At 32.5% G+C, this 72089-nt stretch overlaps 1 protein-coding gene across 3 annotated transcripts; it reads left to right on the top strand.

Annotated features, from left to right (window-relative positions):
* The first annotated feature begins 29912 nt into the window (after positions 1-29912).
* On the top strand, positions 29913-39553 carry LOC107954807 (RAB11-binding protein RELCH). 3 transcript variants are annotated; one of them, XM_041097748.1, is made up of 20 exons: positions 29913-30452; positions 30849-31001; positions 32328-32506; positions 33077-33184; positions 33737-33907; positions 33993-34556; positions 34866-34940; positions 35013-35141; positions 35220-35294; positions 35385-35594; positions 36047-36199; positions 36301-36515; positions 36649-36766; positions 36875-37007; positions 37076-37277; positions 37361-37466; positions 37543-37686; positions 37759-37882; positions 38020-38136; positions 38829-39553. In XM_041097748.1, exons 1-20 carry the CDS (start codon positions 30251-30253, stop codon positions 39209-39211), a joined length of 3561 nt encoding a protein of 1186 aa, XP_040953682.1. In that variant the 5' UTR covers positions 29913-30250; the 3' UTR covers positions 39212-39553. The 3 variants fall into 3 exon arrangements, with proteins under 3 accessions (XP_040953682.1, XP_040953683.1, XP_016745977.2); XM_041097749.1 differs by having other exon boundaries at positions 29915-30452; positions 37546-37686; XM_016890488.2 differs by having other exon boundaries at positions 29916-30452; positions 37546-37686; positions 38832-39553.
* Positions 39554-72089: the final 32536 nt, after the last annotated feature.

Here is a 72089-nt window from a genome sequence, read left to right as displayed (position 1 = left end):
TTTGAGATAGTATATGTGTATTTGGTCAATTTGGTAAGTCTGAATACTTGGATATATGTGGTGATATGTTATGTATAAAACTTTTTTTTAGCTTGATTTGAATGCCTTGTTATGGTTTGATATTGTGCTAAAGTGTTGTGTCAGTTTTATGATAAATGGGGTGAGAAATGTGGCTTGGAAATGGCCTATTTTTGTCTACATGGGCAGAGACACGGGCTTGTGTCTCAACCGTGTGTGACACACGGCTAGGTGACACAGCCGTGTGTCCCCTGTATCTTGTAAATTGCGCAGGTCAGTATGCTCAACACGGCCTAGCACACGGGCGTCTGACTTGGCTGTGTGACCCAATTCAGAGAGTTACACAGGTCTGGACACGGGGTGGGACACGGCCATGTGTCCCTATTTCGAATGCCCACACGGCCTGAGACATGACCATGTCTCTTGACCATGTGAGATACACGGCCTGGCCATACGGGAGTGTGTCCCCTGCAACTTTGAAAAATTTTAATGTTTTCTAAAAAATCCTTTGAGTACCCGATTTAGTCCCGACTTATTTCCAATGTGTATTTTAAGCCTCGAGGGATCATATAAGGGACAATATGGTTGATTTTGATTGGTTTCTGATATGAATGCTATCTGATATGAAATGTATGTTATTTAAATCTATAAATTCTAGTAATGCTCCATAACCTTGTTTCGACAATGGATACGGGTTAGGGATGTTACACATACGGTCTAGTAAACCTCGAATTGAGCTTCTCTTTTCTACCAAAACGTAGAACATTTTTTCAAGGTGAAACTTTTAGAAAGACCTTGTACCAACCACAAATTCAATATCTTTTCTTTTCAGATCGGCATAAGAATTTTGCCTATCAAACGCAGCTTTTAAGAAATCTCAAATAGCCCTGACTTTATCTTTGGTTTCTCGCACTAATTAGATTCCTCTCAACTTTTTCTCACTCAAATCCACCAAACATAGAGGAGTTTGACATTTACGCCCATATAAACATTCGTAAGGTGTCATTTTGATGCTTGATTAATAGTTATTATTGTTTGCAAATTCATCCAATGGTAGGAATTTTTCCTAGCTTCCCTCGAATTCAATTACACAACAAAGCAACATATCTTCGAGTATTTGGATTACTCACTCCGATTAACCATCAGCCTAAGGGTGAAATGTTGTGCTCAAATTCAATCTAGTGCCCAAAGCTTCATGCAATTTATCCCAAAATCTAGAGGTAAACCTTAAATCTCGATCTAAAATGATAGGTAATGGCACACCATGCAACCTTACAATCTCATAGATATATAATTCGGCCAATTTCTCAAGTGAATAGTCAACTCTCACTGAAATAAAATGAGCAGACTTTGTCAACTTGTCAACTATCACCCAAATTGAATTTTTTTTCTTCAGAAATAAAAGTAACCCTTTTACAAAATCCATAGTGACTTACTCCCATGTTTATTCAAGAATCATTATAGGTTGCAAAAATCCTAAAGGAACCTGATGTTCCACCTTAACCTACTGACATACCAAACACTTAGCCACGTATTCGATTATGTCCCTTTTTATACCCAGACAACAATACAACGGTTTCAAATCATTTACATTTTGTTTCCACTTGGATGCATTGTATTGGTGTTGTTATGAGCCTCATTGAGAATATCTCTCTTCAACTTTGGATCATTCAACATACACAATCTATTACGAAAGTATTAACTCTCGTTGCCACTTATGTTAAATTCACTGGTTTGCTCCTTTTTTCGCAAGTTCCTGTTTAACTTCCAGTTTTCTATCACCTTTTTGCAATTCCCAAATTATTTGGAGCAATACGATTTTAGCCCTCAATTCTGCCAAAATTGTTCTATTTTTCTCCAAAGTCAAATGTGCATTCATTGCTTTCAAAGCGAATAGGGATTTTCAACTCAGAGCGTCAACCACAACATTGGCTTTTCTCGGATGATAATCAATAATCAGATCATAATCTTTAAGCAGTTCAAGTCACTTGCATTGTCTCAAATTTAGTTCTTTTTATGTTAGCAAATATTTTAGACTTTTATGATCAGTGAAAATGTGACATTTTTCACCGTAAAGTTAGTGCCTCCAAATCTTCAAAACAAAAACTACAACTGCGAGTTCCAAGTCGTGAGTAGGGTAATTTTTCTCGTGCGACTTAAGCTGTAGGGAAGCATAAACAACCACTTTCCCCTATTGCATTAATATGTACCCTAAACTATTGAGGACGCATCACTGAATACCACAAATTCATTTCCAGAGTCTTGCTGGGTTAAAATCGGAGCTTAAGTTAACATAGTTTTCAAATTTTTAAAACTCCACTAGCACTTTTCAGACCATTCAAAAGCAACATCATGTTTGGTTCAATGGAATAGCTATTCCGTTACATGTGAATTCGGTGCGCTACAATGAAGCTATAGTTTGGTTCAAGGATTCACTATGTAGCCAAATGGTTGATTCCTCTTTTATTCCATAAACACCCATAATACTCATTCAACAGCTCCCCCAAGAATGGCTATTATGGGCAAACACTAAATAGCCCCCAAAATATTATTCCTCAAATGTCCTTGGCAAAAATGTAAGAGACCATGAACAAAATGTAAAAATCAAAATTAAATTAACAAAAATGACAACAATACACATGCCAAACCAAGACAATACATCAAGAATCCAAGTAAAGAAACAGGAAGAGAAATTAAAGTTAGAGAGAATAGGCAAATATCATCAACATATGAAAAAGCCAAAGTATTTAGCTGGCAGTTTAATTAAAAAAGGGTCAAAGGTGCATTTTTTTGTAGATCTTCACTTTTTATAGAGCTTTTAGAAAAATCTAATAATAAACATAAAAAGAGGATATTTAGAGGAAACTACAGACGACATTTGGTGTAAATCTGGGTTAGGGAGACAGTGGCAGCAAGCGGAGCACGATGGTAGAGGTGGTCGAAATCTTGACTTAAAGTTGGGTTTTTTTTTTCATTTGATGAAGAACATGAATGGAAAAGAAGAAAGATTTTGGAAAGGGAGAATGCGAGAAAGAAAATGAGAAAAGAGAAATTTTTATATTTATAAGGAGAGAGAAAAAATAATTTTATATGTTTTTAAATATGGCATAGTGTAATATAATTTAATTATATATGACATAACATAAAATTATATATTTTATTTATTAAATCAATATTTTATACTTAAATAATATTAATTATGTTTGAACAATATAATTCATATGAAAGTATAATTTTTTATTTATAATTTATAAAATTATGAATTTTTAATAAAATATTTTTATTAATTTACTTTAAAATTTAATATACAATTATTTTAAATTTATTTAACTATAAATAATAATATAAATAAATTTATTTAATTATAAAGGGCATATTCGTCATTTGAGTTTTTTTTCCTATTACATATCTATTCCTCTCAACCAAACGCATGAATTTTATTACAATAATCACTCCATTCCATCCAATCAAACCATTATTATGCCTATTCAATTCCATTACAGCCCTTTTCTATTCCAGTGAACCAAACGTGCCGTAAAATTCTTCTGTAGCAATCTAGTCACCGATAGGGATATCATCGAGAACCCTTTTATGAATCGTCGATAATATCCTACTAAACCCAGGAAGCTTCTTGCCTTTGTCGCATTTTTGGGAGCTTCCAATTTAAAATGGCTAAGATTTTGCTAGGATCAACCCGAATACCTTCAGCTGATATCACGTGCCCCAGAAATTCCAACTTAGAATATAATTGTTTTTCTCGCAAAATCTATAATACGGCTCTCAAATTCCAATCATGATCTTTTTCATTCTTCGAATAAATCAGAATATCATCAATAAACTCAACGAAAAATTGGCGGGGGCATTGGTAAGCCCAAACGGCATTACCAAGAACTCATAATGTCTATATCGGGATCAAAAAGTAGTTTTCGGCACATCAGAATCTTTAACTCTGAGCTGGTAATATCCCAATCGAATATCAATCTTGGAAAACAAGCTTTCTCCTTTGAGTTGGTCGAACAAATTATCAATTTGAGGAAGCGAATACTTGTTCTTTATTGTTACCTTATTTAATTGCCAGTAATCGATGCACAATCTTAGAGTTTTGTCATTTTTCTTCACAAACAAGATCGGAGCTCCCCATAGGCAACACGCTCAGTTAAATAAATCATCGATCCAGAAGTTCTTACAACTGAGCTTTCAACTCTTTTTTGTTGGAGCCATTCTATACGGCACAATAGATATTGACGTACTTTCAAGGGCTACTTCGATAGCAAATTAAACTTCTCTTTTAGGCGGCAAGCCCTGTAACTTCTTGGGAAATACATCTGGGAATTCTCAAACTGTGGGAACTTGATCTAATTCGAATCCCAGCATTCAAGTATCTAGAATATAGGCTAGATATGTTTTGCACCCTTTTTTGATCAATTCCCAAGCTAACATTGTCGAAATTATATTGGTTGAACATTCAGATCGACCAGCTTCTACATTTATCATTTTACCATTCATGGACTTAAGCAAGATTCCTTTCCGCTTAAAGTTTACCACAACATCACGATGAGTCAAACAATCTATACCGAGAATTACATTGAACTCATCAAACAACAACATAATCTGATTGGCCAAAAATTCACGACCCTGGATTATCAATGGGTAATTCTTACAAATTTTATTGACGTTGACACTCTGGCCTAACAGGCTGGTCACTCTAACATCAAACTCTACCATATCTAGTAGTATATTTCTCTTCGTTACTAATTAAGTGAAAATATATGATTGGATCGACCCAAGGTTAACCAATGCATGCATACATATATTAAATAAAGAAAATGTATCAACAATAACATCAAGAGTAGTAACCTCCTCTCTGGCCCAGATTGCATAAGCACTAATAGGCGCAGGAGCCTTAGATCTCAAGGACGTATCCCTAATTCCTCCATGTTTACCACTAAAACTACCACCAGTTCTTGGTTTTCTACCTCTGTGTGGGGCGATTATCAGTTTCATAGCTTGACCACCATTAGTGATTGCCTTTCTTGGCTAGCCTCTCATGAAATGTTCTATGGAGTCACATCTGAAATAGGATTCCTTTCTCAGCCTACACACTCCCAAATGACCTAACCTGATCTTCTGGTCCAAGCTACAGGATGTCACATTCGTTACTGGAGCAACTATGATCAATTATATTCAATTTTAATTCATTAAACATTTAAATATGAGTAATACATGCATATAATATGATATGTAATCATTTACGAGTCCTATACGAGCTTACAAAAGCTCTTTTTCTAACTGAAGGTCAAACTAGGACCAAATTGTATAGTTTTTAGAATATCAGGTCAACGTCGCGATTTCGAGGGTTCCTCATTGTAACACCCTATACCCAGTCCGGTCACCTAACCCGAGCTATAGAGTATGTAACACCCCTTACTCGTATTCCTTACCGGAACAGAGTACGAGGTATTACTAAATTTTTTTTTTAAATTTCGACAGCATTTCTGCTTGTTTTTGCTTAAACCCCCTGCAATTTCCAACCACAATTCAAATTTCCAACCAAAAAAGTTGTATAAAGATACACAATTTAACTATTTATAAACGCCACATTTTAGATCGAACCATAACATATATATATACAGTGACGCCACATTACATAAAGTCGTCTATACATGCCATAATTTCAGTAGCAAAATACCCAAACGCGGATGATAGTGTGGATGATTGTCCGACTCCGTCCCAATTCTAAGTTGATGGATATCACTATAATCAAGGGAAAAATAAAAGCAAGTAAGCATATAGCTTAAGTAAACATATGACAAGTGGATAAATTTCCCACATGATTACACCAAAATATAACTTTTATCACAAACAAATTTCATTATTTGGTCAAATTCCAGCAAGCAGTATTTCTGCGTCATGGTCACTAATTTATTTTTATCGGGAGCTAAAGGGATCCAAATCAAATTCTGTAAATTTTCCCTGAAACTAGATTAATATATCTTTCCACCATAAAATTTTCATAATTTTTGGTCAGGCAAATTAGTACATTTTATTCATTAAAGTTTCCCCTGTTTCACTACCTGACAGTCCTGACCTCCCCTTACAAAAATTCACATAACTCTCTATACAAGCTTCAAAAAATGTTCTCGTTTGTTTCTATTAAAAATAGACTCAAAAATTAATCCATTAATATAAATTTCAAGCCATAATTATTTTTTTATAATTTTTGGTGATTTTCCAAATTTGGAACAAGGGATTTCGAATTCAATCCAACCCTGTCTCAGTAAAATTTAAATATCCCCAAATATATAATTCCTTTGCTTTCCCAACTTCTTTCATATGAAAATAGACTCATTCAGCTTCAATTTAATATTTTATTCAACCTCCAATTCATTTTTCACCATTTATGGTGATTTTTCAAAGTTGCCCAACTGCTGCCATTCAAAACAGTTTTGCATTCAAATTGTTTCTTTTGTATTTTTTATTTTTCCTCCCATCTTATACATGGGTTGATTAAGTATCAAACCCGATATTCCTCCCATAAACTCGTCCACCACATATATGAATATTCACCTTCTCAATTTACTCGTTGAACACTCGGAATGTTAACCGTTGTTGGTGGATTCCGCACTTAGCACCACCAATGAATCGAGGAATCAGCACACAGCAACCCCTTGGGGGAATCAGCACTTAGCAACCCCCTTCACATTTCAGATGCGGTGGAATCAGCACTTAGCAACCACCAAATGGGTCGGGGAATCAGCACTTAGCAACCCCCTTTCACATTTAAAATACGGTGGAATCAGCACTTAGCAACCACCAATAGGTAGGGGAATCAACACTTAGCAACCCCTCGGGGGAATCAGCACTTAGCAACCCCCTTCCACATTTAAAATACGATGGAATCAGCACTTAGCAACCACCAATGAATAGGGGAATCAGCACACAGCAACCCCTTTATATGCAATATGCTCCGGCCTATTCCGAGTGTTCAACCAAAAACCGTGTTTTGCAACTCCTTACCACCTTTCCCAATTTAACAACATTTTTGGAATCTTGCCAAAAAATTATTTTATATTCAAATAAATCTCAACAAATATCAAATAATACCAAAATAATACATTAAGTCACGTGTTTACTTACCTCGATGCAAAATATCGTAATTTTGCACTTTACTCCACTATCTTTTCTTTTCCTCGTTTGACATACTCTTCACGTCTTTCTTGATCTATAATAGCAAATTTAACTCGTTTAAAGTCCACATTTATTAAAATAATCCACCACTCAACTTTTTTAAAAATTACAATTTTGCCCCCAAACTTTTGCATAATTACATTTTTGTCCCCAAGCTCGGAAATTAAACTTCATCACTTATTCTTAGGTTTTATGACATGCTGAACATTTTTCCCTTCTATGGCATCATCAAATTCCCACTCTAACACATACTTTTGAACATTAACTATTTTTACCGATTATGTCTATTTACCCGTTTTCGCTTAAAATTGCTTAGCAAAAGTTGTTTAACATAATCTCTAGCTTCATATTCCACCATAAAACAGCAAAATAAACACATATCACCTATGGGTATTTTTCCAAATATGAACTCTAACACGAATTAATGGTAGAATAAGCTAAACCAAGTTACCGGGATTCCAAAAACGTAAAGAACATTAAAAACGGGGCTTGGAATCACTTACTATGGAGCTTGTGTGACACCCCTAATTTGACCCTAGTCGAAAAGTGGTTTCGGGACCACAAAATCGAGTCATAAAAATAATTAGCCGTCATATTTTATGTTTATTATATGTGAATATGAATGTGTGAAAGTTTTAAGCTTCGATTTAGTAAATTGCATGTGAATTTAGTTAATAGGACTTATGTGTGACATTTTTGAAATGTGATAGGTTAATCTATAAGGGTCTATTAAAGCATGTATTGAAAATAATGGTTTTGCATGTCAAATTCCCCACTTTAGAGGAAGCGGCCGGCCATGATGGTATGGGATACAAAATATATGCCTTTTATATTAATAAATTAAATGTTAAATGGATAAATAATATGAAATATGAACTTATATTAAAAGAAATGGGTGATAAAAACAAAGTTGGTTCATCTTTTTCTTCCTCCATTGCCGTACCTAAAGAAAGAAAAGAAGAAATTGAAGTTAAGGCATTTGGTCACCTTTAAGTGGATTAAGGTATGTTAATGCTCTATCATTGAAAATCTTTGTATATTTGGAGTGGCCATCAAGTATAGAAGCTAGCTCATGGCAAATGTTTTTGTAAAGTTATGAAGATGACATTCGGTCATGGATGTTTGTATTTCTTTGATGTCGTTTTTGATGCTTTAAGGTATTGAGGGTTGATTATAGATGAGTTGAGCTTGGTAAAATTAAATGTTTGTGGCTAAATTGCTTAATGACAATCGGCTATGTTGAAATGCTAAATTAGTGCTAAATTGTAAGTATTTAAATGAGTGTTAGCCGAAATTGAGCCTATGATATTAATTAGAATTTGTGAAATTTATGCATTTTGTGGTTCAAGTGTGATAAGAACCATACGGTTATGGCATGTAAGCATGAAGATTTGTGGATGATTTAGAATTGGCCTAAGTGTTTTAGTCATTAATATATATGTATATTGCCGAATGTATGCTTAAGGAATTGGTTAAGTACATTGTTGTTAAATGCTTGTTGTTTTTGTATAATTGTTGCCTAGCTACTAAATGAACTTAGGGTATTATGGATAAGTTTAAGAGTGGCATAATTGAAATGAAGTTTTCTTGGGCCAAATGTGAACCTAAGTTTTGAATTACAATTGATGCTTGTTAGTTAGTTGATGATGTCCTTTGATAGCCCTTTTGATATTCGGCCATTGTTAAGGAATTTTGAATTGGTTATAAATTTCTATGTTTTAATTAGCAAATTAAATTATTGAAGGTTGAGCTAATTATATATGTATACGTTTTATATGTACATTAATTTCTTAGTCTATGTTACTCGGCTATAATCGTCATGGTAGAATTTTTTTTAATTTGTAAATTTGTTAATCATTAGCTCAAGAGCATCAAGGACAAAAGTAGGAAAAAGGGACGACAAAACTAAGCGAATAGCCGTAGAATTATAGTCGTCGACAACTTTTAAGGTAAGTTTCTAGCATATAAGTTTAGTTATAATGAAGAATGATATGGAAAACGGCATATATGATATTATGTTTTAAATATGTGAATGAGAACTTTACAGAGTAAATTGTATAAATCTGCAAGGGACAGCAGCAGTAGCGTGTTTTGGAAAAATTACCATAAATTGTGGGAGTTGAGTTAAAGGCTGAATAAAATATGTAATCAAAGCTTATTTAGTCTAGTTTCTTATAAAAGAGACCGTGGAAGCAAAGAAATCTCCTATAAAGAGATATTTAAAGTTGTGTGGGACAGTATCAGAATGACTCTGAAATACCCTATTCTGTTTTTGGAAAATCATTATAATTTGTACAAAAATGGTTATAAGATAAGATTTATATGCTTAGACTCTTTAATGAGTCTAGTTTCAAATGAAATCAAATAGAACACATTATGAATTCTGTACAATGAAAAATTTGATTCGTAGTGAAGAGTGGTCAGATTAGTCAAACAGTGAAACAGGGGAAACTTTAAGAAAAATCTGGTATTGATTGGCCAAACCTAAAATTCTGGAAATTTAATGGATGGAAGATATACGAGTAGATATTCAGGGAAAATTAACGGAAAGTGATTTGAAGTTTCTTAGCTCCAGTTATAAATAATTTAGTGACTATTGCTCAGGAAAACAGCTCGTAGTGAAAATGTGATTTTGTTGTAAACATGGATAAAACTTGTTTTAGTTGCTCATAAGCTATTGATTAAACCCATACGTGAATTCTAAATCGTGATATCGTAAAACGATATATGAGTGTTAGACGGATCTTTGATATTAAAATTTGTGAAATTGTAAGTTATGAGTATTCGAATATGAAATGATAGTATGGTGTGAAATTGAATTATTCATTGGAAAATGATTGATGTAGATTCGGCCAAGACAAAGTGTATACATGATAGTATATGTGGAATGTGAAAGTATATATATATGTGATAAGGCCTAATGGCCGATGTGATGAATGTGAAGGTGTATATATGTGATAAGGCCTAATAGCCGATGTGATGAATGTGAAAGTGTATATATATGTGATAAGGCCTAATGGCCGATGTGATGAATGTGAAAGTGTATATATGTGATAAGGCCTAATAGCCGATGTGATGAATGTGAAAGTGTATATATATGTGATAAGGCCTAATGGCCGATGTGATGAATTTGAAAGTGTATATATGTGATAAGGCCGAATGGCCGATGTGATGAATGTGAAAGTATATATATGTGATAAGGCCTAATGGCCGATGTGATGAATGTGAAAGTGTATATATATGTGATAAGGCCTAATGGCCGATGTGATGAATGTGAAAGTGTATATATGTGATAAGGCCGAATGGCCAATGTGATGAATGTGAAAGTGTATATATATGTGATAAGGCCTAATGGCCGATGTGATGAATGTGAAGGTGTATATATGTGATAAGGCCTAATAGCCGATGTGATGAATGTGAAAGTGTATATATGTGACAGGGCCGAGTGGCCAGCGTGATGGACGTGAAAGTGTATAAATGTGATAAGTCCCGAAGGGCATTTGTGTCAGTACTATATCCGGGTTAAAACCCCGCAGGCTTTATGCGAGAATATTATCACTGATTAATGTCCGTAGGCTTCGTGCTCGTACTATATCCGAGCTCTAAAGACCCGATAACTTCGTGTGGAGATTACGTCCGAGCTAAAGGTCTCGCCGATAATCCGAGTAGAGGTTAAAGCTATAAGACTTCGTAATAAGAATTGCTTATAAATATATTCAATGCGAAAGGTTAAACAGGTATGTACTCTAAGTTTATATGTGAGCTTGATTTGCACTAAATCATAAGGTAGTTATGTGATGCATACGAGAGCAATCTATGAGACTATTCCTATGATTATGTGACATCGGATCAGTGTGAGAGGTTATGTGAAATCATACGATATATCTATGTCACATGAGCTCACTTTTATGTGAAAGTTTATCTGCCTATTGTATATGATGAGATGTGCATATTCGGTAAAGGGATGGTATGCCCGAAGGAAGAGTGAAATAAAAATACGAACAACTATGTTATAATTTGATTGTTATCTGTTGACACTGCTTAAAACTTACTAAGCATTGTAATGCTTACTCCGTTTACTCTGTTTCCTCTGTTTTATAGATCTCATTGCGAAGCTACAGGCTCGGGGATCATCAGCAACTAGTCACACTATCACTATCCATTGTTTGGTACTGCTACGTTTTGGATTATCTTATGGCATGTATAGAATAGACTAGTAGTGAGAGGATATTTTGGTTAATGTATATAAGCCATGCGAAAATGACATCTTTTGAATGTTTACTTAGAGAAGTTTAAATTTTATCCCTGGCTGTGCTTAGTACTTATTTAAATGAATGATCTTTATTTCAAGAAAAAGTTCAAAATTTTACTGTTCTGACATGAGTTACAAGTCCGGTAATGCCCCTTACCTATTCCGGCGACGGTTACGAGATAGGGGTGTTACAGCTTGAAAGCTTAAAAACCCTAAATATGGCTTCCCCCTTGCTGATTTCGTTCACCATGAAGAAGATGAGCATATTTTGCCATCTTTTTCCCATTTAATTCTATTTAATAACCAAATGACTAAAATGCCCCCATTTAAAAAAAATCTATTTCACCCATTTCTTATGTCTATTTTTGTCCATCAACTAACTAATGGTCTAATTACCACATAAGGACCCCCAACTTATAATTTCATATCAATTAGACACTTCTACATATTGAACTCAACTTTTGCACTTTTTACAATTTAGTCCTTTTGACTAAATTGAGTGCCCAAACGTCGAAATTTTCGAACGAAATTTTTACGAAAATTTTCCGTGAAATTGTAGACCATAAAAATATAATAATAACCATATTTTGCCTCGTCGGATTTGTGGTCCCGAAACCACTATTCCGACTAGGCCTAGAATCGGGCTGTTACAGAGTATTACAACTATAAACCCTTAACATCGATCATAATTTAATAATAGATAATTAAATAATGCATTTGAAATCGTTTCTATGTTATTCAATCAAATCGAGGCCTAATTCGAGTTTATTGAACATTTAAAACAATTCGGGAACAATTTTGGATTGAATTGAAACTTTTACAAAATTTTGAGTAAAAAGTGAAAATAGGGGTCACATGGCCGTGTGGTCAGGCCATGTGGTATAGCTCATCCCGTGTGGCTCTAAAACATGGTTGTGTGGCCAAGTCATGTAACAATTTGTGCCCATTTAACTCACGGTCACATAACCATTTCACTAGGTCGTGTAACTCACTGTGACCATGTGGACAAACCTGTACCAAAATAAAAAAAGACCATACGACCGTGTCATGCAACCGTGTGGCAGACCATGTCACAAACCGTGTGTACCCAAAATTCCTTCGAACTCAAGCCAGACCACCTACAATTTCATGAACTCCAAGCCAAGCATTTACCATCTCATAAACCTATTCAAAATATACTAAAACATGCCAAAATATATCTATTCACGTGCAACCTATGTGTCTAACCAATATGCCACAATTGACACCACAATTCAAATATGAGACACCAACCATTAAACTCATTCAAAAATTGACCAACATCATCTCATTTCCATGTATCAAATAGGTTCCAAGTATGTAATACATCAAAGTTATTTATGTTCTCATTCACAAACAAAAACACCAAAACATGATCATTAACTTGCATCATAACATCCTATATACATGCCACAAATAACCAGCTAACAAACTTGAAAATTCTATCGAATCGAGTGACGATAGGTGCGAGCTTCTCATTGATCCAATCAACACGTTCCAAACGTCCAAAACCTATAGAAAGATAGTACCATGGGTAAGTATATAAAACATTTAGTAAGCTCGTACAATATAAACATTCACTTACCTCAAATTCTTATCACATATAAATTCATTATGAATTACAAGTAAACCTATCAAAATTCAAACCACATCATCAATATAGATACAAAGCTTTAAGCTGAACCATTTGATCAAACATAAACATATTCATTTTCAAATAATACCAACTTTGCTCTCATAATCCAAACACGTTATTCACTTAGCAAAACTCAAATGGTACATCTCTAGGACTTTAATAGCAATCTTTCTTAATGAAATTTCGTTAAAGACCTCAGTAAACAGGTGAAAACAATAGTATCTAGTAACCCGTTAGGGTCAAACCTACATGATATATTGCCTAGCCAAGGCTTAATATTCTTGTATTCTCGAGTCTGCAATAGATACAGGAACACGAAACCTAATTCCGTATTCTCAAGTCCGCAACATATGCAGGAGCTTGGAACCTAATTCTATATTCTCGAGTCTGCAACATATGAATGAGCTCAAAACCTGGACAAACTCATAAACCTGTATACGAGCATTTACTAATTTCATTGGGATATATCTCGAGTTATAACATAATTCCAATCCAACAACATCCAATATTAACGATCGTAATATATTAGATAAACATAAATGAATGGATTCATAATGTATGAGCTTACCTGTCAAAATGGTAACAATTCAACTATTAGGGACTAGTCGGTAATTTTTCATTTTCATCATACATACTCCGATCACTGAGATTCTTGATCAATTTGCAAGAACAAGCTTGCTGTAAGGTAGGTTTTTCTTTCCCCTTTAGAAATGGTTTAATTTTATGAAAAAGATGAAGTAAATGGAAAAAAATGTTTGTTTTAACTTTTGTTTCTTTATTTTAATAAGTAAAATACATATATTAATATTTTAGTTTTAATTAACATATTTTATAACATAAATATTCATCAAAATCATCCACCAACATCAAATTTTGGTCAAATCTATAATTTAATCCTTGACTTTATAATAATTGACCCTTTCAACACCTAAAATTCAATAGAGATAGACTTTTACGATTTAGTCCTTTTTTTCCTTAACTAGCTATCTAAATATCAAAATTACCAAACCAAAATTTAATACGATACTTAATTAATTCTGAAAATATTAAACAATTAATATTTACAGACACACACGCCAGAATTGTGGTCCTGAAACCACTATTTTCAATATCACTGAAAACAAGCTATTACACTCGTCGCGACACAACTCACTGACTAGGTCTCTTCATGATTTAAGGGGACAATGTCGCGATGTGACCGTCTATTTGCCAAGGGTCTGAAATGGTACCAACTTGCAATTACCTAAACACACCAAAACTCATTTCCATTCATAATTTCAGCCAAATACAAACCTCTAATAAGTTCAATTCTAAACAATAGTACCTTATATATATATATGCATTACATTCATTTCATCATTTTAATCCATACACACAATCAACTTCATAATGTTAACCATTTAAACTACTTGGCATAAGGACGTATATATGCATTCCATATAAGCTAAAAGCATATCAACAATCCATGCATTACCAAAAATGTGACAAACTCATTTGCACAATCCAAACATTTAACCATTTCCAAAATATCAATTCCAACTTCGAATGTTCGCATGATCACAAATTCTACCAAAAACTGCCTCAACCTAGGTACATTTCATATATTTAACCAAAGCAGGACTATACAAACATTGTTGAGTCAAGGATCTTTAGCTGGATGCTAAAATTACTTCTCATAACCTCAAGATTTACTTGTACCTATGCCCAGAGAAAACAAACCATACGCTGAGTGATAAAGCTCAATGGTATTTCCATGATTCAAGTAAATATGGAACATGTTTCAATTAATGTCATACATTCAATTCAAATTATGATATCAACCAAGTCATATACAATTCATGTTAATTCTCACCCAGCATATCAACTTGTATATGCCACAAAGTGTACCAATTATGTCATATGAATCAACCATACGTTACTTCAATTAACCAAGCTAAATGAACATATCATACTATCATACTAAAATCAATAATGTTTGCATTTCTATACAAATCTCAACATTTGATAATATTCGTATTTCATTTCTGAATTGAATTAATTAATTTGTTATCTTTCCAAATCGGCCCTTAGGCTCATTTAACCGGTTCGCATGGTCTTTCACATGCTATCGATAGCCATATATCACATATATGTACCTGTAGTACAATTTCACAACATTAATTCAATTCAACCATCATTTAACCAATTCACAATTTATATCCCTTATTAACTTGACTCAGACTCGAACGAATACTCAAATCCGAACCAACACACCAATTTGGCAACCAGTGCCTCATCAGAACGTCCGATGTAACACCCCTAACCCGTATCCTTCTCCAGAATAGGGTTATAGAGCATTACTGGAGTTTACAAATTAATTTTCAGACATTTCATTTCATCAAGCATTTATATTTATAACCAATAAAAATCAAAATATTTATGAGCTAACATAAACCAATTTAACTTATACAAGTCATTAACCAGAATCAAATCATCCAAAATTACCAATAGAACCAATGGATAATGTGATATATCTCCAACAAGCTTCCAACCCAATCGAGCTTTCGATAATCATTTCAAAACATCTAATAATTATACCTATTACCAATAATAATTCAATTCCAACAATAAAACACACATATATATAATATTCATTACCAAATAGCATTCACTTCTATTAAAATTATACAAAATATAGTTCATACGAACTTACCAGGCTAAATTGCAGAAATAGCAAAATTCAGGGACATTTTGGAAAATTTTTATTTTTCTCGAATTTCCAACCAATCTTGATCTAAATTAATATTTCATTCAATTTACTAATTTAAATAATAAAACAATTCATTTCATGCAATTTGGTAAATTTTTGACATTTTTACAAATTTACCCTTAAAGTTTCACATTTGTTCAATTTAGTCCCTGAACCTAAATCATGTAAATTGGTCATTTTTAATGAAAACTCATGCTAGTTGAATAATCATATATTTTCATCCTCCTCCTCTCCATTCCACATCCTTAATGTATATAACATGCTTATATGTAACATTATCTATAATTTCACCATTTATTTATATATTCATTCAAAGTTGTCCACTTGAGTCATAGTCACTAAATTATTTACATCTTGAGCTACAGAACTCCAAATTGAGATCCGTTAATTTTCTTTGAAACTAGACTCACATATATCCTTACCATAAAATTTTCAGAATTTTTAGTTTAGCCAATAAGTACAGTTTATTCTTTAAAGTCACCTTTGTTTTGCTGTCTGCCATTTCCAAGCCTTCTTCACTAAAACTTAATTATCTCCTTGTAAAAAATTCAGATGATATCCCTGTTTATTTCTATTGAAAATAGACTCTTTAATAATTTTAAACATATGAATTATAACCCATAATTATTTTTGTACAATTTTTTATTATTTTCCAAATTTAGAAAAAGGGGAACCAAAAATCATTCTGACCTTCTCTCGCAAAATCTATTATATCTCATGATTTACAATTCCATTACTTACACCATTTCTTTTATGAGAAACTAGACTCATTAAGATTTAATTCCATATTTTTTTCTTCCTCTAATTTCATTTCCACAATTTATGGTGATTTTTCAAAGTTAACCTACTGCTGCTGTCCAAAACTATTTTAGTGCAAAATGTTAATTACTAAGGAGGCGTTTGATTTTTCAAAGTTAACCTACGTCAATTATACATAATATATTAAATTTTAATATAAGTTTTATTAAAATAAAATTTAAATTGTTATAATTAAGATTTTATGCACGCAATACATGTTATTTGAAACAAATGTTAATTGATTCAAAACATGACTTTTCCCCTATAATAGAAATAAGGTTATCTTAATTATAAAACAAATCTTGTATATCATTTTAATATTATGGTTAATATGTTTTTTTCCATATAATGAAAATAATGTTGTCTAAATTATAAAAGATTAATTAGGTTGAAATTTATTACCTAATTCTATCTTAAATTCTAAGTTTATTACATAATACATAAAGCTTTTCTCATTCATAATATGATTTCCTTTTAATACATGTAACATGAATGTGAGCTACAACAAATAAGAAAAACCAAGTTAATTTCTTGTTGATACATGAATGTGAAGCCTTTGAAATAAATGGAATAAGTACAAGCCGGTGAAAAAGATTTTAATATTAACTATGAATTAGTTTAAAGTTATATTTTTTTTTCTTCGTGTGTTCTAAATTTGTGCTGTTTTTTTTTGATAATGTGTAATTGCAAATTCAATTCTTTGATAGTGTGTTGACCTTATAAAGTGTTGACCTTTTGAATCATGATATTAAAATAGTAATTAATATAATTTGTTTTTTTTTTGTTCTTAAGATCATTATGTCAGGTGTTCCAGAATCAAATGCTCAAGCTTCTCGAGGAAGCAAAAGAAAATGGGTTCCCGAGGAAGATGCAGCATTAGTTTCCAGCATGGTGGACCTGCACAATGTTGGAACATTTAATGCTGATACCGGGTTCAAAGCCGGTTATTTGAACGAGTTGGAAAGAATGCTACAAACGGTTTTACCAAATGCAATGTTGAAGGCGAAACCTACTATTGAATCAAGGATTAGGTTACTTAAAAGGGAGTGGTCAATCGTCTACGACATGCTTAATGGCCAAAACAATAGCGGTTTTGGTTGGGACGAGCATAGGCAGCTCGTTGTTGCTGAAGATGCGGTTTGGGAGTCCTATTTAAAGGTAAGATTATTTCAAGTCTTTATTATATTATTTTTACCAAACTTACGACTAATATGATTTCCTCATTTTTTTAGAGTCACAAAGAAGCCGCCCAATTCAGATTTCGTACTTTCCCTTACTATGACCAGCTTACTACCATATACGCAAGAGATCGAGCAACTGGGAGAGATGCTCAAACAGCTGCTGATGTTCTTGAAGAAATACATGCTGATGATGTACGTACTACAGATATGAATGAAGAGAGAAACACATTCTATGACTGCGAAGCTGACGTCTCTTTAGACGACATGGATGTTTCTGGTACGGATCCGCAAAGAGATCGAGACCAAGGGGGTTCCTCATCTTCAAACAAGAGAAAGAAGAAATCTGATGCTCGTGATAATGTGTTTTCTTCATTTAATGAGGCTGCCACTTTGTTCGGGGAGAAAATCCAGGCCGTTGGCGATCAAATCAGTAGGAGTTTTGCCTCCGAGGTGGTAGTTCAGCAGAAGTCAGAACAACATATGGAAGAGAGAGCTTCAAATTTATATTCAGCCTTATGGTCAATTGAAGGTTTAACCGACGATCAGCGGTATGATGCATTGAGTAAAATTCCCGACCATCCAACTCAAATGATCGTTTTCTTTAGTTTACCTTCAGTTGCCCGATTGGAATGGGTTAGGAGATTTCTTTCTTACCATTAAATATCAATGTTCAAACTTTTTGATGTTGTAAAACTATATAACATATGGATTTTAATGTACAATTTCATTTTCATCTAACATTTTCTTAATATAAGTTAATTATGTTTATGCATAATATAATTCTCAAGTTATATATTGATTTTAGTAAATTCATATAAAAACATTTTATTATTAAGAATTTTATGAAATTATATATCACTATATAATTATATTTAATATTAATTATTTTAAATTGTATAAATTCATATAAGAAAATTTTTATTATCAAGAATTTTATGAAATTATATATTATTATTAAATTATATGTAATAATTATTATTTCAAATTATACAAATTCATAAACTATAATCATATTAGTTATAATAATTTTAAATTTTATTAAATCATATATTTAATTAAATCATATTTAATATTAATTATTTGAAATTTTCTTTTATAGTATCATATATTATGATTTGAGTAAATTCATAGAAGAATTTTATTTATTAAGAATTTTATTAAATTATATATTTTAATTATAATATATTTAATAATAATTATGTTAATTTATATTTTACAGTATCATATATTATGATTTGAGTAAATTCATATAAGAATATTAATTTTTAAGAATTTTATTAAATTATATATTTTAATTATAATATATTTAATAATAATTATGTTTAAATATGATTAAATTATTTATTATTGATATTAATCTTATTAAAATTTAAATAACAATAACAATAATAATTTACCAAAACAAATTTATGCTAATTATTAAGAATTTTATTAAATTATATATTTTAATTAAAATATATTTAATAATAATTATGTTTAAATATGATTAAATTATTTATTATTGATAATAATAATCTTATTAAAATTTAAATAACAATAACAATAATCATTTACCAAAACAAATTTCTGCTAAGGGTATTCTAGTCATTTTAGTTTTTTCATTATGCTATTACACCTCTATTACACTCAACCAAACACAGGATTACTATTACGCCTCTATTCCATTACATTCAACCAAACAGTTGATTTGCTATTACACAGCTTTTCCATTACACCTTTATTCCATTACACCTCTAATCCAATACACCTCTAATCCAATACAGCGAACCAAACGTGCCCTAAGTTTATAACTTCCTTATTCCCTTTCTCTATAATATTTCCCATCACTTTCACTTATTTCTCCTCATTAATATATCAAGAACATAATACTTTATATGATAAAAATCTACTATAACATCTTTTCCATGCTATTTCAATAATATCAAACTTAAAAATATATTGAAATCTCAATGTTCTTACCTTGTCCTATTGATTTCAATCATTAACTTAATTTTCTCTCTCCTCCAGCTTCGATTTCTTGAATCCAACTTGATATTCTAGCTCCCCATAGTCTCCTTGTTATCTTTATCTCTTGATGGATATGGAAATTCTTTTGATTTCTAGGTGAAAATGGTAAGTTTTTGGAGGAAGGACCAAATTATAAAGAAAGCAAAACTTTCCTTCTTTCTCTCTTCTCCTCACATTCGATGCATGGAAGATGATGGGTTGGTTGCTTTTCATCTTTCTTTCCACACATATATATATACTAAATAAATTAATAAATTAATAATAAAATAATAAAATATCATTTAAAAATTAAATTAAAATATTAATAAACTAATATTTATTTAATTAATTAATCTAAAATATGACCAACATCATCATTGCCTTCTAGATTTCTCTCTCTTCTAATTGACCATTTTGCCCTTTATGTTCTTTTAAAATTCCATCATTGAGTCGTCACTTAATTTGGTAAATTTACGATTTAGTCCCTCAAAATTCTTCACATTTTCAATTTGGTCCTAATTCATCCATTTTCCTTGGTTTCTAGATTATTCTACCCTTAAAATATTTTCACTATTGGTCCTTCAAATTTTTCATATTTACACTTTAACCCCTTAAATTTTGAGTATTTACTCTTGGGCCACAAAACTTTTCTCACTTTTGCGATTTAATCCTTTCCTCAATTAATATGTCATAATATACTTCTCAATGTTGACATAACTCAAAATTACCATTTTTATCACTTTATTTCCTTATTTTACTAATATTATCTTACTTTCTTACTGTAGTAATTTTTTTTAGGTATTACATCCGAAGTATATAGATTGTGTCCGACACTCATCAGTATAATCGAAGTAAAAGTTGTGCCCAACACTCATTGAAACGTCTGAAGGAAAATGCACTCAGTTCTCATCGACATATAGTTGAAGTAACCCAACTCAATCTATCCTATAGCATGCCAACTATATCCGACTCTGCCCAAACAGTTAATAGAGTAACAAATTTTTCAATTTCATTATATAGTTCAATTAATACTTGATCATACTCAATTCATCATCATTTCATCATATAATATAACATGTTTCAATCACCTCAATACCATATTATGCAAAATATCATGAATATGCAAACTTAAATTGATCCTCAATCATAGAAATACAAACTGAAATCTCGCGTCACTCATCGTCAGCTCTCGCTTTTCCTTTCCCTCTCGACAGCTCGACGTTGTCTTTAGCTATGAATAATAATTCAACAATTACACACTATCAAATTTCATCCAATTCGCATTCAAATACAAAACCAGACATATCTTGTAATTTATTCAAATTAGTCTCTAAACTCAGGCCAAGTATAACTTTTGGTATAGAGCTTCGAATTAATATTTGATTTCACATTTACTCATTAGGGACCTTCTACTTTCTATTCCTACCATAATTTCATAATATTTTTTTCATTTTATTCAATTTGGTCCCTAATGTAACAAAGCTAACAATCAAGCTTGTTAACCTTTACAATTTAGTCCTTTTCATAATCTAAGCTTAATTTCTATCAATTTCACACCAAATTCATCTAATCCTTAACAATGGAAACTTATAAAAATTTCACCAATTGAACACATTGATATATGGGCTAGCTAAATCAAACTCCCATGATTCAATTTCCATAAAAATCAAAGAAAAATTGCTAGGGACTTGCTTGAAATAAGTGGCTGAATATGAAAATAGTTTTGAAGCTTTCAAACTTGGTTGTTTAATAGTGGACGGTGGGTAAAAGATGAAGATGATGACTTTTTTTATTATCTTTTCCCACTTATTTCACTTATATAGTTAGATTAACTTACAATTAAACTTAATTAAACCTTAATCACCAATTAACTAAATATAATGTCATCCGCCATCATCATCCACTATTACTTATTTAGAATTGGTTTATTAACCATTTTAGTCCCTTGGATAATTGCTATTTAAGTCCCCAAGCCTTATCCTAATTAAAATCTATAGCGATTGAACTTTTATAATTTAGTTTATGAGTCTTAATTAATCACTTTTTTGGTTAAATTACTTAACTAAATTTCAATATATTTTAATACTAACTCCATAAATATTCCTATTTAATATTTACAGACTCGATTTACGAAAATGATATCCCAAAACCGTATTTTCCGACACCACTGAAAACCGGATCATTACAAAAATTCCTAGGAAATATCTATTTGAACCTTTATCCCTATCAGATTCCTAATTAAACATCTAAAATTTGAGCAATCCAAGCTCTCTCATAAGGTCATCAAATTAACGTTAGCTTAAGGTCACCATACCTCACTCATCTCATCATCACTATAATAGCATGAATTATAAACATCATAGCACATCCATTACAGACAATATATATATACAAAGCTTATAAACATTTACAAGGGTCCTTGATTCATAACATTAGATTATTTACATACCAACCATATCTAAAATAGTACCTAAACATATAACCAAAGGTATTACATCAAAAGGAGGATGCGACGCAGTCAGGTTGATATAGCTCTCCTGGATGGCCTCTTATCGTAATTAGAATGTTAACCTACGAGCAGAAATAAACAATCCACGTGCTGAACTTTCCTAAAATACTCAATGGTGCTCACATTATTTTTAATATTGCTTTATTTCTTAAAATGAACATAGACGTGATGAACAAATAACATGATGGTCAATTAAGGTTTAATTCTTTTAACCAAGTGCAATTAGCCATAATTCCTATTTCAACAAGGCATCATAGTATCAATCTATACTTTAAGCACAACTTGTAACCATTATATTATGGGTAAAACACTTTGTTTAATTCTTTACGATACTTTTTTATGGTTAAAACATGGTTTTTAGGCTATTAACAACCTCTTGAGAATAATTTAAAACCTTTTTTACGATTATGTCAATTATACTTTAGTTTTAGCTCTTATGAAATATTCGTTAATTTTATACTTCGATTTCACCATTACTAGACACCAGTGAACTTCAAGCTGGATAGGCAAATAACGGTCCTACCAAACTCTTGTGGTAAGGCTGGGGACATCAACACCAGTGGTAGCTATAATTATTTTTTTTTAATTTGTTGCTCAACAATGGATAAATTTGTGGCTGGATTTTGCCAATCCAACCCATTCATAAAAATCGACTTCCATAAACCTCGCATTGCTTCAGCAGAAAAGTATCTGATGATGACCGCTAGAGTTGCTGGAAAGAAATCAACAAGATTTAGGCTGTGTTATCCAATGCTTCTCTGATGAGATTTTTCATTAAAAAGTGTTTTTCCCTAAAAAGCAATAAAGCACGGGCGTCAGTGTAGAAATTTTTTTAACTTATTTTAAATACTTTTTCACAGATGAAAAAGCAGAAATTTTTAACTTTTTTCAGCCCAAAAGTGTTTTTAGTTGATATTTTACATTTTTAACCTTACTATTTCTTCTTCCAAATAGACATTAGAATTAATTAAAAATAATACAATTGTGTTAAAAGAATTAATTAAAAATAAAAAATAAGTTTTAAAATAATAAAATTGTGTCAATATCTAATTACAAATATTTAATTATTATATTTAAATATTTAAATATAGTTTATATATTCTAATTAAATTTAATAAATAATTAATATTAATTACTTAGAAATATTTAAAATTAATATTATATATTAAAATATTAACAATAAGTTATAATAAATTATTTTTTATATTTTTGCTAAAATATCATAATATTAACTAATTTGAACATTATTTAAATACATATTTGTTACTTTATAATATCATATCTAAAATGAATATTTTATTTCTCCAAAGCACTTTTTGACAGTAATATCAAACACTCAAATTTTTCAAAAGCACTTCTCAAAAGCACTTTTCCACAGCACTTTTCAAAAGTATTGCCAAACTAGCCCTTAGTTCAAAAAATTACTTTTGAAAAAGTATTAAAGTTTTTACAAAATTCAACAAATTTGTAATTAGAACTAAATTGAAACATTTTGCAAATCTTGAAGGCTAAATTTATTATTTTTTAGAATTATTATTAAAATGATAAATTTTATAAACATTGAAGATAAAATTTGTTGAATTTTTTAGATTTAAGATCAAATTGATAGAATGTAAAAAATATTGGAGGGCTAAATTTGTTATTGGGTCAATTAAAAGCTCACATTAGACTTCTATTATTGAGTTAACGATAGTTAACATAAAAGTGACTAAAATATTTAATTTCAAAAAGTTGATTTACTAAAATAAAAATAAAAATTAATAGTTAAAAGGCGAAAATAAAACCAATTGTGTAGTTTAGATTATTATTCTTATAATTTTTTTTAACTAGCATTTTTTATATTAACCTAATATAAAAGTGATCTCTCAAAAAATTATTTATCTAGAATTTAAAATTTTGATAGCTTAAGTTTATGACAACACAACAATGTCTTTTAAGATTATGTTTAGGTTATTTTAGATATTCAGTTAGCCATAGGATAGATGGCGGTGGCACATGTAAACTATTAAAGAAAGGCGGTTTCAAATCATCTTTGGGTTAATTTAATTAATTGTCCCTATAGTATTAGTTGGATTTTAAATCAATCCCTAAACTTTAAAATATTTTAATTCATTTCTTAAAGTATTAGTTTTGTACCAATCATGTCATTATGTCAGCTTGGCAATTAATTTGAACGTTGAATGCTAGTTTGAATATGATAAAAAGCATATTTAAAATACGTGCAATAAATTATAAACACATGTATATTTATCACATAAATTTGTTGGATATAAAAATCAAATGGTATCAAAAAATTTTAGGGAGGTCATTTTTTTTTAATTTTAAAAACATCAAATTCAAGTTAATGCGATAGTTACACACATGTTCACAATTTAATTCACATATTTTAAATATGCTCCACATCAAATTTGAACTAGCATTAACATCTAAACTAATGACAAGGCTAATAGAAAGACATATTCGATATGATATTGATATTTTAATATTCAACTTGAGTAATTTGAAGTTTAAGATATGAGCCCATCCACATACACACGATCACATTATTATAATATTTTTATACATTAACAATCTAATTTATGTAGATTTTGGCATGTTGATTTATATATATCATGTTAATTTTTGCATATTTGTTACAGTGACTCAATTTAAAAGTGACTCAATCTAATTTAGCTTTGTCGAGCGATAAAGCACGAAACACAAGAAATAAGCAGGTGCCTGATATTGCTGTAGTCTTGGGCGTTGTATAAGATGTCATTTTTGGCATCAATTAGTCACCAAACACATATCTTCCCACTTATAAATAGGTAATAAAATTTAAATTTTACATCAATAATTTTGCTTTTTATGAAAATGTGTTTTAACAAGTTTATTTTTTTTAGATGGTATACTTGTCCAAATATCAAGAAGTCCTACACCGTTGTGATTTACCAACAAATGATTGAGGTACACGCTGAGGAGGGGGTAATTTTTCCTAATATTCATGTCATGTAATTACTTTATTTATGTTATTTGACTCATGTTACTGTAACCATGTTATTAATTGTGCAATTCATGTGGATGCCATATTCCATTCTAGACATTCCGGCTGTTATTCCCCCGTCAGCTCACATCCACTCACATGTGTGGTGCATTAACACATCGTGTTGAATTTCTCAACAGTCGAGTAGTACAACGAGGATCGAGTTATACAACAGCCCAGGTGCAAACAATATGTTCTAGATGTTTCACAGAATTTTGACAATGTCTACTGAATTAACAAAATGGGAAAATAATCAAAGAAATGGGCATTAGAGCATTAATAATATCTTGCATTGTGGAACGTCCAGATAGAGTAGAGACCTCAGATGGATTTCGATTTACAGCCCTCGGTCAAGTACCAACGTTGGTACGTCGAGAATAGAAAACTGTATTTATTTGGTAGCCAATTGATGGTAGTCCCTCCACACATGCACCGGCGAGGGCACCAACAATGTCAATGAGATCATCTACCTCTTGCATCCCAACCCGAGCCCAAGTCAAGCAATCTTATACACAATCTCTCAGTATTTCTTATCATCCAGATTTGGGGGTAGATAATAATCTTCTAGATTCGTCAGGCTATACATATCACTCAGAGATTTCCGGTTCTAGTTCTGATCATCAGCAACTAAGATCATTAATGATGTTTGATATATTTAGCCCATTACCACTTTAGTTCTCCACCCCTCTCGGAAAAATCTTTGGGGCATACGATTTTTCGAGCTTGTTAAATACACCTCAAGGTTCGCCGATGGATACTTTAAATGAAGGTTTGGGTAAAAAGAATAATGATAGTCGTGAACACCCTCAATGCCAATGTTGGGCACCACAACAATTTACCTCACGAACAAATCTATCAAACTATCAATTTTAGCATGTGTTGTCATTATTATTGCATGTATTTTATAATTGTAATTCAAAATTTAAAGTTCCTATAATAAATAGTTTAGACATTTTCTCAATTTTTCAATATAATATTTATTGAAGTGCAATCTTTTTGTTTTATACTTGAACATGTTTAAGCAATATCAAAATTCAATCATAATCAAATTAAATTTTAATAAAACTAAAAGCATACATAAATTCTACATAAAATGAAATATTATTCCAATTGATAACAACATTTTATATACATTTGAACATGGAGTACATAAGTTCATATTCCACTCGATCGTTACGATTGTCTAGGATGATAGGTTCGATGCGGACATTTCCCCTGATTATGACCAACTATTCTGCACAGACTGTAATGTTTAGGATCAGTTTTCTCCCTCAAGTCTATTTCACCATGAATCTTGGTGACACGCAGCCGACATTTGGGCTTCCTACGTAACCCCATGTCTGAGACCAACTCAAAAGTCAGCGGAGGCACTTCCCATGTTGACACATCATGCAAGGTGGGGAACTCGTTTCCCCAAATATGCAATATGTGTTCTAGAGTGTACATCTTATCTATATATTTTTCAACATTGATCAAGACATGAGTAAAAGCTGCAACAACATGCAAACATGGGTACCAAAGTGTCTGAAACTTTCCGCAGTAGTATCGCCTATTTCAGAGATCAACTCCATAGGAACTAGGTGAGATATCGGGTTGACGGTCGATGAACTCTATAACTCGAAAAGTTTCTAACAGTTGAGAATATAATTCTACATGCATCGACCTCACTTTTTGGGCATTCGCATCCATTGCCATATTGACCTCCTTGACAAACACATGTCCTGCCTGTAGAACGTAGCTGAGAAAATGGATGAAATTGAAAGATGTCGTGTTCGCTTCAAGACGGAGTTAATAACCTTTGTAAGGTTGGTAGTCATATGACCATACCGAGATCCGTTATCAAAACTTTGAGCCCATTGTTACGATTTCATGGTACCCAACCACTCTCGGAAAGGACTATTCATTTCACCATGCATATCAGCCTCAAGACTGGCCAGCCTTTGTTTGAAACGGTATTGTTCTAGCTCATATGCTGCATATGTATTTCGAAAAGTCAAATTACCTTTTTTTATTTAATTTGTGGAAGTATTAAGAATATTTAAAAAATATGTTGAAATCTAAATTTACCCATGGTCACCACTTGTTTGCGCCATTCTGCATTTTTATAGTCTCGGTGGAAGTTAGTGCTAATATGGTGGCTACAGTAAATGGATCTCCACGGAACACCGAAACACCTAATCACAATAATTAGTCCTTTCAATCTATTAGATATGATGCATATATTGTTTTCTTTAACAACATATATCCAGAAGTTCTTCAGGAAGAATTTTCACGATTTCATGTTCTCCGGCTCCACAATAGCAAATGCTATCGGTAACAAGTTTTGATTCTCGTCTTGTGCAGCCCCAACAAGGAGGATCTACCTATATTTTCCGTATAACCAAGTGCCATCAACTTGCACAAACGACTTGTAGTGGGGAAAAACTTACAAACATGGATCGAATGTCTAGAACATCCAATGAAAAATTCTTCTTCCCGATTGTAACTGGTCGTTCGGGCCGTAATAAGGTCATGTCTACAACTCAATGATAGTTCCTGACACGTACTCCTGTATAGCGATTATCCACCTCTGAAGTTCATTATACGCATCCCAATTTATGTACAACTGCTCCATGGCCATCTATTTAGCTATCCATGCTTTCCGGTATGACACTCGATACTAGAATCGTTCTTGCATTTTGACAATTAATATCAATACATGAATGGTCAGTATGTCATTCACCATTGGCATGATGCAGTTGCAGATAGTTTTCGCATCAAGTTTGGGATGATCTTACGTCATACATGCAGAAGTACATGTATGAGGCCTAACAAATTTCCAGATCTCCCACATTTGTGACCTCTGGATAAATGCAGCTTATACTCGCTAATTGCACCCTTCTGCCAACCTCTAACTTTCCCCAATAAATAATGTTTGTTTAGACACAACGATTTTGTAGTCAACCGACACATTTATGTTATATCGTTTAATGGAAAATTCGTAGTCTTCCTTGGTCATAAAGTTTTGGCCCACGAACAATTTCTTTTGTTTGGGATTTGCGGCCAATAGATAAGTGGATAGTATATCGGGGTACTTAGGGAACTCGGATGCATACGCCGCATCGGGATCTACGATTGACATGTAGGACCCAGGATCATTGCGTATGATTATGCTTCGACTTGGGTTCCCGACTGAATATGCTTAAACATTTCCATCACCATTCGCGTCTTTGTTGTTGATATCATCCGGGACCTCGTCTAGATCGGGATCACTATAATCTTCAACCTCACGACCAGAACAACCATTATTATCATATCCATCTTCATCATCCACATTAGTCTCAATCAACACCGAATGTATTTGTAAACGGGGACCTGGGTTAAGGCTCTTAGACACAGGTGGAGCATTAAGATCGATGTCAAACCTACTTACAGAAAATCACTTATCTATAGATGCCTTCGGAACCTCTGTACACGGATCTTGAACTCCATATTATTCACTTAATGGAGTGAAATCTTCAACCAACTCCATATCAGCTAACTCAACAAACAACTGAATTGGTTCAGTGTCGACACTCCTAGTCGGGCAATAAAGTGCGACCATTGTTTCCATGTCTTCATCGTCTTCAAGTTCCATCTTGGTAAATCTGATGCGATTTGACAAAACTGGGAATTAGTAGAATAGTTTCAAGATCATTCTCCAACTACGTCTAGCAATTTTTGGACTAATCATTTCTTTCATATCATCAACTAACACATTTCTATTAAATCTCATTGCTATTTGTTAACGAGATTTAAATATGCAACCAACTGTTATTCCTTAAATTACTCCATCGAAATAAACATATACGAAGAATTGATTATCCACATTCAATACAAAATCTGTAAAAATAATTAAAAATAATTAAATTTCTCAATAATTATTTTAAAAAATAAGATTCTACTGTAAAAAATATAATAAAATAAAATTAATTACTGTACAAACCTTAAAAATCTTTCTTTCTTTTCTTCTTTATTTTCTCCTCTTCTACAAACAATTTTTTTCCCTTTCTTCTTATCGGTTAACTGCTACAACACTTCAGGAAAACACAAAAACTTGGGATATATATAGCGGTTCGATGCTACTTGACATTCCCCTCCAACACTAACTTGTATGCTGCCCCTACTTTACCCGGTATATGTGTGATATACCAGTGTCGCCATATAGGGTGGCACCACTAATAAAATATTATTTTTTTATAACTTATTATGACCTAATGATAGGGGACAAAAAAATAGATGGTGCCGCCACCTTGTCAGGCACCACCTCTAATTAGTGTTCATAACCTACCATTTTAGTAAATAATCTGATGATGTACCATTTTAATTATTTTTTTGTATTATTAAAAAAACCTAAAATATAAAATCTCCTATTTAAATATCTTTAACTCTTCACAACAATTTATTTATTTTTAAAGTAATAATTTTTTTTAAATTTCAATAATATTTTTTCACTCACTTTTCTCGAACAAGAACTTTTTTTATAAAGCAAGCTTTAGAGTGTGTTGTCCAACAATGCTAAAGCATGCCCAAAGCAGTTAAGCGAAGCGGTCCGTTGACTTAGGCTGACGCTACTCCAAACTCTCAAGCGCCGACGCACGTTCTCAAATTTGAAGGATCCAACGGCCTTCTTTATCCCTCGCCCACATCTAAATCTAAAAGCCTCTTCAGATCCAAGAAATCTTCATACCTCGCTGCCACACCAAATCCCAACTCTCCTTCCTCGCTTTTCTGCTTAAGGACTTGGAAAACAACGAGCTCTGCAGCCATTTCGTAAACCATAAATACTTATATAGATTTTGTTTTGAGATAAATGGTTGATTAGATCGTGGTGTTGTTGAACGACGGAGATTGATTGATCAGGAAAGGAATTGGATGATGGATGTAGAAAGATCTTCGCTATGCAATTGCGTGGTGAATTTTTTACTGGAAGAAAATTACTTGTTAACGGCATTTGAATTACTCCACGAGCTTCTCGACGATGGCCGTGATGCTCAAGCGATTCGTCTCAAGGAGTTCTTCTCTGATCCTTCTCATTTCCCTCCCGATCAAATCTCTCGTTACAACTCTCTTCGAGGTACAATGTTTTTTCTTTTTAATTTAAAAAAAAAATTAATTAATCATTGGAATTTGCTTTATATAAACTTCTTAGAAGGTTCAAGTTAGTAATACAAGTAATTACTAAGTGGAAGCTGAATTTGTTAGAAGCAAGTTAGTTTGTTGTCTTCGCAGTTGATAGAGAGTAAAGAATTAAGGATGGTTCCTCTCTCAGCTTAATTCTACTGAAATGTGGTTGTTAGTGAAGGCATTTTTACGATCTTGCTAGAAAATATATATCATTATATGTGGAAGATGGAATGCTTATGCTGAAGATATAGCTAGTGAACCTTATTGATGGTTTCAATTTAGACTTAGCATCGACTATGTGAACCTTATTTATGGTTTCAGCTAACCTTTATTTCTTGAACTGCAGTTTTAGATCCTCAGAGTTTGCTAGAAGAGAAAGAAGCAATTGAAGAAAAACTAGCGCTTAGTGACTATGAACTACGTTTAGCTCAAGAAGACATTGTGAAACTCAAGACTGAGTTACAAAGAAAAGAAGATCTCACTCAGGATAAATCGAGTGGTAACATTTCTTATTAATCAATATTTGTATTGATGCACTTAGAATCCATCTGGTTTATGCTTTTGTTACATGCCTTTTGCTTTCTATTTATTTTATAGCCTTTTTCTTTCTTATTTATATTTTTCTAAAAAAGAAAAAGGCAAATGGCAAAAACATAAATCCAACAGTCTATTTTTTATTTTGTGTGTGTGTGTGTGTATTTTTAGAGAAAATTTTAGTCTCTTTGAGTATTACATGTTCAGCTTGCTTTTTATTTATGGCTGTAAGAATCATTAGAGGAAACAAAGTGCTCAAGAATGGCTACCTAAATAAAATATAGGTTCACTGTTGGTTCATGCATTAAAGGTAAGCAATAAGGGAATTATTCTTTTTGGCTCCGTTTGCATTACATGAGGTTGGCCACCTTGCATGACTATGTCTATGCACAGAATGAAATATAGTTTTCTCCTAACCATGCTAGATATTCATGTCATTCTTTGCAAATAAACATCCCAAATTCTGCTTCAGTAGCTTTTCGAAGGCAACTATTTTGCATTATCTGGCGGGCTTTGTAGGATTTCCAGCAGTAAATTGGGCATTTTAGGGGATTATTTTATTTGTGCATGCTTTTATCCTGTGATGTCAAGGCATGCGCCTAGGCGCTAAGGCGTAGTGCAAATGGCCATTACCGCCTCAGCCACCTCAAGGCAAGGTGACATCATCAGGCGAGCACCTGGTGTGCTTTTTGGGAGCCTTTGTTGCAAAGCCAAGCGCAAAAAATGTGCTTCACTAATGAGTCATTTCGTTCTCCTGTTTATTATTATTTTTTGACTTTTAAAAGAAAAAATATAATAAAATATCATAAATGACTTTTTTAATTAATTATTAACCAATTTTATTATATAAAAACCTAGTTAACTTTTTCAAGAGAAGATGAAGGAAATTTAGAGCTAGTTTCTGATAATGATATTTAATTTCATTCTTATGGTGTTTTATTTTACAATACATTAAGTAAATTATTAAACTTAAACAATTAAACTATTGAACAATGTTTTGAATTTATAAATTGAACTATATTAAAATTGATCTTTCTTTTACTAATTAACTAATACTTATTAATTATATGTACTAGTTACATATGTTTTATACACATTATATATATTCATTTATATGTTTGCGCCTTGGTTTACTTGGGCGAGCGCTTTTTTTTGCTCCTTCCGCCTCAGGCTATATATAGGTCCTATTGTCTCGAGTGCACCTAGCACCCTTGACAACATTGCTTTTATTATTAGATGTCACCATGCATCTGGCATGTCTAAATTCCTTTTATGTTGTATGCATATGTAGAACCAAGTGTAAGCAATCATGTAAATCGTGCACCGGAAATACATCGGCAAAAGCGAGATGCTCCCTTTTCTGATTTAGGCCCATTGAAGGCTAATGAGCGTAAAGATCTAAATTGTACAGTAAAGGAATATTTGCTAATAGCTGGATATCGACTAACTGCAATGACATTTTATGAAGAGGTATGCAAAAAGTTGGTAGCATTTTCTTATTGTTACTGCTTGTTAATTCTGTAAATCTGCACCAACTAGCTGTGGAAGATCTAAACATCTTTTGTGATTGGTTTGGCTGCAAGGGCTAGCTTCCCTGCAAATCTCAATAATCTGAAATTTGTGGAATTTTTGAATTATCATTTGGAACCTGCTAAGAAGTACAAACTAATTGTCTCATAACGTCTTAAATTAGACTTTCTGAACATGAAGGGTGTTTAAAAAACAGAAAACACAGCCTGGGGTTGATCCGGTTTTTTTATTCAAATTTAGAGCCTAAGTAATTTTCTTTTTCTAGGGATGTTCCAACATCTTTTCAAATGGTAAAATCAGCACAAAGAGAGAGAAGCTATAATGGTTTATAGAGTTCTCAGAACCAATTTTTTCATCTTTTATTTGCTCTAAATCTTAATTTTTTCTCTTACACAAGTATGTTTTGAGGCTCCTGAAGGATATGAAGAAAGAGTCTAATCTGGTGAATGTGCGTCTTTTATGACTAGTTCTTAAAACTCATCATAGCTGATTTATCTTACATAATTTTAGGTTACAGATCAAAACCTAGATGTTTGGGAAAACTCACCAGCATCTGTACCTGATGCGTTACGCCATTATTATTACCAGTACCTGTCTTCAACTTCAGAAGCTGCTGAGGTAAGCGAGATGTTTATACTATTCATATCAAATAATAATATATTTCATCTCTATACTCTATATATATTGTCCTTTATTATTGTTGACTTTGCTTCATGGGAAACACTGTTTCAGTCGCATACTTGTGTTTGTATATCATTCAAATCCCTGATTGCAATAAAATCAACTTGAACTCTCAGTTGTGATATTCACTAAGAAAGCACTTCAAACTTATTATACGTTATTATCATTTGGAATTGTTTCATTGAGGAAATATCTATGCCTGTAGATATCAATTAGAGAAAAGAACAGATTCTTGACCCAATATCTTTCTCTACGAGCACCTTTTTTTTAGTTACATTTTGATGTGTTTGACATTGTTTGTTATAGATGTTTCTTCCCTATGTTGTAGATGCATGTTGCTTGACTTAATGTATCTTTGGCATTTGAAGTGTTCAGTTATGATTATAAAAGATCAATGTTTCAACAATATTTGTTCTTACTCTTCATGTAGACTTTTCTACTTGCTGTGAATTTCTTGTCATTGAAGACAGTAATGCTCTTCTGTTGCAGGAGAAAATTTCTATGATTCGAGAAAATGACTCATTAAAAGAGGCAAATGAGAGTTTAAATCATGAGAAACTGTGCTTGATGAAAAACAAAGAATTGGCTGAAGGTCAAATAAATGCATTAACAAAATCCTTGGAAGCCACTCAGAAGGATCTAAAGGACAAGGAAAATCTGGTAGTTCTCTCTAATATAATTGCTTTTAAGCAGGTCTTGAAAATGCTAAAATGGTGATTACTACATTGATTTCATATTTTTTCAGACACAAGATCTGAAGCAAGCCTTAGAAAACCAAAGGAAGGAACTGAATGATTGTAGAGCTGAAATCACATCTCTGAAAATGCACATTGAAGGATCTAGTTCTTTACAAAATCCAGTGGCTGCTAATCTCGACTCTACTCAGTCCCAGGCTATAGAAAGTTACAAGGAAGAAATAAAGTCTTTGCAGATGGAAATTGAAAGATTAAAGGCTGAAAAAACAAATATTTCGGATTTAGTTGATTCCAGCTGTGGTGACAAAGAGGCAATACAGACTGAAGAGAAAGTCGTGGAGATGGATGAAAATAGAACTCAAATCTCTCATCATATTGAACCAGCAGAAGTTGTGGACAGCAACACGCTGGTAATGCCAGTTCAAACATTCGACAACAGCACTCCCAAGCCTGAAGAAAATTTGCCAGAATCAAGTATGAATCCTTCTAACAGTACTGATGGTTTCCCAGATGGTAGAAACCTATCTCAACAAGAAGAGAAACCACTATCAGAAGATAGCGGGTTGCATTTAAATTCTGAAAACCTTGGCAGTGAACCTGTTCCTGAGAATATGGTAAGTTTTTATGATATTATATCCTTATCCTCAAGTAGTAGGAGCTTCTCTTCTCTGGATTTTGTGGGGAGATTGAGTGCATAGAGTCTCTAATGCAAGATATGATATTTTTCATCTCTCTTTAAATTTGAATGGTTTTCCGTTTGAATAGCATATTTTTATTTATTTGAAAACTCTGCTTTCCTCACCGTCCTGATTGACCACTCTTGCAGTTGTCTCCGTGTCTGCTCTATTTTTGTCTTTCCTGTTGAAGACATTCAAGTAAACCTATCATGTCTGATGCTGAGTTTTCTTTTGTTAATTTAACAGGGTTTGGCGACTATTCAAATCCTTGCAGATGCCTTGCCTAAGATTGTACCATATGTTTTGATCAATCATCGGGAGGTCACTTTCTGACTACATTACCTTTTATTAGAACATCTATCAGTCTATCTTATTTATTTTATTTATCTGTAGGAGCTTCTTCCACTGATAATGTGTGCCATCGAGAGGCATCCAGATAGCAGCACTCGAGATTCATTGACACACACACTCTTCAATTTGATTAAACGTCCAGATGAGCAGCAAAGGCGAATTATAATGGATGTATGTTACTGTTCAAAGAATCAGGTTTTAGAATCCAATAGCTACAAGTTTTGCTAAGTCTTTTCAACTTCATTTCAGGCATGTGTCAGCCTTGCTAAAAATGTGGGGGAGATGAGAACAGAAACAGAATTGCTTCCCCAGTGCTGGGAACAAGTGAGTTTCTGTACTGCTTATTTCTCGTTTTTTCAGTTTTATTTGTTGTAGCCTGATATCAGTCTTTTCTTTTTGGTTTTCTAAATGCAGATAAATCATACATATGAGGAGCGTAGATTGCTGGTTGCTCAATCATGTGGAGAGCTTGCTGAATTTGTCCGACCTGAGATTCGCGATTCTCTTATTCTATCTATTGTGCAACAACTAATAGAAGATCCTGCAACGGTTGTTCGAGAAGCTGCTGCACACAACCTGGCTTTGTTGCTCCCACTCTTTCCGCTGATGGATAAATATTTCAAGGTCAGCTTCACTAAATATGCTTCGAGGCAATCATGAAGAAGAAATTCTGACTTGACAGAATTGGCTACAGTGTAAGCTCTAGAACAGGTTGATGACCCATGGTCTAGGGAATGGAGCCTTTTGCCCTTAGCATAATATCATGTCATGACTTGAAAGAAATAGAGTATGGTAGTATATATTTATTTGTATATATATATCTATACTATATATTAAGCCCTTAATTGAGTTGGTATCATGAGTCAACTAGGCACCAACTTAGTTGAGTAATGACTAAAATATCATTGCTTTACAAAGTAAATTATATTATTTTGAAGGTGTTTTTGTCTTTTTATATCTTTTATATTAAAAAACTAGAAAAATACACACATAATTCTGTTTTTCTCCCGCATCATGGGTGTAGTATAATCTAGTATAGATAAAGATTCTTTAATGTCTTATTTGTTCCTCGATAGGTTGAGGAGTTGATGTTCCAATTGGCCTGTGATCCATCTGGAGTGGTTGTTGAAACAGCACTAAAAGAACTACTTCCTGCAATAATAAATTGGGGAAACAAGTTAGACCATATTTTGAGAGTTCTACTCTCTCATATCTTAGGCTCTGCTCAGGTAGCATTTTGTCCTTTCAATTCTTGCTTACCAGCCAATACTACCACATTTCCAGTTTGCAATACTTATACATTTTAATATCATTCCACCTATATTTTCAGCGTTGCCCACCTCTTTCTGGTGTTGAAGGGTCTGTGGAGTCCCACCTTCGTGTTTTAGGTGAACAAGAGCGTTGGAATCTTGATGTTTCATTAAGAATGCTGGCTAAATTGCTTCCTTTTATTCATCAGAAAGCAATTGAGACTTGCCCATTTTCCTCTGTTTCGGAGTCAAATGGGACATTGTTGTCCAGCTCCATACTTGAACTGTATGCAGGGTAAATTTTTGCTCTCTCTTTGTTGTTTTTACCAGGCTTGCATTTCCTTTTATATCTGACATGAGCATATGAGATATTTGATGGCATAGTTATGAGCAGATTTTGATTTTCATAAATTTTAATATCCTACTAGGGGACATGTTGAATGGCCTGCATTCGAATGGGTGCATGTCGATTGCTTTTCTGGTTTGCTACAGCTGGCTTGCTTGTTACCCCAGAAAGAAGATAACTTAAGAAACCGAATTACAAAGGTAGTTTGGTCAGTAGTGCATTTTTAATGGCATCTTCTGTTTTGCATTGCTTGTTCTATTGAAAATAATGCGTTGTTCTTGTTTCTAATCTATATCACTTTATTGCAGTTTTTGTTGGCTGTTTCTGAATGTTTTGGGGATTCTTATTTGATACACATAATGCTGCCTGTATTCTTGATAGCAATTGGGGATGATGCAGATCTGACGTTTTTCCCTCCAAACATTCATTCAAGAATCAAAGGTATTGGATTCATAGAATCTTGTTGACCTTTAATCATTGCATATTCCATAACTGTTTCTTGGTTGCAGGTTTGAGACCAAGAACAGCTGTGGCAGAGAGACTTGCTATTCTAGGGGTCCTACCACTTCTCTTGGCAGGCGTTCTAGGATCTCCTGGTAAGCGTCAACAATTAGCTGACTACTTGAGAAAGCTGCTATTGGAAGGTGCCACGAAGGAGAGTCGGTCTACAACACACAACATGGATATTGTTAATGCTGTCCGCTTCCTTTGGTTTGTAATTGAAAGAACATTTTTCCTAGTTATTTGCTATTTATTGCTGAACATTTCACAAATAATATTCTTCAATAATACAGCACATTTGAAGAACATCATGGCATGATATTCAATATCTTGTGGGAAATGGTTGTAAGCTCCAATATAGAAATGAAGATCAGTGCTGCCAATATACTCAAAATCATTGTATGTTTCTCTTTCCCTAAAAACAAATAGATCCCGCTACATCTGATAATAAGAGATATTGACCTTGTTCATTTAGCAGGTGCCGTATATTGATGCAAAAGTAGCGTCTACACATGTTCTCCCTGCCCTGATTACTCTTGGCTCTGACCAAAACCTGAATGTGAAGTATGCAAGCATAGATGCATTTGGAGCTGTGGCACAACATTTTAAAAATGATATGGTACAGGGTTTTGTTCTGATTCATGCTGGTGCAGTTCCTATGAATTGTTCTTTCTAACTTATTATGTTGCAGATTGTTGATAAAATACGTGTTCAAATGGATGCTTTTCTTGAAGATGGATCCCTTGAAGCAACTATTGCTGTGGTCCGTTCATTAGTGGTAGCTGTTCCACATACAACGGAGAGACTTAGGGATTATATCCTTTTGACTTTCATGTGCAAATCAATTTTTTAGAACTTCCGTCATTGAGTTTGTGTATTTTATTTTAGCCATTGTGGTGGTTGCCACTGTCCATTTATTGTGAGAACCCATTGTTTCCTTAACGTGATCTACATCTTTTATCCAAGATTTTCCAACTGACAAACACACCTGTTTCTTCAACGGATGTGATGCGTCGTCGGCAGAGAGCTAATGCATTTTGTGAAGCTATTCGTGCTCTGGATGCTACAGGTTTGCTTGTCTTATTTACTGGGGACAATATTTCTCCCATTCTCTGTTCTCCGTTACTGTCATCACTAAAAATAGAAGGGTGAGGGAAGAGTGAAAATCCATTAAAACCAAGGGGACAAGCTGCACTGCCCTGGGGGCAGGGGGTTCAAATGCCTCTCTTGGTTTTATTTCTGGTCTCATCATCAGTTAATGGTTTCCCAGAGATACTGATAAATCTCAGTTTAAAACCATGAACATCATGCATGTTGGTAGGATGTCAGAAAGGAGTAATAATGATTACTGCAATTAATTTATCATTTATTTCCAGTTTTCCCTTAAATGTTTCTTCTTATAAAATAATCATAATATGTTTGTAGTAAGAATACGTTTCTCTATATTTTCCTTTGAACACCTTGTTGGAGCCTTTTTCCTCCCGGATTCATTTCCATGCTGGACACAGATCAAACCTTCTTATAGTGATGCTCTCTGGTCACGCATTAATTCGTGTGTGCCTGGATTGAACTTTTCCCTGTACAGTATCCAGCAACAAGAAGGAAACATAAAATATTGCTGCTTTTAATTTGTAATAGTTTATTCTGTTTCCTCTCAGATGGTTCATATGTGTACATAGATATTTGCATTTAAAAATAAGGTTTCTTTTGATGTAATGTTGGTGCTTATCCTTCTTTTCTTGTTTTTTTTGTTTTGGGTAGCAGATCTTTCTGCAAATAGCATCCGTGATTTCCTCCTTCCCACCATACAGAACTTATTAAAAGACCCCGATGCACTTGATCCGGCACACAAAGAAGCCCTTGAAATAATATTGAAAGAACGGTCAGGTGGGACTTTTGAGGCTTTGAGTAAGGTGGTGGGAGCGCACCTCGGGATTGCGTCATCAGTGACTAGCTTTTTTGGTGAAAGTGGACTGCTAGGCAAGAAAGAAATTACGGAATTACCAACAGAACCAGTTGAAGCTCTGCAATCTGCAGCATCACCAGCAGCGGCAGAGGATACCAGATTCATGCGAATCATGAGGGTTACTGACATGCTTAGAGGCAAAGGAAAGAACCCAGAAGAAACTCACCAGAACCAGTGAAATCAAGTGAGACTGTTGTTTCCTAATACCCTATATGAAATGAATATATATAATTTTTCATGTTCATATGCGAATACGAGAATGCTATGTTAGTAAATGCTGATAATTCTTTTTCCTTGTAATCATTGCTTAAAGCAGTCACAATCGCATAGGATTATTGTTTTCAAAAGTTTGTTTGTAGCTATTGCTATCTCTAAATTGCTGTATTCTTAGGATGATTATGTGGCTTGCATTACAATTACGAACTACATTCCCTAGGGACTGAAACTAAGCTTTCCTTGCAATTAAAGGACTTCTTATATTATGTAAATGTATAATCCATGATCTAGTTTTTTGGTCTCAGAATTATTCTCATGAGGCCAACTATCCTATCCGCTCTTTTTTCTTCTTTTCAATTATATCCCATCAACTTTTTATGGATTTGGATGTTATAATTTGCAGCGAATTTGGAGTGAATCCAATGTTGAATTCGGTCTCCAAATCATCTACAAAAAATTATGCTTGTGAAAATGAAACCAAAAAAAGTTCTTGGGGTTCAATATTCAATTCTTCACTAAATACTTGGTTTAATGGTATTTTTGGCCCTCAAAATTTTTTAAAAAAATCAATTAAGTCCTTTTGAACTTTTTGCATCCAATCAAGCTCTAAACTAATAAAACTGGTCAAATAAGTCCTTTGACTAACGTTCACTGTTATAGCGCTAACATGGCAGTTAATGGTATTGCCAGTCAGCAAAAATAAAAAATTAAAAGAATGTTGGAATGAACCTGTATATGTGGTTGTCCTAGTCATTTGTTTCAAAGCTTATTTTTTTAAAAAAATATTAAAAAATACTAAAACAAATAATTTTTTTATAATTTGTAAAATATTAAATAAAGTTCAAAAAGTTCAAAAAAATAAAAAATAAAAAATGAATAAAAAACCATACTTAAGCATCCTTAGGACCATATTTCATAAGTCTAGTGATTCTTTATTAGTTAATAGGATCAAGTCGTAAGTGCCATAGGTACCCCTCATTAGAGTGAGAAATTTTAAGCTTCGTATTCACCATTTCAGTTTGAAGCATCGTGTAACACCCCTATACCCGGTTCGACCCAAAGAACCTGGTATAGGAATATTACATTTGGTGCCAAAGTGATTTTGGCTAATCACTAATATACTTGAACATTAAAAAAATAAAATTTATAACTTATATTTTAGTCCCTACTACTTGGAACACACTTGATCTTCCTAAGTACATGCCATTCTATTCAAAATTTTAAAATATACCCTCTTGGCACTTGGAGATGTGATGAGATGGATGCTCACAACTTCAATTACAACTCTTCAAAATCATTGTACCTAATCTGCACACGAAAAACAAAACCGTACGCTGAGTAAAACTTAGTGGTATTTCTAAAACCCGAATATTTAAAGGTAAGAAATTACAAATATACAATTGAAATATAAACATATATTAATATTTAAATATTATAACAACCATATCATATTTCATTTGTTTTACAAATATCTCAATTCTCATACTAGTTATATAAATAACTTTTCACAATTTATTTCACATTTCATTATACAATTGTATTATCCATTCCATATTCATTTCATGAGTATATAACTTAAATATTCCATATATTTGCAACATATTTCACATTCTATTTTCAATTCACTATTTCACTTCCATTTCTCATACCATGCCATTTCGATATCAATTATAAACTTTATTATTCATTTACCTCTATTAACACGACTTGGACTTGGACGGATATGCGAATCCAACCAAATACACCAGTTTGGCACCCAGTGCCTTATTAGATAATTCAAAGTAATAAATTGACACCCAATGTCTCATCGGCTAAACCGAAGTAAATTGGCACCCAGTGCCTCATCAAATTAATTCGAAGTAGTAAATTGACACCCAGTGTCTCATCGACTCGAAGAAATCCCTGAACTCTTCCAATCCTATGGCATGGCATCTATATCCGACTCAAGCCGATACAGTTAATAGGGTTTAATTTCACAATTCAAAAACAATCAATATCCAATATCAAATTTTCATATAATCACACACACACACACACACACACACACACACACACACATATATATATAAATTCAATTCAATATCCAAATGCCAAATACTCACCTCAATTACTTATCACAACATTTAATCAAAATACAATAATTAATAACTAAGTTCGGATTATAGAAATACAAACCGAAAATTCTGAGCTATTCCTTGTCGACTTTATCTTTTCCCTTTTTAGTCGAGAGTTCCGGTACTATTTTAGCTACGAAATTAAAACAATTAAAATTCATCAATACAACACTATTCAATCTCATATTTAATATTTCAATTTTTACTCAATATTTTCCTAAATTCCAATTTAGTCCCTAAGCTGAGACTAACTTTATTTCTTTACATTTAATTCTTTATTTTCATACAAATTCCATGTTAGACTAAATTTAACTTCCTATTTCACTTAAATCCCTAAATTTCAAAATTTTCACAATTTAGTCCCTATTACTCAAAATTTACAGTTTATTCTACAATTCAATCCTTTTTCATTTCTAACTTAAAAATCTATCAATTTAATCCCTAATACTAAAAATATTCAACATAGACAACACTTAAAAGCTCAATAATTTCTAAAATTTCTACATGAGTCGGGTAGTATTTAATACCGAGATTTCAAAAACATAAAAATTACAAGAAAATGAACTAAATTGACTAACCAATTGAACTTGGAACTTTGAAACCCTAACCTTGCTTTCTCCTTCTTTCCTTCCCTTTTTCTTTTCTTTCCTTTATGTTTCTTTCTTTTTCATTTGTTCTTTCTATTTCTTTTTCTTTCTTTATTATTATTATTATAATAATAAAATATATATACTTAATACTTAAGTAAAATATATTATAATATATATTTTGACTTTAATTTATTATTAATATATATAATTTTTACTCTTATGCCGTCTCTTTTAAGGACAATGGCATAATTACTTCTTTAGTCCTTTTAATTTTTCTTTAATCTATAATTCAACTTTCACCCTATATGCAATTTAGTTCTTTTACCTAATTACTCTTAATTCAAGCAAATTCTCTTAACCAAGACCTAATTAACTACAAAACTAGCTTCGTAAATATTTTTTAATAAATATTTACGAGTCTGATTTACGGGAACGAAGTTTCAGGAATACATTTTCTAACACCCTGACTATCGGGTCGTTACACATTGAGTAGTTATTTGGTTTGATAAAATAGTGATTGTTTTTCATCCATCCATTACAGATTAAAGATTTTTATGAATAGCAATCCCTTTATTGAATATCACGAAATAACTGTTATAAAATAAACATGCTACAAAAATTAAATTCATCTTAAAATGAGGTACATAAAATACACCCTTTAAAACAATATTTCTAAGATTATCAAAATGTAAAATAACTTCTCCCACTGCTTCGGCTAAAATATAACTCCCATCACTAGTCTGCAATTGTCACGCAGACTTTTCGTTTCCCTGAACCCTTGTAAAGAAACACACATATGATTTGTGGATCCAGAATCAATAACCCAATTGTCAATTAATCACTAAGCAAGCTTCAACCACAAAGAGTTCCATACCTTTACCCTTTTTGGCTAGGTAATCCAAATACTCATTACAGTTTGATTTGAAGTGCCCTTTCCTATTGTAAAAGAAACATTTGATCTTTTTAGGATCTTTTGACTTCTTAGTCTTCTTCCTCTCCATACAAGGTGAAACCAAAGACTTAATCGGTTTCTTTTTTCCCTTAGCTTTTTGCTTCCCCTTAGAGGACGAGGGGCCAACGACTAAGTTTGTCTCAAGTTTCTCCTAAACTGGCTTACCACCATTCAACAGCAATTCATAAGATTGCAATTCCTTCATGAGTTGAGTCAAGGTAAGTGCCTCGTTCTGCAAGTTATAAGAGGCCCTAAAGCCAGCGAACTCTTTGGTCAAGGATTTGAACACTATTCAATCTGAGTGTTCACGTCTAATTCAGCTCCATTGTCTTCTACTTCTGCAAAGAGTCCCATAAGCTTAAGCATATGTTTTTTGATTAGAGTGTCGGGTTTCTACTGAGAGTTCATCAAATTTGTAATAGCAGATTGTCAAGCCAATGCGATTTGACCTCCAAGCAAATCCTCTAAATTTTTCATGATCTCTTTTGCAGTTTGAAAATTCTCGTGTTGCTTTTGCAACACACTTTTCATGCTCGCTAACATATAACATCGAGCAATCGAGTCAAAATTTATTTAGCGATTTTTCACTTTAGGCTGAGCTTCAGGCAGACACGGTTCGTCAAGGACGAATTTATGTTTCTCACAACTGAGAGCTATCAACAAGTCCCGTTTCCATTCTCGAAAGTTATCCCCATTCAATTTATTCTTAGTAAGAATGCTAATAAAAGGAGTAGGAGACATGTTTGAACTGAAAAATAATAAAGATTCACTAATTACTATATTTGTATTAAGCAAATATTTTCATTTTAGCAACATATCAAGAATGCAGTATGATGCATGTGTCTTATATTAAAACCTTAAAAAACATTTTTCTGTTACTACGATCATTCTCACACCATCAATCATGTCGCCTTTGGGTCTTATAATTAACTAGCAAGAACATGGATTACATTCAACCAGTTTGTGAATCTTAATTCTTAAGACTCCACACAAACTAACATCCGTTTAACATTTAACCATCATCTCTAGCTTAAATATCATTTCTTGGGAAACTATTTAATAATAGACGATCTTGAGCATGTGGTGTAACAACTCGATTTTGGGCCTAGTCGGAACAGTGGTTTCGGGACCACAAATTTGACGAGGAAAAATTTATTCTTATTATATTTTTATGGTCTACAATTTCATGGAATAATTTCATGAAAATTTCGTTCGAAAATTTCGACGTTTGAGCACTCAATTTAGTAAAAAGGACTAAATTATAAAAAGTGCAAAAATTGAGTTCTACATGTTAGAAGTGTCCAATTGTTATGAAATTTTAAATTGGAGATTATTATACGGTAATTAGACCATTGGTTAAGTTGGTGGACAAAAATGGACATGGTTAGGCATGTTTCCAAAGTTTTTCATTAAGGGCATTTTAGTCATTTAGTAATTAAAATGAATTAAAAACAAAATTAAAAGCCATTTTTTGTCCATCTTCAAGCTAGGCACCGAAATTTGCATGGAGAAACCATGGCTAGGGTTTTTCAAGCTTCCAATCTCGATTGCAAGTTCGTTCTATCCCCGTTTTTAATGATTTTCACGTTTTTGAAATCCTTGTAAAATGATTTATTTATTTCTACCATTTATTTGAGATATGATGAAGGTCTAGGTTTTGAACCATGTTAGAAATTTGTGTATTTTGATGGTTAATGGTATATTATGCATGTTTATGGTTAGAGAAACAACTTTTACTAAGTGATTTTCGGTGAAAATGCATAAAAGGACTAGTTTGTAAAATGATTGTAAAATGTGTGTAAGCGTGTGAATAAGTGAAAATTGTGGATAGCTATAATTATGAAAATGGTTCGAATAGGCCTAAAATGCAATGAAATTGAATAAAAATTATTTTACAAGCCTAGGGGTAAAATTGTAATTTTGTGAAATTTTAGGGGCAAAAATATAATTTTGCCAAGTATGATTTTTGGACTAAATTGAATAATGTGAGTGTTAAGTAAGTTTTTATGTGAATAATGCATTGTTTTAATTTTATTTAATATATTGTTGAGATATGATTGAATATAGAATAAATATTTGATGTAGATTACAAAAATGTGGTTAAATTTGAAAAAGTTGGTAAAATGTTGTAAAATAAGGTTCCCAATTGAACACTCGGATTAGACCGAGATTCATTGAATGTAAGGGGTTGCTAAGTGCAGATTCCCCGAATCATTAATCGAAAAGGGGTTGTTAAGTGTAGATTCCCCGAATCACTGATCAAAAAGAGATTGCTAAGTGAAGTTTCTCCGAGGGGTTGCTAAGTGCTGATTCCTGAATTATTGATTCTAAAGGTGGTTGCTAAGTGCGGATTCCACCGTATCCTTTATTGTGAAAGGGGTTGCTATGTGCTAATTCCCCGTATCATTGAATATAAGGTGGTTGCTAAGTGCTGATTTCACCGAGTAACAATTAATATTCCGAAGTGTTCATCGGGGAAATTGGACAAGAGAAAGTACATGTGAAATGAATAAGATTATGTGACGAATATTGGGTTCGATATTTAATCGACCATTGAGTAAGATGATATAAAGAAATGAAACTATTAAAGAGTAAATTTAGAAATAAAACAGTTTTGAACAAGAGCAGTTGTGTGACTTTGAAAAATCACCAAAAATGGTGGAAATTAAATTAGAGGCTGAATAATATATGAAATTAAATCTGAATGAGTCTATTTTCACATAAAAGAGACAGAGAAGCAAAAGAGTTTTATGTTATTAGATATTTGAATTTTAGTGAGACAGGGCCAGGATGATTTCAAAATCCCCTGTTCTGAATTTGGAAAATCAGTAAAAATTATAAAAAATAATTATGGGCTAAAATTTATATGTTTAGACTCTTGAATGAGTCTATTTTAAAAAGAAACAAATGAGAACATTATCCGAATTCTGTACAATGAGATAATTAATTTTTAGTGAAGAGGGGTTGGAACTGTCAAGCTGTGAAACAGGGGAAATTTAAAGAATAAACTGTACTTATTGACTAAGCCAAAAATTCTGAAAATTTTATGGAAAAAATATATACGAATATAGTTTTGGGGAAAGTTAAAGTATATTAATTTAGAGCTCTTTAGCTCGAGATATAAATAAATTAGTGACTCTGATTCAGACAGACAACTTGAATTTACATACAGGAAAATAGTGAAAGTATGGATAATGTTGTTTAAGTGTGTTATACACATTAAGGATGTGAAATGGAGAGGAGGAGGAGGAAAATTGGAAAATATATGAATGATTTCTGTATAATTGGTAATATATGCTCGATTATAATTGATAAGCGATGAAGTAGAAATGATGCTTATATTTGCGCATTATTGGTCATGATTTAAGCTTGGTGGGAAAATAAAGTTTCATAGTATGTGTGTATGGTATATTTGGAATATGATTTAGCTTGAAGTAATGTCATGAATGGTTTATGAATTAACACATGTTGGTAAGTTTGATACATTAATAAATGTTGTACTCATCCATGCTCATAATGCTTATGCTATATGTTTATTTGGTTAACATATTTGATGTACATGCTTAGGCTTTGACCAAGTTGTGGCTGGATTATGCCACGTTAAACTTATAAGTTAAACATTGAAATGGTAAGAGCCTAAATGGAAATATGCTTGTGATCATGACAGGGGTGGTAAGGTTTAAATTATGTAATCTCTAGTGAAATGGTTTATCATGTGGTTAGTTCCAAAAAGAATTATGCTTAAATGCACTAGCTTGTGACTATAGTTGAACGATATGTTTATGTCTTGTGTGATATGCATAGGAAACGGGTGTGGAAAGGTAATGAAATAGTAAGTTCATATTTGAAGTGAAAAATGACGAAAAAGGGGATGATGAGTTGAATTGATGTTGTTATTTAAGATAAAGTGATATTTTCATTACAAAATTGAGAATTTCATAAATGTGTTAATGAATGGTATAATCGAAAAATGTTGAGTTAAATGGTAAATACGTATTAGTATTGAACTTACTAATATTTAATTGTACGTGAATTAAATGGAAATTGCTAGTGATATGATTTGAATTGTGAGCATGAGAAATTGTGAACTGAATAAATGGAAATGAAGCATTGAATTACATGGGTATGTATCGGGTCTCGTAGGCTCTATTTATTATGAATATAATATTTTGAGGATATATTGTGAAGAATTATAAAAGCATGTTAAAAAAATTTGAAAGATTTAATTTAGGTGAAATTTTATAATACGGTTAAATACGTTTACAGGCGTTTGTGTTCTGGTAATGCCTCGTACCCTATTCTGGTGTCGAATACGGGTAAGAGGTGTTACATGTATCCATTGACTCAACACCAATCATGAACATGCTTTCATTTGTGAGTCATCTTGGGACAATCTCATTAAGAGTCATGCATGATTAGTTGTCCTTAAAAGAAAATCACATCCAATGAACCCATATGATAAAGTTTACTTTAAGGTGCAGCCAGGGTAGGAACCGGCTCGAAACTTTATCATACTATCATTTAGGGACTGTTAATAGAGGCCGTAGATCTTGTTCAATGACCTTCTCCCATTTAATATTTTAAAAAACATGCAAGATTTATCCCAAATTTCAAGAATGATCATACAATAGTCCTAATGGCATTCTTACCTAGTCTATATGACATGCTTCCAATATATGCATGACATGCTATGACAATTTTATAATATTTACATTCATTTATTCATAAGAATTAATCAGTGATAAAAATAAACAATTTTGGTTCTCTACATTTTTTATTTTAAGGGAAAAATCGAAGAAGTGAATGTGAACCATGCACCAGGTAGGGTCCCAAAAAAAAAGGGAGGTGAGTCATATTTGACCACTTAAAAACAAAGTCTTTCTTTGCCAGAGCCAATCCTAGACATACACCTTCTCATTACCACACTTCTCACAACAATCGAATTACCTAAATAAGTGAATGGAACAATAAACACATGCATTTTTTCATTACCACACTTCTTATATTTAATTGATCAATTGTGGATCATCTCATACATATATATCAAAATTATAATATAATATAATATAATATAATATAATATAATATAATATAATATAATATAATATAATATAATATAATATACTATACTATAATATAATATAATATAATATAATATAATATAATATAAATATTATAAACAAGTATAAAAAAGATATATAAGGAGATGAATAATTAAAATAAAATTGTTAGCCAAGGTTTTCATGGTTCTAATTCTAGAAAATAAATAAAATGTAACACCCTAAACTTGGTCTAGTCACAAAGCCCAGATTCAGGATGCCACACCATCGTCTCGTCTCATCTACATCAATTGGGAAACTAGATTTAAGCAAAATGATCATCTTTTGTTAAATCGAATAAATTCTAAGTCGTCCAAATAGTTAATTAATAATGTTACATGCAAATCATTTGTTAATTGGTCATACATACTGCCAGCATCATGCATAAGGGCTAATTAGCAAAATTTCATAAAAATGTCTGTAGGTATTGATATTGATATCTAGTTATCGATATTTTCCTTAAGTGGTATCGATACCACTTGGAAACACGATACCAAATGAGCATATTATTTCTCGATTAAAAACCCAACTATCAAAAAATATCGGTACCACCGAATAAAGTATCGATATTTCTTCCCCGAGTATTGATACTCGAGCCAAGGTATCATTTGTTAATCGGTCATACATACTGCCAGCATCATGCATAAGGGCTAATTAGCAAAATTTCATAAAAATGTTTGTAGGTATTGATATTGATATCTAGTTATCGACATTTTCCTTAAGTGGTATCGATACCACTTGGAAACACGATACCAAATGAGCATACTGTTTCTCGATTAAAAACCCAACTATAAAAAAATATCGGTACCACCGAATAAATTATCGATATTTCTTCCCCGAGTATTGATACTCGAGCCAAGGTATCATTTGTTAATCGGTCATACATACTGCCAACATCATGCATAAAGGCTAATTAGCAAAATTTCATAAAAATGTCCATAGGTATTGATATTGATATCCAGTTATCGATATTTTCCTTAAGTGGTATCGATACCACTTGGAAACACGATACCAAATGAGCATACTATTTCTCGATTAAAAACCCAACTATCAAGAAATATTGGTACCACCGAGTAAAGTATCGATATTTCTTCCCCGAGTATTGATACTCGAGCCAAGGTATCATTTGTTAATTGATCATACATACTGCCAGCATCATGCTTAAGGGCTAATTAGCAAAATTTCATAAAAATGTCCGTAGGTATTGATATTGATATCCAGTTATCGATATTTTCCTTAAGTGGTATCGATACCATTTGGAAAAACAATACCAAATGAGCATACTGTTTGTCAATTAAAAACCCAACTATCAAAAAATATTGGTACCACCGAATAAAGTATCGATATTTCTTCCCCGAGTATTGATACTCGAGCCAAGGTATCATTTGTTAATTGATCATACATACTGCCAGCATCATGCATAAAGGCTAATTAGCAAAATTTCATAAAAATGTCCGTAGGTATTGATATTGATATCTAGTTATCGATATTTTCCTTAAGTGGTTTCGATACCACTTGGAAAAACGATACCAAATGAGCATACTGTTTCTCGATTAAAAACCCAACTATAAAAAAATATCGATAGCATCGGATAAAGTATCAATTTTTCTTCCCCGAGTATTGATACTCGAGCCGAGGTATCTATACCAAATCTCTATTCTATTCTTATACATTTTAATTCAATGAGGTATCTATTTTCAAAGCCTAATATCGAAACCTCTGCTACTGGAGCTAAAAATACAACGTAGCAAATAATTCATCTCAAACAGTTCCTAAACAACATGCATCAAGTATTAAGTTAAAAAACCGTTCATACGGCTTAATCAATAGCACAAAATACCAAAATTGAGTCCGAACAAAGATCATCATGCCAACATCAATGTTTAAATATTCTAACATAAAAATATCATGAAATTCATATAAGCCAAATCAAAATGTTTAAAGATCAACAACTCAAAAAGGCTCTACCATATTGCCTACTTCCCCAATGCGAAAATAAATAGTAAAGCACCTACGGTAAATAACCCGTTTTCTTTGGATCACTCCCTAGGAAACCACACCACCCACACCGTGACGTCACTAATCTGCATATATTGAAAAGAGTGGGTGGGCTTTAACAAGCTCAGTGAATGCAAGAATTTCCACGACACAAACATGTCATCATGCAACACAGTCAAACATCTACTCACAAATACCATATTCTTAAGTCTAACATCATGTAGTATTAAATCATGCATAGCCTAATAGGTCATTCTCATAATGCATACATACTCATTCAAGCATAGAACATAATCCACACAATTACATAAAATATGATAAATTGGGATAAGATGGCACTTGCGTTATGAAAAATATAGTGAGCTCTATCATCACACATCGGATACATGGATCTCCACTACACCACATAGACTCATAAAGTCAAACATGTCCCAAAAAGTGAAGCATTTAGCTAACACTCTCCTTACTTCCCCTCACATGTCCTGTGGAATAGAGCTTAGCTCGCATTCCTTTATCCCTCCAAACATGTCCCAAGGCCTCGACGCCCAAAACCACTAAACATATAAGTGAGTACTCACAATCCTATGGCATGCCAACTATATCCAATGGTTCCAATGATCACAAGGCCAAAATATCTGAAAACAACACATATTACTTACCGATTATCTGTGCATTATCACTGCTTATTAGCATCTTTTGAAAAATACTAGCATAGTCATTTAACATATATATCTCATGAATATAATTGCACTTCACACATTAGTCACTATACTACCTTTCATGCACAATACATAACCACAAAATTACAAGATAATTATGGATTCAAGGAAACTTACACTCAAACTTAGAGTAGGGGTTTAGGCTACATCTAAATTCCTAAATAACCATGACTCGTGTTTACGAGTAGCAATTCCATACACTCACCACTTTATGCTTTTGCCAAAAAATCGAAAGCTCAACTAACGCTTTCCTAGCTCGTAGTAAGTTTTAATGAATCTGAAGCTTTGCACACATAAATCATACAATAACCACAATCAAATATCAACCAAAAAGTCACTTAAAGCAACTAATACACAAGCTTTAAGCTAAGTTCCCATGTAACTTAAACTATTAACATAACAAACTTTAAATACTAATATCTCGATCTATACTCAACCTTTTTGGATAAAATCAATTCCATTAATCCCATTAATCATCTACGCCTAAATCACAACCTTCAAACTAGACAAATCTACTCAATTCATGGTATCAACATTTTTTGACATCTTTTAGACAATTTTCACAAAATGCATTAAAACATGATAAATCATTAATGAAACTCCAAGGCCAGTTTAAAAACCTTCTAATCATGCTAAAACAAGTTGAAAAACACTTTGAAACCAAGTTTTGACTGAAAATCCCAAAATCCACCATTAATGGTTTGATTTTTGACTTTTATCTAAAACATGCGATTTGAGGGCTAATAATTCAGTTTTAGAGTCTAAGTAACATTAAAAACCAATGGATACATGAATTATTACCTTTGTTGGAAGAATGAACGAGTTTTGACAAAAATATGAAAAACTCACGTTTGATGAAGATGATGAAATCTATTGAGTTTTAGGTTTTTTTCTTGGAGATTTTTTATGGTAAATAACTTAGGAATGATAGGAAATCAATGTGTTGTGGTTTGGGAATAAAAAATCAAGTTAAAGATCAAGGGAATGGCAAGGGGCGACAAGCACAATGAAGGGGAAAAGAAACTGACCTGAAAACATGTTGAAAAATGAAGCAATAGGTTCAATTTTACAAAATGATAAAACTGCAACATAAATGCATATTATTTTTTACTTTGTTACAAATTAGTCCTTCTAAAATTAAGGGTTTCTAGAATGATTTTTCAAAAATTGATTTAACAGTTAAGATGTCATAGTCAAAAAATTATCGAGTACCAACCTTAGGAAATTTCGAGTTCATCTAGGCCAAAATTCCTAAAATACCCCTAAAACTCCTAGGCCCTATTTTGGGATGTTACATGAAAAATAAAAATTACACAATTTTTCACCCTAAGGGATTCCTTGGGTCTTCAACCGCCATCTACATTTAAGTCATATGTCCGTGTTCGGCTTACAAGAATTCTATAAATTTTAAAAAATATTTCTACATGGAGATGATAGTCCACGGTCTATTTCCTAAGAATCACAACCTTGAAAAAAATAAAAATTATATAACAAATACATAATATCGTATCCATTCCCATATATAACTCAAAACATGCATAATATCTAAAGAATGACACTTTCTATGTAATCAAATCATTCAAGAAGAAGAGAATTCTATTTTCTTTATCTGTTTATACTTGTAAATAGAGCACAATTACCTGACTTTGATACCAATTATTGAAAATTCGAGTTTGGAAAACGTAGCGAAAAATAAGTTTAAGGGAAAAACCAGATTTTTATTTTTATTTTCAAAAAACAAGAACTTGGTTGTGATATCTAAAGTAATAAACGCTTCAACTGGGAAGTCTTCTTTGCTATCTTTAAGCTCACGTTTGCCAAGTGTAGGCTAGCTTCAAATAAGAAAATTTTCCACAAAATTACCGGTGGGACAATTTTGTAATTTCTAGGGTCAAGTTGTAAATACGAAAAATATCTCTCAAAATTTTCTAAAATAATTTTTTAGAAAATTTTCTCTTTACAACTTTCTCTTGAATTCAAGTGTGTGTCAAATAATGATCCATGACTCTCTGTATATAGGGAGAGTTTAAAGAGTTCAACTATAATTAAACTTAATCACTTTGATGTTAAATTAATATAATACTTATCAAGATAAATATTATATTAAATTTAATATTAAATCTATTAAATTAATATAATATTTATCTACAAGATAAATATTAAATTAAATTTAACATTAAGATAATCACTTTAATATTAAATTATTAAAATACTATTAAGATAAGTATTAAATTTAATTTAATATTAAAATTATTAAAATAATATTATTTTGGAATAGTTAATCTGAAATCAAATTATGTGGTAGTCCCAGTAGGAGTGTAATTCTTCCATTGCTCAACCATCGAAGAACCACCATCGTTAACCATTTTCCAGCCACCAGAATGCTGTTGTCACAATCGTCGGCATCGTCGTGTCCTATGGTGCCATCGTAGGTACAACAACCCAATTTAGTTCAGTTCGGGTCAGTGATGGCCTGACCGGTCCAATCCAACCACCAGTTGGACCATTGACCCAGTTTCACAACCTAGCCCGGTTTGACTAGTTTTGGTTCTCGATCTTGATTTTGGTTCTCAGGCCTAATTTTTTATCTCAGGTCCAATTTTAAGGTTGAATTATCCATTGGACCAATTGTCTAACTTGAAAATTAATTTCCAAAATATCATATTAATTTTAATTAATTTGATTAATTTAAGTTTACTTGATCAAAATTAATTTTCCAAAAAATCATTAAGCTTTTCCAAATTAATTTTTCAAGAAAATTCTTTAATCAAAAATTTTAGTTGAACAATTATCACGATTGTCTAATTTAACTCCACATTGAATAAATCGAATCAATTAAATTATTTTCAAAGTCGTAGAATTTCTTTATGATTCAAATGCAGTCTAATCAAGCTTTTGTTGAGTTGGTGGAGAGACCAACCAAACATATACAATTAAGCTTTAGTAATTGTAATTATATCCAAAAGCATCATTCGGATAATTCACAATTTACTTAATCATAGAGTCAGTCTACAAGAAGTACCATGATTGAAAACTCCTTATTGTATACTCTTTACGAAAAGAATTCATCCAACTACTTTCCCTAATGGCCTCGTCATGTGTTTGTTAACTTCATATGATATCTTTGATTCCTTGGAGTTAAATCCGTTCACTCAATACAGTCCTATTTTATCTCATTGCCACAATTTTGTCTTCTTAATGATTAATATGATCACTATCAATAAATGACTGTGATAAATTGCTTGTTCGAGACCAAGCAACTTGTGGCCACTGACCGCCTATAAACGAGTTATCGTTTATAGTAAAATATAACACCAAATATATATAAGAATTTAGAATAGCAGTGTCCGCAAGTGCACAGGTCAAATTGTAATATAGTTAGTAAAATGAAATATTGAGAAGTATTCCAAGGATCGTACCCAAGGGAGAACGGAATAAATTATGAAAACTTTTTTAAAATAATAAGTCTAAGTAGTAGTAATTAATTCCAATATTACGATGAACCATAAAATAAATAGTTGCGATAAAAATAAATAACGAAAATAACTAAATAAGAAAGATAAACAAACGATAAAAACCAATAAACCAATCAGAAAGATTAACTCATTTCAGGGTTTGTAACTAACTTTGAAAAAGGGTTTTAGGGTGAATTAGCTACGGATTAACCAGTTATTACCTTCCGACCACTAATTAACTAATCGATTGGTTGATACTTGCTTAACTCCCGACCTTACTTTCTCAACCAGGATAAATCAAGATTTACTCGGTTCAACTTTTCTTCCGACCTTTTCTATCCTATGATAAGTTCTTAGGGATGTCAGGCTTAGGGTTTAAGAACACATAATCTATACCAACTAACCCTCTCGGGAAAACCTTAAATCCTCCGTTAATTACATCCCTTTTTACTCGTTAATCTCCCCTAAGGGATTTAGCCACTCATGTTATTCATAATCTCAATCTCAATTGAATTAATCATGTGAAGAACACGATTGATTCGGAAGAGAAGCGAGAGTTGAATAATCGTGGATTGATATCAAATGGGAAATGGAGTAGCAAATTGATTGATTGGAATAAAGAAATAAATTGAATACAAAAGAGAAAGTAAATTGAAATACTTTGATAAAGTATATAAACTCTTGGATAAAAACTTATTCCAATAGGAAAACCAATTAAGTTATGAAAAGTCAAAAGAAAATTAATCTAATCCTACTCCTAAACTACTAGGGTTTTTTAGTGCTTCTAGGACAACTTGGTTATACCAAACCCCTAATATCTTATTGATAGAAGTGTTGGTAGCCCAAATTAGGTCTTCGGCATGTCCTAGGTCTTCGTATAAAGTTGATTGTACGGGAAAAAATAGCCTCAATATTCTTAGGCATCACGTTGACCTATGTTGCACCACACAATGTCTATGGCGCGACACGACATGCAAATTCCGCCTTGTTGTAAACTCGAAGATATATAGATATTTTAAGCACTCTTTTATGTATAATTTATGCAAATTCTGAGTAAATAAATAACACTTTCTATAGTTTTATACTTAATTTTGTGATATTTTGTAATTTCTATGGAAATGTGTTGATTTAGTGAAATTTATGTTAAATGCAAGGTTTTTTTTATAATTTTTTTTGGAATAATTGGGCTAAGGGAAATATGGCAGAATTTTAGTTGTTTTTGAGCTTAGATAAGCACAACTTGGAGTAACCAAATTCAGTCGCGTTGGGCTTCAAAGTAACTTCATTCCAGACCCAAATCCATGGAGGCCTAGAATTGTTTAGATGGAGGCCAAAATTGTTCACCTAACATCCTATTCACCCACTGTTCATGAATTAAGGATGACAACAACCATTACTAAAAATAGTAGTTCATAATTGGTCGTTTATCTATAAACTCTAATTTATATAGGGTTTTTATGATTGTTTTTGGTCCCTTTTAACTTAAAAATAATATAAATCTCGAGTATTTGATCATTAATTGAGTGAATTTTGTTTATATTTTAATAATGGGCATCATTTAATGAAGAAAGTGATTTTATGTTATTTTGTATTAAATTTATGCATAATTTAATTATTTTTGGCTACTTATTGATCTTGACATTATTTAATGCACTTGGATCAAGGAAATTATGCATGATTTATTCATAAAATAAAGTTACATGGACATGCCCAAATTTACTCTACATGGATGACAAACACATGTAAAATGGGTCATGAAGAGGTTGTTTTTGATCCAATTGAAAATGGATCAATTGATGGACAAGTTTAGTAAGCAATTGGGTCACCAAACCATCCAAACAATGGAGAACAATCCCAAATTTGGCAAAGGCATTTGGACTACTCAGAAATTCATTTTTGGGAGATTTATTGGAGGTTCCTGCACTTGCAAACAAATCAAAAAATGGCCCACCAAATTTGGTCAAGAAACCGTCCACCCCTTTGTTGATTTAAGCATGATATCATGCATGAATCAAGCAACCAAACAACTCCCTTCTCCACAAATTATGGTCAGCCATGGGAAGGAAAAATCTAAGGAATTCATCATGTTATTTTTAGTAAACACACCTACCATCCTTCTCCATAAATACCCTCCTCCATACCTCATTTCAATCATCCTTTAATCATCACCCATTTAACATTCATCCTTCATTTCCTTTCATCATTCACTAACCTCTCATTTCTCTTATTCATAAACCTTTCATTTTCCCCTTCATTTAGTTAACAATTCCTTGAGAAAATTCTTTCTTGGCTGGCCACATTGAGGAGCATCTTGTGAAGGAGCAATTATAAGGATTGAAGGAAGCCACCACGATCAATTTCGAAGGATTGCCAAAATTATTCTGAGTGTTTTCTTCCTTAATCTTTATTGTTGTTCTTGTTATTCAACATGTTTGCAATTTGATTTAATGTTTTTTCATTAACAATGGTAGCTTAATTTTGTTTAGCTAGGATGATTGCATCAATTCAATAAATTTTATTCCAATCATGTTATGATGTTCTGTGCCTCAATCATTCATGTATTCAATTAAACTCAAGTATGTATTTCATTCATACACAATTGAATTCATTAGAATTAGTTGAGCGATCCTAACCAGACAACGACTAATGGATGCAATAATTGAAAAATGCATGCTTAATTTAGATCCTACCAGACTAAATTAAAGGTTCATAATAACTTGAAAGAGCTTTATTATCTTGCATAGTTTTTAGGTTTATTTGATTAAATTGTGTCAAACCTAACCCGTCCCTATTACTTCACATGAATTCTAAGAAACCCTTAGTTGAATATGATCAGTAAAATGCATGTTTTTTCTAAGTAAAAGATTTCGAAAGGACTTAATATTGGTCTCAAACTCATGAAAGATTGAGTTGCTATGGAACATGTTCTGGAACATTATTACATGATGTAAATGAACTAAGTTAATTAATGTGATTATTCTAGCCTATGCTTGTTACCGTTGTTGGAATCTTGTGAATTATGCTGCTAAATCCACCCCATCCATTTGAATTAATCATCATACTTAGATTAATTTGCATTAGGAATCATTTTGCATCTAGATAATTATTTTTACTTAACATCAACCAATCAAAACTATTATGTTTTCCTCACCCAATTGTTAACTTTACTTTTACAAAATATTGATTAACATATAAAGTCCCTGTAGAGACGATAACTCTTAGACTTACTTATTACTTGATAACGACTGTGTACACTTGCACAAACCACTTATTACAACATCCTCCACCACTCAAATGCCAACATTCAACTCCTAAAAATAATAAATTCAACCTCCACTCTCTCTTAAACAAGAATCAACAACCTCTCCCCTTGATTCAAGCCTCAACTGTCCACATTACTGCTAAAAATAGTAGTCAAACCACCCACCTTTCCACCAAGTAAGGGCTGAACACACAAAGAAGGAAATCAAGCAACCACCGTTACTAAAAATAGCCATGCCACCACCTATTCCTCCACACTTAAAAGGATGGAAGAACTAATGGAGAAAATTAAACATTCCCTTGTTAAAAATAGCAAGGGATGTTGGGGCCTCAATAAGTATAAAAGGAGACCTTCATTATTAGTTAAACACACCAGTTTTAAAAAAAAAGGCATTTGAGTGTTCTTTGCTTTCCTTATGGCTTGCTAAGCATTTGCTTGCCACAAAATAAGGCAAAACTCTTGCCGAGAGTGAGAGTAGCTAAAAAGTATAACTTGAGAGCATATAGGTGATTTAGTGTAAAGAAGAGGAGGAGAGCCAGCATGAGAAGCCATAAGAAGCAGTCGCAGATAACGCCTTGCAGTCCAACTTTTTTATCTTCTTATTGTACAATAGCATTGGATAACCCCCTTGGCTACTTTTCTACCTTTTCTCTTTATTGTTAATTGTTGTTTTCTGTGTTGAAAGACATGTTTGCATATCATCTTTATGTTTTCAATTTAATAAAGCATGACTTAATTTTGCTTATTTAGAATGGGTATGAATCATGATTCGAGTTGATTGGTTTTTATATTATGAATATTCTATGCAAATGATTGTTTCATTCATTTAGATTTAATTCATGTTAATGATTATAAATGTAAGGCCAACATTGTAGGTCAATGAATTAGCTATTCAATCTGAGCAGAGATAATAGTTAATAGACAAAAGACCTAAAGGGTGCATAGCATGTCAACATCAAAAGATGATTTTTGCATGCATAAACTGTATAAAAGGCCCAAAAGGGTGATTTCTAGGTTCGTTTGACATAGACATATACAAGGTGACTTAGGGACACAATAGGACTTGGAGAGAAGCCTATGTTTAATATAAAATTGGGTTTAATGAATTTTCATATTCTTTTTATAATTGCCAATAAACTCTTGTTATGTGAAATACTTGTTATAGTCTAGTCATTTAATGTTTATTAAATCTTGTGTTTAATATTTCTGTTGCGATTACTTTTTTTTTTGCAATATGTGTTGTTTTATTTTGTGGGTATTTGAAATCTGATTATATTCATATTATAATTTTTGTCTCTCAACAACATTATTCTTTTACTTGCTATATTCCAAATTGTTTTATAGTTGAATTTGAAAATAATTTACACATTTAGTCCCTATACATTTGCACGTAACCCCGATACAAGTTTTTTGGTACCGTTGCCAGGGACTACATTTTGTCATTATTTGTGAAGACAATTTTTTTTGCAATTTGGTTTATTTTTTTTGTTAATTTTAGTTTTATTATTTTTACAATTTTTTAGGTTTATTAATGTAGACTTATCGATCTATTGCAAGTTGACCAAAAAATTGAACGTACTTTTAGGCATAGAAGAAGGGAACAAGCCTAAAGACAAGTAAAAAAATGAACCAAAATCCAAGAGAAGATAAAACCTGTAATACTTCGAATTCAATTCTTGTTGTTGATGATAGAGATCGTGCTATTTGGTAGTATGTGTTGGAAAATGTGCCCATATTGTAGTAAACTTGTAATTATTTTCTATGTATTTAAACGATGAATAAATAAATTTCACATTTCACTGTTATGTCTTTTGTATTTCCGTCTTTCATATTTTTCCTGCATAGCGATATTGTGACAAAAAAATATTACCTAATTGATTGTCTAAGTTCAAACTGATGATAAGTGGTATTGTAAGAATGTTTACATTGCGATAAAGACAACTTACTTCAATAGATAATCTAAATGAGTCTGTAATCTTGTAAAAAAATCAAAGTAAGCATTTAATTCAAATACTGAGAAGGATTATTATGTCATCTACAATTCCAATTGAGGAGATACTAGCCTTGGCTATTAGAGTAGTTGACTCCACAGGTAGAGACATAGATGTATTCATTGGTAGAGTGATACATTGGACTAGATCTAAGATGAATTAATTTTGAATCCGTTTGTGAATTAGTTCACTTGTGACATTCATGGTGTGATTTACCTAAAAGCCGAGTTAGTCACTGACCATACGTATGTAACTCATGTACTTTGATATAAGTGGAGGCTTATGCTCTAAAATGATCGACCTGATAGTCGATATGTTGGGTACATGACTTGTGTATGACATGACTTTATTAGCAACAGTGGAATTCATAGCTTAATTAAAGAGTTAATGATATCCTTTAGTTGGCATTGTGTGGATTGATAAATACTGAATATGGCCATGGGTTGCTTGTTCTTGAACGAGCAATTTATCACAGTTATTTATTGATGGTAATCATATTAAACATTAAGAAGACACAATGATGACAATAAGATAAAATAAAATACAGTTATTGTATTGAGTGAATGAATTTAATTTAAAGGAATAAAGTATCAAATGAGGGTAACACATACATGATGAGGTCATTGGACAAACTAGTTGAATGAATTGATTTTGTAAGGAGTATACAATAAGGAGTTTTCAATCATGGTACTTATTGTGGACTAACTCCATGATTAAGTAATTGCGAATTATCGAAACGATGCTTCTGGACATAATTGCAATTACTAAAGCCTAATTGTATATGTCCGATTAGTCCCTTCACTAGCTCAACTAAAGCTAGATCAAACTGTATTTTGAATTAGAAGAAAACTCTACGACATTGGAAATAATTTAGTTGAGTCGATTTATTCGATGTGGAATTAATTGGGCGGTTGTAAGAATTGTTCAACTAGAAAATTTGATTAAAGAATTTTCCTGAAAAATTAATTTGGAAAATCTAAGTGATTTTTGGGAAAATTAGTTTTGAGAAATTAAAATTAAATTAATCAAATTAATTAAAACTAATTTTATATTTTTCGAAATTAATTTTCAAGTCAGACAATTAGTCTAATATTGAACTTGAAAATTGGACTTGAGATCGTAAATTGGGCATGAGAGCCCAAAATCAAAATCAAGACCCAAAAATTGGTTGATCTAGGCCTGGTATGTGAAACCTGGCCGACGGTCCAATATGGATCAACTAGCTCGAGTTACCGAGATTCTGAAAACATAAAAAGTACAAAAAATGACTAAATTACACTAAACAATTTAAAATTTAAAAGCTTGAGTCCCTAGCCGTGCATTCTCCCTTCTTTCCCCCTACCATTGGCTCCAATTTGTAAAAAGGAAAATAATGATGTTTTTAGTTTCCCCTAACTAAGTTTTATTTGTTTTAATTATTTATGTTTTATAATCTATTTATTCATTCATTCAATGTTTTATAATATAAAATACATATATAATTCATTAATCGACTATGTGATCATAAATTAATGTATATTTGTGATTTTAAACCTTTATTTAAGTTCTGATTATAATTCCTTAGCAATATGCACTTTTCCCACTTATGCGATTTAGTCCCTATACTTAAATTAAGCACTAATTCAATGAAATTACCTAACTGAAATTCAATTTGCTTGTAATATAACTCTGTAAATATTGGCTTACAGAAACGAGGTTTCGAAACCACACTTTTCGACACCACTAACTTTCGGGTCATTACAGAAGCTCTGTGGGCCTACTGAACGACATTTAAGACTCTTGTAAGGATGTCTCCATATAGGTTAGTATATGGAAAAGCCTACCATTTGCCATTGGAACTCGAGCATAAGGCCTATTGGGCCCTCAAGCAGTTGAATCTAGATTTGAAGCATGTCGGAGATAAACGGATGTTACAGCTCAACGAGTTAGAAGAAATAAGAATGTTCTCTTATGAGAATGCCAAGATCTTCAAAGAAAGATTAAAGAGATGGAAGGAATGACAAGCACATTTGACTATGTGTGTTTGAAGTTGGTCAATAGGTCCTTCCATTCAATTCTAGGTTAAAGTTCTTTCTAGGTAAACTCAAATCTCGATGGTCAGGACCCTTTACTATAAATTAAGTTTTCCTGTATGGAGTAGTCGAGCTACAAGAAATAAAGGAGGTAAGTTTAAATTTAACGGCCAACGACTGAAACATTATTGGATAGGTTAAGTTGAGTGGAAAAACACCTCGCTTACTTTAACCGATCTATGAAAATTTTATGCCGGAAGATTGTTATCTTTAATAAAAAAAGCAAAATTTTATATTTAGTAGTTTGAAAATAAAATTAGTAAATAAATTTGTGAATAAATAAATTGGTAATTAATAATAAACTACTAATTAAAAAGGAATTAGGTTAATTATTTTAACTTAAGTAAATTAGGGTTAATTATTTGTTATTATTTTTATTCTTTTCCTCCCTATTATTCTTTTCTTTTTCTTTTTTTCTTATTTTTTCCAACTGTCATCACTCTTCCTTACTGCCATCACATGTCCGCGCCATCCAAGCCGCCCACGTTGCTTGTGCCACCGCTAGTTGCTAGCAGCAGCCTTTGTATCCTACGTGCCCTTGCGATCCCATGACAATAAACCATTGTGTGACCTACCACTCCACAGTGCACTAGCTGCGTGCCCTCGTACCGCGTAGCAGCAGGCCCTTGCACTACCTGTCGCTTCTCTGTGCACTACCACGACAGAAGGCCCTTCCCCATACACTCGACAATCTCATGTTGTTGCACCTTGACCTATCTTTGAGGTAATTGGGTATTATTTTTCTAATAAAGTGGTTTTGTCTCTATTATTTTTGTCAAGGAAAAAGATGATTTGAAAAAGGAAGGATTTGAATACTCAAGTTGATGAAATCCAACCTTGGTTTTGAACTACTGGTATAAAGGCAAAATATATCAGAATTTTCAAGAAAAAACCCATGTTCCCTGATAAAGGTTTCCAACTTGTCAGTGAGTATGATGTATCGACACTCATTCAAAAAACTATTGAGAAAATGGGATGAAAATTATTTTGTTATATTCAATCTTCTCCGGATGAAGACATTGTCCGAGAGTTCTATGCCCATGTAAATCTGTCAATGATGACAACACTCCATGTACGTGGAAAAGAGTTGTCTTTATCATCAACAGTGATTATTGTCTTATTTAGTTTACTTGCTGTTGATGATGATGATTATTCGACCATGGAAGCAAATGCCAATGAAGAGATGATTCAAGATGTTCTGAGAATAGTCACGATTCCTAAAGCCAATAGGAAAACCTTGAGACAAAGTACTCATTATTGCCGAAGGAAATTTATGACACTAGAAGCAAATGTATGGTTTTATTTTATTTGAACAAGTATTATATCTGTGATTTACAGTTGTACTATTTCGATAAATCAGATGATTCTCCTATATTGTATATTGAATGGAAAGTTATTTAATATGAGAAGAATAATTTTTAACAAAATTTGGAAGTGTGCAGTAGGAAAGAAAGGTTATTGCTATTTCCCATCACTCATCAATATACTATGTCGCCAAGTGAACATACCGATGCGTGACATTGTCGAGGATCATTATAACAGAGGTATGATTATGTAATTGTATGCCCAAAGACCAATCATGAGATGATTGTAATTACATACTTATTTTACCTTGTTTATTACTATAAGGCATTGCCATTATTATTTTAGTTTATTTTTCTGTGTATATAAATAAACTAAATTGTAATAAAGTCCTAAGAAAATATGATTATTCTTAAAAGGTCCTTAGTCAGGTATTATTGTGGGTTTGGGCAACAATAATGCATTAAGACTAATGTATAGTTGATTGATGACAAAGTGTTGTCATTGACATAGAGATGTAAAAATCAATACATGAGTATGTGTTAAAGAACAACATATTGGACTGACTCGCTATGAGTATGTTTCTTGTATTATTATGTAATAGTTACAACATTACTCAAAGTGATAACTATGTATATGATCCTCAGACTTAAGATCATCATTGTCCCAACATCGTTATAGTTGATTGATGACAAAGTGTTGTCATTGACATAGAGATGTCAAAATCAATACATGAATATGTGTTAAAGAACAACATATTGGACAGACTCACTATGAGTATGTTTCTTGGATTATTATGTAATAGTCACAACATTACTCAAAGTGATAACTATGTATATGATTCTCAGACTTGAGATCATCATTGTCCCAACATCGTGAGTTGTATATTTTGACACAGTCAAATGTCTACCATAACAGGTTATACTATAAAGACTGATGTTGGGTATGCTTCTACGTAGTGGGAGATGATTAATCAAGATAGGATTTATCCCTCCTACATAATGGGAGCAATATCTTAGGCCTCTTGATGAAGTGAGACTAGAAATGCATGGTCTTCGAATAAGTTGATATGAGATATCATACTTATTTGTTTATTGTAGTCTACTCAGAAAATCAAGAATATGATATTGGAGGCAAGTGTGACTATTCCATGACTTGTGTCCAATCTAGATATGAAGGATAAAATGATATAATATATGAAAAAATTGTCACAGAAAGGTTATGTCGAATCACGACTTCTTGTAACTTGGGTAGCAATGATGCATTGCAAGATGTCACTTATTACTTGTAATATTAAAAACATTCTAGTATTACTACTAATATTACAAGAGCCTACAGGGTCACACCCTATAGTTAAAGTGAACATAATCCAAATACATTTGATATTGTATTTAGTTGTTACATGAATTAAATTAATTTGATGGTTTAATATTGAACACATTATACATACAAACTTGTTGTACACAAATAGAGAACATATTTAAAATTAATATGTGAATTTGATCCATATATTTACTGAAATTATTAATATAAACAGTTATAATAATTTCGGTCAAAATATAAAAGGACATGGAAAGTGATATTCTTTTGGAAAGAATATAATTCTTATTCATGACTTTCCATTTGTTTCTCTAATAATAAGGGAATAATCCCATTTTCTTTATGATATATGATATCAAAAAGAAAAATAAAAGGAAGATATACCTTATCGTGTTAGGATTACCAAGAAAAATAAAAGGTCTACCAACTGTCTTTGAATTCTCTCTGAAATTATTCAAAGAGTTTTCTTTGTTCATGGTTGACTAGGTGGATTACGTAGAGGTTGGAACATTTTTCGTTGTGGCTTGGAATTAACATTGATTCAGCAGTATCCTTTCATCATTTTTCAGTTGAGATGGTATATCGTCAACCTATTCCAACCAATTTTTTTCCTCGTACATGGATCCATGGATGTGGATCGCCGAAATAATTTTCCGGCTACGCCCCTTGGCGTACCGACGGTCCCAATAGATTACTATCTATGATGTTTCTAGAGTAGTGGGCGACACCACTGGGAAAAAGAAAATAATTTAAATTGATGAGGACGAGATAACAGAACCGAAAGACGATTCAAGTAGTACTAAACCACCTGGTGATCCTATACCTACTCTTATATCAACTCAGACTTCTGTTAATCTGGTAACACAGGCAGATAGTATGGCTATTTTGCAACATATAAAAAGGTAGCAACAATCATGCTGGGAGTATACTAAAATTCAAGATGAATTGAATCGAACTTCTTTTTAGAAACTTTTCAAATTTTTAATTTTCTTCCTGAGTTTCCAGATTCTGTAGTCGAGCCATGAAACCTGACTCGCGGAACCAATCTTGAGGATTTCTCCATACCAAGGCAAGATGTTGGTAACATGGAGGAAGAGTTAGATATAGACAGTTATGGGTCAACAAATAATTAAGGGGTTTTAGTTTTATTTAATGACATTTTTAGTTAGTTATTTCTTTTACTTTTAAAATATTATTTTTATTTTTTATTCTTTTTTTTTGTTTTTGCAAAGAAACTTCGATTGTACTCAAGAATTGGATTTGATATAGTTTTTGAGTTTTTCTCTTATTATCCTTTGATGAATGTTTTTGAACAATGAGAACATTGTTCCGCTTAAGTTTGAGCGGGGATCGTGCCTCAAAATTTTTTTCTGTGGAAGATGATTCTTGCATTTAGGTAGGTAGCAGAAAGGTGCTGAACAACAATTGATTTTGTATGGTATGTTAGTTCAAATTCATGTATGATCTTTATTTTACTTCAAGTATTTTTATGTTAAGAAAATCATGAAATGAATGTTGATTTTAGTGTACATGTATAGATTCACCATAAATATTTTTCCTTCCTTAGAAAATATTTAAGCATGCATTAAGGTTTAGTTTTTAGAATTGGTTTGGTAATTTTGTTAAGGCGAAATCCTAGGAAGCATAAAAGGTTTAAAAATGATTTAGGCAGAATTTCTTTGGATCGATTGAGCATTTCAAGTCTACCCTGTTAATCATTATCCCTTGGAAACCCATTTTGAGCTGTATAACTTTTTTTTTTGTTTTAAACCCATGAATTAAGTAGCTCTTCCTAAAATTGTTTTTCTTTACCTCTTGTACCACCAAATCCTAACCTTACTTACTTTGGAAGCGTTTGGAGATTAAGTTTGGGGGAGTTTATGAGTTATATTGGGTGTGTATTAGAAGGCACTTAATGATGAATTACATAAAGTTGTGTGCTAAAATAGGTACCTATGTTGAAAAAAAGTGCCAGCAAGCACATATGTAATAACCTGCCTGGCGAAGACTATATCGAATCACTGTTTGACGTTTACATCATTTACACTAAGGGTAGAAAATGAGCAAGTGAAATATTCATTTTGGTTGGGTGGCGTATTTTATGGTTCATCATTTGGAAAACTCTAGGATTTGGTGAACTCTAGGGTTTGGCGGACTCTTCTGTGAAGAAATCTACCAACCCTAGATGTTTTGCTCGAGCTCATTAGTTCGCAGCTCGATAGATTCGTTTCTGTGTTTTAATGTGAATACGATGGCTTAGTAAGTAATGTATGTAATCATTCTTGCTCCTAATAAGTTAAGGTGTGGTGTGTAGTTATACATGTGTATTAACCATTGTTGTTCTGCATGAGTATGGTCAGTTCTGATGCAAATTCCCTCTTTGTTGCCCGAGCGTAATTTTGATTATATGTGATGCGTAATATATAATATGTGAGAAGGATAACTGTTTGTGATGCCTCTGGTAGGGCAGCTATATTGTAAATCGGACTGATAGATCACGAAAACATGTATTTAGTCTAATAGAACTGATATGAGGAGTTAGGGTAGCATATGTATATGAATATGGCTAACTGATATGATTATGAAATTCTAGGTCTGTGGCTGGCACGAGGATGGGTCATTTGTAAACATGTTCGATTGTGGAAAAAGTCATGGTTAAGTTGATGGGTAGTGACCGCTCATATGTTGTGTTTATGTTGGCAGAATGTGTCTGTCTAAAATTGTAAACGCTACTTGGTGTATCGCGCTAGTACCTCATGATTTCGCTGAAAATTCTGATGCTTTTTATGAGTGTTAATGCTTGTTTACCAGTGACATACCTGTATATGGTTTTTGTTTTTATTTTGTATGGTACTCACTAAGTTCGTTTGAACTTACTTTGTTATCTTTTCCTTCTAAGGCATGTAGATAGTAGAAAGAGATTTTGGTAGAGGGGGACTATGCCAGAGCTTTTGTTGATAGTGAGCCATTTAACTAATTATGTATCATGCATGACTTTATGGACAGGTGACATTTAGATCTATCTGGAACCAAATTTTGTAATAACTCACCTTGCATTTCATATAACCCTGTCAGTTTTTATAAGGCTTCTATCAGATGTTTGTTTAAACTATGTTTTATGTTACTTGGCGTAATATTGATTTGATTGTTTTGTTATTGTTATACTAGGGCTAATGCCAATTTGGGGGTAGATGCCTAGACCTCAAAGCTATAAAAAAATTTCAAGTGTTTTTGTCAAATTCAAAATGGTTTTAACTTGTGACATCCCATACTTCGATCTGGTGATAGGGTCGGGCATGGGTGTTACAACATATGTTCGAGCTGAAAAAGAAAAGAGGAGACTTATTGATTTAGACCGCCAAGCTGACTACATTAGTGGAGAGGAAATATTGAACTTAACACAAGAAAAGAGGAATGATGCTTAGTTTGATTTAGGGAAGTTAAAATCTTTTTGGAAGTGAATCAACTCTACTCATAAAATTAATTGTTCAAATCATGATTTTGCTAGCATTTAGATACCTGATGAAATATTGGATGATGAACTGCACATGAACTGTAGCTTACAAAATTAATTTGAGGGCATAATTTTTTCTTTTACATGACCACTTGGATGAATTAAATTTTACATTATACGACATGTTTTAGCATTACTTGAGACGAGCAATGATTTAAGTTTGGGGGTGTGTAAACTCTAAAATATATAGATATTTTACGCACTCTTTTATGTATAATTTATGCAAATTATTCCATGTAAATAAATAACACTTCTATGGTTTTATAGTTAATTTTGTGACATTTTTGTAATTTCTATGGAAATGTTTTAGTTTAGTGAAATTTATGTTAAATGCATGGTTTTTTTTATTATTTTTAGGGAATAATTGGACTTTGAATTGTATTTATTTGAATATTTGTACAGGCATGGTCTTCATGAAAATACAATTCAAATAAATATAAATTGTAAATCCTTTGTAAAATCAAAGTTAAATAGGGTTATACCTTTCCAAGGGAGATGAAAAACATGGAAGTGCTTAAGATCGAATTTGGCATAAAACTATATTTAACTACAACATCGTATACATATATATAATTAGACAAAAATTAATCATTCGAAGTAAATACCTTAATACTTTGCAAAAACATAACCACTTCACTGAAGTTTCATTGAAATAATGGTTTCCAAAGAGTGGATTTAAAATAAAAAATTCAGTTATTAAATGACACCATCTTGACACCAACCCCATGGAATGTATAACACAAAATACTTAAAAATCTCACCGAATAGATATCCTTTGGTGTAGTCTTTATAACATCCCGTTTTTCAGTGGTGTCAGAAATGATGGTTTTGGGACCACAAATTTGATATGTGAAGTTGTGTTTTGTGGTTTATTCAATGTTTTATAGAGTTACATTAGGGTCGTATTAAGTTTTAATGAAGAAATTTTAATGTTTACTTAGTTAATTTAAGAAAAATGACTAAATTGTAAAAGATGCTAAAGTGACTTTTATTAGTTAAATGTGCTTGATGGCTAAGGAAAATTAAATTAATAGACATGGTTAGTAATTAAACCTAAATTGTGGTTAATGGACAAGTTGTAATTGAATTAATAAATGAAAGAGAACAAAAACAAAATTTGTGTCATCTTCCTCAATTATTTTTGTCCGGCACTGAAACCACCATAGACAATTCCTTCAAGCTTTGGTCAACCCTAGTTCATTGCATATCAAGAACCGAACCAAAAGTCAATAACCGAGGAAAGGGGAAAATTGTAGAGTTGTCCCTGTGTTTAAACCAAAAGTGAATCGTAGGTAAGTTCATAGTATTTCAATATGTAAATGTAAGTTGCTTGTGATTATTTATTTTTTTCTATTCAATAGTAGATAAATATGTGAAACTTCAATAGTTATATATATTTTGGAATGTGTAATTAAGTACGTATGGAAATGTATAAGTGATGGTAGTATTTTTGGTGACTTTTCATTATGGGCATAATTATAATAAAATTACAACATGAGTACGGAAATGACGAAGTGCCTCTGAATAAATGAAAAAGTAATGAAATCATGTTTACTACCCAGTTGAACATAGTAATCGCGTAGGATACGATTGGCATGCCAATAGGGTTAGTATGAGCGCTTGTACGAGATTTGTACTTTAGTGCCTCTGATCCCACATTTGTGCATTTGTTTGCACTTTGGTGCCTTTGCTTGCAAATTTGTGCCTTTTTCTGCACTTCGGTGCCCCTGTTATACATCTATGATGCCTCTAGTGTGGTGTAGTTACCCAAATATCTGAGTTGAGTTACTTAGTTTATCAGGCTAAATGTTACTTGACCGCCTCCAGACGTACTAACGTCTTGAGTGTGAATCCTGCAATAAAATATAGAAAGACAAGGAAATATTTACAACTATACGAGTCGAGTTGTAATATAGTTTTACAACAAACTAGGTGAGTACTCCGAGGATCATACTGAAGGGAGGCGAGTGCCGGATCAATTCTAACCTAAACACTAAAAGATCTAATTAATACTTTTAAATTAGTTATAGTACAAAAACTATGAAATAAAGGATTTTTGGGTTTTTATAATAATAGTAATAAAAAAATAATATAAAAAGATAAAATTCAAGAGATTAAAAAGGGAGAATAAATCAAATTTGATTATGGTGATTAGCTCTATTTCGTAATCTCCATCAACTGTCATTTCAGGTTCCTCGTCAATCAACTAGTCGTTACCCTAACATGATATTCTGATCTTCGACTAACATAATAGGTCAGTAAGAACTACTTATCTTCCGACCTCGCAGTTTAGATTGGTTTGGGGTTAAGGTGTTCAGGTATGGGCACTACCAATTTTGGGTTAATTCTGACCTTTATGACTTCCTAGGGTTGTCAGGCCTAGGGTTTGTGTCACGTTCTTTCTTTTCCAAATAGCCGATCCGTTGAGTAACCCTACAAAATAGTTAAAAGATCAGACCACCGCTCACTAATCCCCTATAAAGGGATTAGTTTCTCATGGCTTCCATAGACAATATATAATCGATGTAAAGAGAAAGCATGCTAATTAAATCAACAAGATAGAGTAAATGAAAGAGGCTAATTGTATTGAAATTAAGCACGAATTCGTAGAGTTTGAATGCTTCCACATTTTAGATCTCTTGAAATCAACAAAAATAATTGAAATAAATCTAAAACCCTAAGAAAGAAAGAAAGCTAAACTAAATTTACAAGAGAGAATCTAGGCTAAAGGAATGATGATCATAACATGTGACAAATAAGCCTATTTATAGCCTTCAAGTTATTAACCCTAGGTTAGCTGACGCTCCTAAGCTTAAAGTTTGATTGTGCAGACCAAAATGTCTCTATTTTGTGTGTTGTTTTCGTCACAATTGATGTCACGACACACTAGGACTTGTGTCATGACATAGTAATCAGTATACTCCTCTGCAGCTTTCTTCAGGGGTATGTCATGACATCCTCAAATGTGAAAACTAGTTTAATCTACTTCACCGAATTATGACAGACCAAACTCCCCCACACTTAAGTCATTTCTTGTCCTCAAGTAACATAAACAAAAATAAGAACTAAAAGCGACAACCCTTGAGCAAATATCATTCAAGCATTAACTTCAGATCATATGACTTAGGAATTTCATGCTTACTAACAACTTTAACATGATCAATATTTGACTTACCACTTTTGATCTCAAACATCTAAGTTTAGTATTTTGTAAAATATACAAGTATTAAGGGTTTCACCTATAAGAATCCATCAACAAATCATACAAGAACTTTGAGTATTCGAGCAATACAAATAGTCGTTTATGCATATGTTTACTATGATGTCTATTCATGTATAAGGATATTTAGGTCACATAGGACTTTTTGGCTTGTAACGTTCTGGGGCTTAGGACAAGTATGGAATTCAAAAACAGTAAGCATCCAAAGGGTTACAAAAATGAAAATAGTTTGGCACATCGTATTGATCCCTATTCTTCCTCCTTAGCGACCCTTTCCTGCTCACCGCCTTATTTGTCCTTCTTTCACCTTCCTTGTCTCTCCATATATAGGAAATCATAGCATGATATACTAACTATGACAAGATGAAGAGTTTCTGCACACTCAGGAATGAGTTTTTTCTATTGTTTTGTGACTTTGTGACTTCTCTTTTTCAATACATCTCACTCAAGAATGCCTTTTACTTTTCACAAACGTTTTCTACTTGTATCTCTTTTTGAGTTTTTCTTTTACTTTGCACTTTCAGGCTAACCTATAGTTCCCATATCACACCAATCTTTCCTATTTCACTCTATTTTTAAAAACTCCATCGTGATGTACTTACTTAACCCTCAATACGGATGGCTAGACGTCTATAGTTGTGCAGTGCAAGACCAAAGAAAAACGGTAAATAAAAATTAACATTTAAAGCTCAATGGTTTGTAATGAGGTTCATCAAAAAGTGTCAATAAGCTCAAAGATCGGTACCAAAGGTGAAATATAAATAAGACAACTTTTTGGCTCTGGATTTGTTCCAAACAATGCCTTTAGGTCATTGATAACTCTTGAAAAGAGTTATATATCATGCCTTTAGACTTAGATAATTGCTTGTACTTAGGTACACGTAGTTGCATTTTAGGAAATTTCATTCGTATTTTCATCATTTCATTAGGAGCTTGGACTTTGTTTAAATATTAGATACTTTTAATCGCTTGCGGTGGAGTTTTTTGTGTGTTGGTGTGGCAGGAACAGGTTTTGGAACGAGGAAATAAATAAGTGAGTTTTTATCAGGGCAAAGTGTAGACAATTTGCCAGCACGGATGCCATGGCAATGCCGAGAAGACCGAGTCAACATTTTTCGCGCAACAGTCCCAACTCAAATTATAACTTGTACCGGATAAATCCCCCTAAAAGAGGAGAAGATAATCACAAGCTATTAGTTGACCCTAGCCTAATCTATCTATAAAAGCCGATG

This window comes from Gossypium hirsutum, chromosome D07 (assembly GCF_007990345.1).
Source record: "Gossypium hirsutum isolate 1008001.06 chromosome D07, Gossypium_hirsutum_v2.1, whole genome shotgun sequence".
Lineage (NCBI taxonomy): Eukaryota > Viridiplantae > Streptophyta > Magnoliopsida > Malvales > Malvaceae > Gossypium > Gossypium hirsutum.
The sequence above is the reverse complement of the archived record's forward strand: the minus strand, read 5'-3'. Positions and strand labels throughout refer to the sequence as shown.

What these genes read in the sequence shown, in the direction of transcription:
- LOC107954807 (XM_041097748.1), top strand. Translation starts at nt 30,251, where the DNA reads ATGATGGATGTAGAAAGATCTTCGCTATGCAATTGCGTGGTGAATTTT. An exon ending in AACCTGTTCCTGAGAATATG is followed by an intron (nt 34,557 to 34,865) that starts GTAAGTTTTTAT and finishes TTAATTTAACAG; the next exon opens with GGTTTGGCGACTATTCAAAT. An exon ending in AATGCTGTCCGCTTCCTTTG is followed by an intron (nt 37,278 to 37,360) that starts GTTTGTAATTGA and finishes TCAATAATACAG; the next exon opens with CACATTTGAAGAACATCATG.